This window comes from Rhododendron vialii, chromosome 5a (genome assembly GCF_030253575.1).
Source record: "Rhododendron vialii isolate Sample 1 chromosome 5a, ASM3025357v1".
Classification (NCBI taxonomy): domain Eukaryota; kingdom Viridiplantae; phylum Streptophyta; class Magnoliopsida; order Ericales; family Ericaceae; genus Rhododendron; species Rhododendron vialii.
In genome coordinates, this window is record NC_080561.1 from 13357173 (window position 1) to 13429261 (window position 72089).

Consider the following 72089-nt stretch of genomic DNA (forward strand, 5'->3'; position numbering starts at 1 on the left):
GTCAGGGTGTTACAGGTAAGTAGGCAATACTCTTACCTACACATGATCAAGGAGGTTAACACCTTAACAATTTGACAAATAAACCCGAACCCCACATCGATTTTCGAACCAAAGATTCAAACTTTATCGGTGAAAAATACAATTTTTACTCGAGTCATGAGGTGCTAATCACCCCATGACCTAACCTTGGAAAACTACTCGCACATATCTATGAAGATAAGAGCAAGCAAAAATCTACTAAGCATACTTAAAATAACAAAGCTAGAAGAAAATTAGATTAAACGATAGATCGGAATAGCGGCTACAATTTTAATGAAGACTACAATAGCAAAAACTAATTAACTAAGACAGAAAATTAAATTTAAAGTACTGGAAATGAAGAACAATTCAAAAAGCAAGTAAATCTATTCTAGATCTAAAAATGGGTACATTTCTGTCAAAATTATGCAAATGTGACATAATGGGGTATTTATATTCCCCAAGGTTTGCGCACCGAATATCCCAAAGATGCTCTGAAGATTCTGCTCTGAAGGCCCTCGGTACCGATAGAATGGATTAGGTGGTATCGGTACCGAGCTTGATAACTGCTGTCGTTGAGGTCCTGCTAATGGATTAAGTAAAGATTGCATTTTAAACATTTCTTTTACCTTTTCTTTACTTTAAGTTATTTAATGAAAATAAGGAAGTACCCCCCTTTCCCCTTTTGGAAACAATGGCATTATCAGAATTTTGAGATTTCAATCCAATCAAAATGTTGACCCCCAGCTTTTAGTGTAAAACAGAAAACAACACGTTTTTCTATAGAGAAAATGGCTCAAAACATTACCTTGCTCTTCGAATAAAACCTTGCAAATTTGAAGTTGCTCTTAGAAAAATTCAAGGATCAATTACCGCCATTTTTTATCTTGAAAATCGATACCTTTTCGAAAAGTCATTTTTCCATACTTAGACAGATTTTCAGGGGCCGACAGGGTCTTCATTGGTTTCTTGGGTACTTGGACGCACTCGGGTCATCCATGACGTCAAAACATGTCTTATTCACACAATTTACCTGAAAATACTAAAAACATACCTTACGAGCAAAAGTAATTAAAACAACTAAATTAACGATAAAATAAACTAATACAGATAACTAGTGCACCCTTAATTGCAATATCGGGTGCTCATTAGAGACTTGAGGGTTGAATACGTAGGAAAAATTATTTTATGCCCCTGTAGGAGTGTATCGTCACATGGAACTCCAAATTCATTTTCCACCACACATGTCTTTCAGTGCATATAATGAGATCAATGGTTACATGCATCAAACACAGGACCGAAAAGTATTAAATTATCTTTTTTATCACTAGCGTTGTACCCGTTTAATACACAGGGCCGAAAAAATTAATGTGATTTTTTTATTCCGTGCATTGAACAGGCACAAACGCTAGTACCTAATAACAAGAAGTGTATTTGGATACTTTGAGTGAGAATTATTAATCCCAACAGTAAGAAATTTAATAAAATCTAAATGTCATCAATGATTTTTGAAATCTCTTCAATGAAGATTTCTCTCTTTTAATTTGTGAGTTTTTTTTTTCCACAACAATAACTGTTGATATTAAAATCACCAAAAACAATCATTAATCCTGGATGAGACTCGTCCCAAAATAATGGAACAAGAAACCACGACAGCAAGGAAACAGTCCAAAGACTAGACCCCATACCAAACAACCTTGACACACTAGCAGATAAGCAACCAGAGCAACTACCCAACAAATGCCAGTGGAAAGCCCCCCAGAACTGCTACCCAATAAAGTCAAAACCGCAGGCACGCTCCTGTTAGAAGGCCACGGATCACCGATAATCAAACGCCAATAGATGGGTCCTCGTTGTCACGAACATCTGAACGCTACTCCGGTGCGAGCCTCCTCTGTCACGGCGAGCTATAGATGCGAGACAACAAAAGCCAGCAAATCTCACGGACACAATGAGACTGGATACAAATCTGGGACCACAAATTCACAACTAAACCTTAGAATATTAACCATCGCTCGTGTCTGGGGAAACAAGATTGGGAGAAGACGCCGGCGTGGATAAATCAATTGGAGAAAGCCCCACCAAAGGGGAGAGAACCCACAATGACCACCAAAAGCTGAAACAACTAAAAAAAATGAGATAAAGCAATAGATACACTCCCCTCCGTCATTGAACAACGCTTCTTTTGCCTAGCCACCAATCGTTCGAAACTCCAAAGCTGGCAACCCAAGAAACCACCGGCGACCTCGCGGCTACAACCCAAGCGGAGTGGCGCAAACGGCAAGCGTTTAGGGTGGAGTAGGGGAAAGAAAAATAAGATCTAAAGGCAGGGCCTGATTCCTTCCCTCCAACCACCCCATTAGGATTCAAACCCTAAGGGGAGGGAGGGGAAGGAGAGGAGAGGAGAAAGAAGGTGTGACGGCTGTGTTTTGTTTGAGAGAGAGAGAGAGAGAGAGAGAGAGAGAGAGAGAGAGTATTTGTTTAACTAATTTGGGAGTGTTTGAGAGCCTTATTTTGCCTTTTATATTTTCTTATTCTAACCATTTGGGAGCCAATTAGGATAATGCATCTTGCCACAATCAGTTCTCAAAATTGACTAGTCTTTCGGGATTCTCATTTTGCATTCTCCAATTACCTTACAACAACAATACAATACCAGTTTATAATTTACCCCATTCCAGAACACATTCTTAAAAAATAAGTACTTATTTCACATTTTTAAAATAAAAATTAATGCAAATAAAAAATAAAATTTTGATTTTTTTGCACCGTATAAAAGATCTCATGGAGAGTTTTCAAACAAGATCTATATTGCAAATATTTAGATTTCAATAAACCCATTATTTTTAGCTTGAAATTACCTTCTTAAAAATAAGGATTTCCCGTTCTGGAACGGGGAGTCCATCAAGAAATTATACCTATGTACATTATAGGACAGGGCAAGATGGTCCAAAAAACACAACCCAATATATTTTCAAGATTTTATTTCAAACACTACTTTATTGCAAAATCTATTTAACACATATCAATGAAACACTTTCAAAGATTTATAATTTATGATGATTACAATCCAAAACCTATAATACACAATAAAAATTTAGGGTAAATTTTAGATACACCCCTTGTACTTTTTCCATTTTTCAACTACATCCCATACACTTCATTTTTAAACACTCACACCCCATGTACTTAAGACTAGTTTGAAACTGTTAATATTGTAACACCTCGACTTTTAAAAATAAATAATGCGATAAATTATATACATTCAATGCTAATAATAAGCAGTATAACATTTAGTGGTCGCTTGCCGTTAGAATTTAGAAAGTATATTCATTGTGACGTAAAGTCTACAAAAAATTAGAGTCTTTTTCTGCTTATTTGTCAATTTTATTAAACTCTGCTAATATCGCCCAATCATGTTAAGAATATTGCGACACGGGAATGAGGCACGAATTTTCGCAAGGCGGTGAACCGTAGGTCTCAAACTGAATAATCTAAAAAGAGACGGCGTCTTATTATAGGGCAAATCGGATTAGAAATCCCTAGTTGAGGGAATATTCTAAAGATAGCCCTAGATTTTGGAGGATACACTTAGATTCTATTAATTATGTATAGATTTTATTAGATTATGTTAGATTTTATTAGATAATCCTAAATTATTCTAGATTTTCTTTAGATATGATTAAGATTTACTTAGATCATGTGAACCTTCTATAAATAGGCTTTCCCCTCCCTCCACGTACAACACAACTTCACACACGACACCAACTGAGAGAGAGAGAGAGAGAGACTTAATTTAGAGTTCCCACATCTCTATTCCTCACTTCACTCATGCCACTGTTTTGTACACACATTCCATTTTACACAAGTTCACTGTTGAATCTCCTTTACATAATGGGTATTGGACAAAAGACTTAATTTATGTCGAATAATGCTCATAATACATTTTCCAGATGTCGGTTTAGTTGCTCTTCTTGGTATTTAGGTGATTTGTTTTCCTTCAGTAGAATTAAAATCGATATCCTTATTAATGGTAGTAGGTATACCATGTACGTCACGCACTCGCACTTATGCCTCTAATTCACCATGATCAAAAAGTGAAAGGATGGCCTAAACTACTAAGACTTGTCTCTAGTCTGGTATACATTTACTTCAATAATTGTTTGACAAAATCATTCAATTCGGTAGCAAATCAGCTCGGAAAATTAATCATAATTCATCCTTTAAGGTGTTGGGTTTGATTCAAGCTCTTTGCACAACTTGTGGCTCGGCTTGACTTAACTTGAAACCAGAGAAAGGTCTATATTACGATCCAATCACAGGGGTCAGACACCTCCTGAAAGGAAACCTTGATTGCCTGTTTCAGATTAGTTTCTATAGAAATGTTAGAGAAGTCAACTTAAAGTTTTTATTTCTACAAGCACACTGATACACTGAAGTAAGTCACTTGGTAGAGGTGTAATTGACAGGAAAAAAATATTCAAAGGAAAATAAAGTAAAAACTTTGGGGAAAACAGGATATGTGTAAAATTAGACCCGTTACTAATTAGCAATAATTTAGCAACAATATTAGTATTTCTAATCATTTGAATACTGTTCTAGGACAACGTTCGATACAGTAAATTTCGGATGCACGAAGATGAGTTATGAATTATTTCTGTTACATGAATTTTTGTAAAGTTTATGTTTTTAGCTTACTAAATTATGGTTATTTAACAATAAAGGTCTTTTGTAGCAAACATACCATGTAATTATGATATTTTGAACAGTTCATGAAAAAAGTATAATCGGTACATCCGAACGATGTCCCTGAATCTAGGGGATGTTAAAGATACTAGTCGGAACGATGTTATAAGAGCGGAATGGAAAGGGCACAGCCGAGTGTCCAACTGAATTGATCAATTCACTGTATACGCATTGGGGGTCGCTCCCTCAGTATGATATGTTATATACAGACTTGTTTTGGTTATAACTCAAGCCATAAAAAGCTGAAGTTATGGTATTGGTTACAGTTCAAGCCATGAAAAATTGAAGTTATGATTCCTGCTTTTCTCTTATAAAAAGGATTTTAAAAATTCCATGGTAGGTCATGTAACTCCGATAATTCATAATCTCACACAAGCAGTGGCTTATGTTGGAATCTTTTCTTTTCAGGTAATCAAAATTAATAGGATGGGCCAAGTATCGATATTGTTAAGCTATGTCATGGTCATGTGATAAATAAAGGAAGAGAAATATGTAGCTCATGTTTCCATTAAATAAAAATAATAAATATCTAGTGACTTTTATTTTATAGATCGCTTCCACAAATGTTAAGTATGTTTCTACTATCTTTTAAAAAAAGAAAAAAAAAAAAGGCAATAGAGGCCTTTGGTGAGACGGACTCACTGGTCGGTCATGAAATTCAAATCCGTTGGATTTGGGCCGTGATAAGTATTTTCGTCAATTTTAATGAAAAGAAAAGTAATGGTGTATTGGCGGGAAGTTTCTCTCCTAAAACATCTTTTATAAGACTAGTTTGCCCCTAAAATCTATTTACATCCTATATATTGTTTCTTCCCAACGGTAGGATTGAAAGAACACCCATGGCTTCTTCTTCTTACTCCCATTCCCCCTCAACTCGATATCAACCTAACCAGGCCCTCATGTGCCATTGTGGTGAACCAACTCCTTTGCTTATGTCTAACATACCATCATCCATGGGGACACGGTTTTACGGGTGTGCAAGGTTTTCAGTAAGTTAAATGAGTGCTGATGTAATATATATATATATATATATATATATATATATATATATATATATATATATATATATATATATATATATATATATATATATATATATATATATTTATACAGCGCACAAAATGCAAATTTTTTGAGTGGGTTGACCCTCTAGCTTGTGATTGCAGAATGGGAGAGCTGTTGCAGAATATTGACTGGTTAGAGAGGGAGTTGGAGAAAAGCAAGGCTGAGGAAAGAAGGTAGAGGGGGATGTTGGTGGCAACTTGGGTTGCCATTATTTGTTTTATGGTGTTGTATTTATCTAAGTAGAATGTGCATATAGTCCAGTATATTTCTGGTCCCGTAGAACCAATTCAATGTTTTGTTTATGGGTTATGTAATCCAGTAGAACCAATGTAGTAAATTGGTCTCCCTTGTAATAAATTGAAAAGGCAATGCAATATTTTGGTTATGCTATCACAAGCTGGAATCCTTTGCACTCAGGCTTGTAGTATGTCCCTGTTTGAAAAGGGGGAATAAGAAAGGGCGATACGATTGGGTATTTCCGTCTTTTCGTTAAAATTATCGGAAATACTAACCATTTCAAACTAGTCTCAAGTACAAGGGGTGTGAGTGCTTAAAAATGAAGTGCATGGGGTGTAGTTGAAAATGGGGAAAGTACAAGGGGTGCGTTTGAAATTTACCCAAAATTTTTTGATTTAAAAGTAAAGTAGGTCCCAAACATCCCTTATCTTTTCCGTGCAAAATCCTGGCCTTGCTCATGGCCCATACCCATTGAATGACAAAATCTAGAGTGGTTTACGATATGGCACACTATCAAAAAAATAGTGAAATAAAGAATGCTCAGTTAGAAAGACACGTTGGATAGGTAAAGTAGCATCAATAAAATTTATCGTATATGTGCCAACCTTGTTGAGGCTAATTTATGCTAAAATTTTGGGCTTTTTTCTTGTTTTGTCATTATTCAATTTTTTTCGCGTTTGTCAGTTTTATGTCTAACTTTTATAAATTATTGATTCGCCCCATCAAAATGAATCAGAAAAGTAAAAAATTATGATGTTTACCCACATATTTTTAAAAATATCCAAGATAAAACCCAAAAATCTCAAAAAATCCTCAGCAGAACTTAGCGTGAGTTACACAATTTTGATTGTGATGCTACTTGACTTGTAGCCGTATTAATTACTTCTTGAGTTAGGCTGAATTCTGCTAAATTTTTTTATTTTTTTTTATTCAAATTTTTTCATGTTTATTAGAGTTTGTGCCTAATTTTCGTCAAGACGGCTTTTTGGGTTTTAACTTGGATATATTTTCAAAACAATTTGGTAAAAAGTCATAGTTTTTTACTTTTTTGATTCATCTTGATGAGACGAATCAAAAAATCAAAAAAATTCAACACAAAATTAATAAATGCAAAAAAAATTTAAATAAAAAGAAAAAAAACCCCAAAAACCCCTTATGGAACTTAGCCATAAAATACTAGTACTACTTATCATGTCATGCTGGTAAAAAAAGAAAAAGAAAAGAGTGATTGAAAAAGAAAAGAGTATACATGTCCTTTCTTGAAAGTATGAAAACTGGTCAACCATGTATATCTTGTATGATATTTTTAGGGAGCGACTATTCGCAGTCCCGTATTTTCTCCTTTAGCTCATTACATTTCGGTAAATAGTTGTTGAAAATCATACATAACATTTCGGTAATTAGCTGTTGAAAACAAGTTTATATTTCGGTAACTACATGTCGAAAATATGTTCAACTTTCGGTAAACAACTGCTGAACATACATTTTCGGTAAATAGTTGTTGAAAAAATATTATATTCCGGTAATTGTATGCTGAAAATTTATCTCAATTTCGGTAACTAACTGTCGAGTATAATTGAAAATTTTTAACGGGTTAAGGGAGAAAATATGGGGCTGCGAATAGTCGCCCCCTATTTTTAACTTCTCTCTTGGAGTGCACTTAAGCATGAAACCTGGGTAATTGATGTAAACCTCCTGTAATTCCCCAAAATTACTACTAGTAGTATTTGTATTTGTATATTTTAACAGGCTTAGATTAATCTCAGCCGTCCAACGATACTCAAATCCTACTGCCCACGATTCTCTTAACGCAAACCCCAGCCCAAAAGAATTTCCGACGTACCAAAAAAAAAAAAAAAAACCCCAGCCCAAAAACTCAGACAAACCCCTGTTGTGATGAGAGGTCCGCACAAAGCTTAAAATCTGGGATCCCTCATGGGAACCGGAGTGTATATGTGTGTCAGTGTGTGTATCTAAATTTACATCCATCTCTTTCTATTTATATGTGTCAAGTTATATCTGCTCGAAAAGGTAAGGTGAATTTGAAACTGGATATGACTCACAAACATGTTCAACTTGCAAAGACCTTGGGTGTGTCGAAACTGCTTGTTGTCATAAATAAGATGGATGATCCTACTGTTAATTGGTCAAAAGACAGGTGCTTTGCCAATTTTTCTTTGTCTGGGATTCTCTGTACTTCATTTGCTAATACCTCTTTTTTCCCAGGTATGATGAAATTGAATCAAAGATGACACCTTTCCTAAAATCATCAGGTTACAATGTGAAGAAAGGTAAATGATAATTATGCTTAAGAAAGTGTCTTTTTAGACAATGTTGCTTCTTGTGTGGCCTCGGTGCGCCTATCTTCTTTAATAACTATGGGTAGTAGCATTTCCTATAAGTGAACACTTCTAAGAAGGTGGGCATCGTGTCAGACACCGGCACGACAAAACATTCTTCGGGCACCCCCCCATCCTATTAATCACCCGTTGTTGAGTTTTGTTAATTTTTTAGAAATATTTTGTAGATGATGTGTGCTACTGCTACATTTATGATGCAGTTAATAACTTAATATTAGTTGGTTTGATGGATTTATTGGAGAGTGAATTATCTATGGGTGTTGATTGTTGAATTTGTGTAGCAGATTATTATTTTCCTTAATTTCTGTTACATTATAGAACTTCCCTAAATACTATAAAGTTCATGAGTTTTAGATTTTTAATGTGTCCACGACTCCTCGACATTTCTTGTCCTCCATTTTTGAAAATCGTTGTGTTTGATTGTTGGTGTCCTTTCGTGTCCCGTCGCTTGTCCATCTAACTCTGTTAGGTCTGTGCCATCTTCCTCACTATACAGTTCTCAATTTAAGGGATATGGTTTAATGGTTCTGTTTTTCGAATTACGGACATGAGGAATGAAGGGTTGGCTTGGAGTTAGGTGAGGATATGGCTTTTATAGTGCTATTTTTTTTGTGTGCTGCACCTGCTATACACGGATTTAATGGCAAAAAATCAGATTTTTTGCACTTCTCTTGCAAAACTGGTTTGCAATTCGTTAGTTATTCCTTATTCTGCTTTAGGATTATGAGTTCATGTTTCCTTGTACAATGATATTAGGTTGTATGAGATTGTTCTCATCAGTGTTCTAAAAGAAGGATTTAATCGACGATTAATCGGAAATTTGGCCTAACCGATTAGATTAATGCCTAGTCGGTTGAATTAGTAGGTCAGGAGGTTAATCGGAGTTAGTTGGCGATTAACCGGCGATTAGTCGGTCGGCATCTAGCGGCAATTAGTCGATTAATTGGTTAATGGGCGATTAGTCGGCTATTCGGCGATTAATAGGGGTAAAATTTATAATTTTGAAAAATCAAGGGGTGTAACTGTTATATACTCATACCAGTTTAAGGGCTTCGAATCACAGTTTTTAGGGCTTGTTCAACACCCAGTTATCGATTGATCAATCTCGGAGTCACTTGTCATATCTCTTTGAAACCCTAAAACACGAGATCTCCGAGCCACCTATCGCCTCTCTCTCTCTCTCTCTCTCAAATTCGAGATCTCCTCCCACTCCATGTCTCCACTGACCTCGAACATTAGTTTTTTTTTTTTTGAAAAGCCCATACCCTTATTGACACTTAGTGATTCTGGAAACAAAGTGTAGTAATATTTTTTATTAAATCTTAACACGAAGTGTAGTATTGTTTGGTGTATATAAATAAAGCTATTATAAAGCAGTCAACTTAGTCTCTTGCAAACAAATCATATCCGCCTACCACTTGTTAAGACACCTTCACCACTGCCTTCTATTCCCCAGCATTTGAACCCCTCATGTTCCATCTAATGATCTTGATGGTCATTAATTTAAGACAAAGAAGATTGACACCAACCTCTTCTTCCCTACCTCCCTCACATGAACACTACCAACCCCGTCCTCTATGGATTCTTAGTATCTTGTTTGCAGACTTTTCAGCTCCTTTGATGGGCATGTACGTGTACCATATGACACCTAAAAAGGTAGGATACAGGTGCAGATGCGACGGGAAGAAAATAGGTTTTATAATTTAAAGGATAGCAAGATATTTTATTCTTGTGGATTATCAAAAAAAGATATTTAATACGGAGTGATTGGGAAAATTAATCAAAGTATTAGTTTAATGATTTAGCTGAATGCAAAAACATAGAAGCGGCTGATGACAACGAATGGAAAAGAGCCTCAGCCAATAGACCAAAACTTAATTTTAAAGCATGCTAAACATGGAAAAGAGTCTCACAAAGAGTCTTGTTACGGTACACGTTCTGAGTACTTGTATGCATGCATAGTACTGGTACCTGTTACGGGTTCAACATGGTTGTAGAAGTACCCCAGCTTTGTAGGTTGGGGTGGAGGAAGTTAGGGGTGCTGACAACTGTAAGCTACTCAAGATGACACCACCTAACGTAGAATGTGTCACTACCTTTGCCATTTTGTGACTAACCTAGAGATGAATCAAAACTTCATTTCCACTATTCTCAATCCAGCACAGAATCTATTGCATGCCTTACTAATCTTGCCATTGCTGTAACTATATCCAACCAAATATAATGAGTCTAATAACATACTCGAGGGAAGAATCAGTGAAGTGGCTACTTAACTGATTCTTCCCTTGGGTAAGTTACTATTACACTGAAAGAAAGCCTGTTTCAAAGAGATCCCAATGCAATGGATTCTGTGAAGGGGAGAGGTTTCAGGGGTTGGAGTCAAGGTGTAGCAGATTGGTCAAGGTGATTGAAGGTGGTGCGCCATGTTTGGATTAGTTCGGGAGCCATATCAGTTTTTGAGGAGAGGCGGTGTCGTCACTCTGATTTGTCCTCCCTGTTCTATCTCTAGTTAGGACATAGAAACGGGAGGATGAAGCTCATCTCCTCGACATAGTTAGTAATGAGAGGGATGTTTGGCTGGTCAGTAAATTGCTGGAGTTTGGAAGTCTATTGGGGCTCACATATGGAGAGCACGAGGTTAAAGCAGAGAACTTCTTGATGGATATTGGTAAGAGATGGCTCGCAGTGGCCCGAAAGGTAAGTTGTTGTAAGGAATACGGGACAACTTTTGCGAGAAAGGCGCAAGAGTTGCAGAGGTTGAAGCTAGGGCAACACACATACCTGCATAGGCATAGGAGCTAGGGCAGAGGCTAGGGCCTGATTCATGGATTTGGGCATACAAAAATGCTACACACACAACCATTCCCACACAACAACTTACACAACCGCTGACGTCAGCTCAAAACGACGTCGTTTTGATTTTAAAAAAAAAAAAAAACCCAGGTCGCGGAATAACTTTCCCTTCTTCCCCTTTCTCACGATCGACATACAGATTACAAACAGGAGAAGCCCCACCACCACCGGCGACCGCGCTTCCCACCTCCACCGGCGACCACGCTTTCCACCTCCACCACCAGAACCCAACCCCAGCGCTCCCCACCACCGGCGAACACCACCACCACCACCGGCTTCTGGGCAATCCGACTTTGCCCGACCCCCAGCGCTCCCCACTGCCGGCGAACGCCACCACCACTGGCTTCTGAGCAGTCCGACTTTGCCCCACCACAAAGGTCTCCCTCTCTCTTCTTGTTTCAATTAGTATCCTTAATTGAATTGCTGAGTTAGTGGAAAAAAAAAAACGCTAAATTGAGTTGCTGAATAAAAAACCCTAATTCGAAAATTAGGGGTTCAATTCGAAAATTAAAGTTTCATTTTTTGTGGTAGTGAAAGAGTTTATATTTTGGATGGCTGTTCAATATCGAGATATAGTTGAAGACCATGCTTGCTGATTTTGGTACAGTGGAAGACAGAGTATTGGTGGCATGCAAATGGAAAATTGTCTTATTAATTTGTTTTGGAATCATGCTAGCATTATCAATGGCTCTCATAAGTGATACGAGGATACCAGTTGATGCACATTAACACTTACTCCACATTCTAGTCAACCTTAATTCTTGGGAATTCTGAAGTTGTTGCATTTGGTAATGTTTCGAGTACGAGGGACAATCTGTGAGTTGGTTTCTGTAGGTCTGGTAGTCTCACAATTGGTTGAGGTCTGCTTCTGTGTCAAAAGTTCATATTATAGCATATTATGAGAACAAGTGAGTTGTTTTTGCTGATGGAAATAGATGGTGACAAGAAAAAATTCTTTTGTTTGGATACCGGAATGGCTTGAAGAATGGTAGACATACTTTAAGAAGAACTCACAGTTACGGGGTTTTATTATGTCAATCTCCATTCTCACCATATGAGCAAGCTAGAGATTGGAATTCAGGACCATGAACGCTGCATTGTCCAATCAACAGCTGCTGGTTTGGTTGGGTGAAAATAGTATTGGCATGCTAATTCTCTTTTGTTTGGGACGGGGGACAGGGGGGGGGGGGACTTGGAACTCCTTTTGGAAACTATGGGAAGAAAGAGATTAGAAGGGACGCGTTCCTCAACAGCAGCTTTTTAGTCCTTTCTTCTCCCTTTCTTTCCATTCCAAACATTTGTCCCTTCCTTTCCGTTCCTGCCCCGCAAGAGAGAAGATGCATGAAGTAAAGGGAGTAAAGGAACTTTCTCATTTCTCCACCATCTACTATTTCTGCTATCCAACCGAATGTGATACATGGTAGACATGCTATAACGATAGCTGCCAAAACAATAGGAAAAGCAATTATATCCACTTGGTTAGATAAAATTCTCTATGCTTTATATTGTTTCAAGTTAAAGGTTTTATTCTTAAAATTAATCTTGGAAAATTCTCATGTTAGGGATTGAACTGCATCCTGTTCAGTTTATAAACTTCTGCAACATGTATTATTCGTTTTGTGGAGGACATCAATCCCTGGATAATAATATCCCAACGGATCATCTAAATATGTTTGCTAATTTTTGTGTTATTCTTATTACTCATTGTTATTCTTAGGTTATGCTTGGAAGATTGAGAGGGCAGCTTGATTACATATGGCTGTTAACTTTGGAATTTCAAATCCGAGCCAGAGCAACCATTGCTTATTCCTACCCAAGAAGAGTTTTTGTTGGAAAAAGCTTGAAGATGATTCATGAGTTTAAATAGAGAGATATCGGCATAGAGATGACTCCGCTTGGAAGTTCAACAACTTCGAGATGCCACATGCCGTTGAAAGAGATTGAAGCTATTCAAGTGAATCAAAGGCCAAGAAAATGATCAATTGTTGTAATTTGAAATATGAAATTGTAATTTGTTGGAATATCAAGTTGAAATATCAAGTTGTAGTTTTGTGAAACCCAACTTCGCTTGTAACCTATTTGTGTGACTGTTGTTTTATGGTTTTTGTTGGGAATGGATACTTTGGCAATGGATTGCAACTTGATGTTGTTAATGTTGTTATTATTGTATTGACTGAGACGCGAGACGTCAGGCTAGGACTAAAATCAGGGGAGACCATGCCGAATTTTTTCCAGAACCAAATACACTAGCATGATTCTAGTATTCATATTGCTGATTGAATTCACCTTAAAACTTGGTACTATTTTGCTTTTATTCTAAGCTATTGAACTAACCAAATCATCCTCCAAAAAGAAAACTTACTTTCAAAATCTTATCTAATGAAATTATGAATTCAACTTCAACCTTCCAAACTATCAATCCCTCAGTCCAAGGAAAAGGTTAATGTCAAATGGAATAGAATCTCAATAATATCATGATCTCAACATAAAACAGAAGCAGAAAGAAAGTAAATGACACGGGGCGCAATTTTATGAACAAAAGTATAATGCATCTCATTAAAGAAGTCAACTTGAAACATAAATCTTCAAACAAATCTATGTAACTTTAACTACAAAATGTTAGCCAATGTGGACACAGGATACAGGACACGATATGGACAACTTTCAAGAACACAAAAGGGGACAGAAGACACAGGACACGATATAAAACAATACAATGCAAGTGAACTAGTCTTCAACATTATCCGGTGCGTTCATCATTTGCGTATAACTTTGTTGTCCTCCGCATCCTTGCCATTGAGTTTCCAGCATACTTGGTTGTGGTCCACATGATTTCGACAATCTGAAGTGAGGTATAAGTTTGGTTCAGATTGATCCCAGCTTTATCATTCAATTCAAGTCTTCTTTTCACTTGTTCATCGAGTACCCTATTACTCCTCAAATACCTTGCCTTTCCCGGGCTTTGGTCATGATTGTGAACTAAAGCAACCCGGTTTAACCTCCACTTTCCATTCGGGTGCAACACAACGGTAACATGACCTTGACAATCAATTTTTTATTGTGGCCGTGGTTTGACCGGGTTGCTTGTCACCCTTGCATTTCCAGCACGACTGCATGCTATAGTTACATCCTTCAACTTTCCATCTTTTCCCTTTCTCGATGTTGTTTTTGCCACAGCAAACCCTTTTTCTTTAGCATATCTTGAGTAATATGAATAAGCTTCCTCCGATGTGTCAAATGTCATTCCCTCTTTTGGTTCTTCAACTCCATCTTCACAATTTTTTGTTGCCTCCTTCCCAACTTCGCTAGTATCTATTTCATCACAATCTTCACTCTATACCTCTTCTTCTTCTATGCACTCTTTGTTTGGAGGCATTGCCGACGGAACAGAATCCGGGGACATCATCTATTGATAAAGAAAATGAGACAATTATACAGAGATATAATCAACTGACAATGCAATGAATGGAGTGAACAACAATATAAAATAAGAACCATTTGACATGCTCGCAAGTTGTTATCAACACCTAGTATTTTTGAAAGGGGAAAAAAAACAAGAAGGTGGATGAGAACAAGAACAGCTACCCATTAGTATTTGCAACAACAATACTAATTGGTGCACTAGGGTCAGACCGTCTTATGTAAACGCAATGTTCGCTTGATTTCTTCTATTGGTCCCACTTCTAACTTTCCTAGGAACAAATATGATGTCACGCCCCGTTCCGGAATAGCACCTCATCGGCCTATCCCGATACGACACGCGACAACAGCCCAACAACAACCAGTTACTAGCAATTCCAAGAATAACTAAATATTGAAGTTTAAAAGCCACATTTTATTTACATCTCAAAAATGATTGTCATTTACAAACTACAGCGGAAGTCTGTCAAGAAATAAACATAACCAACTAATATCCAAAACTAAACTAAGCAAAAATCATCTACGGGCCAGGAGGCAAGGACTCCCACAGGCCTCAACTACGCACTTCTCGAGCGAGTCACAAAATGCAAAACGCGACCTGTAGTGGACACCGACCTATACCTGCAAAACTGGAACCCAAAACGAGTTCCAGGAGTGTAAATGAGACATGGATGTTGTTCAATATAGACAATAAATCCAAGTTCATCACTAATTAAGCATTAAGCAAATAATCAACACAAAGTCTTTAATCCGACACAAAGTCACTAGCTCGACACAAAGTCATAATTTTGGCATAAAGCCATTGAATCGACACAAAGTCAAAGGCTCGACACAAAGTCCGGCCGTTGGCCGTTATTGCCCATCGACACGAAGTCACAGTTCAATATCACAAGTTCAATCCAAATGAAGAACATCTATGAATCGAACACTCACCTCGGTCTCCAACAAAAAAGAAAACCAACGCAGTCACTCCCTACGTGGAGCTGCGGTACTCGTTGTCGCCTCCGAACCTAACAAATATTCCGCACATATGAGCTCAAAGTTTAATTCCAAAAGCAAAGAAGTAAATTCATCAATTTGTACTTCAAAGCCAAATATCTCACAAACACACACTTTCTAGCAGAACCAGCGATCGAATTCTGACTATAGCATTCTATAGGTTTCAAAGAATACTACAAGACCACCACCACTTGCAAGAAGACTTCTAGTACATCAATCTAGATATAAAATTTGCCCAAATTGGACTCCGAATGACTAAGATATGCTCAATTGAAATTACACATCTAAAACAGAAACTACAGACCCGGCAGAACAGTCTGCGATCGAATGCTCATTAAAAATCACATACTCAATCTTTTCCAATAATTCCAACACCAAAACATCACCAACTGATCAAGGTTTAAGACTCAACAGCATCCATAGTCGGTAAGCATATTCAACTATGACAAAATTGATGAAGAACACAGCTATAAAACCTGCCCAGAATTTCAGAATCACCAAACTATTAACTTCGGAACCAAAACTGAATTTGGTCAGACCAAACTAAGGCACAATCTTTACAGATTCAGAAAGATATACAAGTCTAGTTTCGGAATCAAGAAACGGTGCGTAAAACCAATACCCGAGCAAGAAGTTATGCCCGTTTTTCCAACACGTGTCTGGGCTGTCTGCCCAGACGCGAATCTGACTGCAACCCGGTTGAAGATTTTTATCTTTTTCCATACTATTCAGAAAATTCTGAAATTTTTACAGCATAAACTACACTCACAGAGGCACCTACGGTAAAATTATCAGAAAATAACATGATCGGTATGTCAACAAGAAATATTCATCAAAAACAGGACAGATTCAATTCTGCTCAAAACACAGTTATGCATATTCATTTGTTATACACGAATTTAAGCAAAAAGGGAGTGAAAATTACCTACTGAATTGAGGTTTCAATCACCCTTCCACCTCTTCTTTCCACCGTCTCTCTCTCTCTCTCTCTCTCTCTCTCTCTCTCTCTCTCCACGTTGGAACAACTCCCTGATGGGTTTCCTTTCTGTTTTTTTTTTCTTTCCCTTTTGATGACACACACACACACTCCACCTCACACAAACACACGGCACACATGCACCAATTTTAAAAAAAATTGCACTTTAGCCCTTTAGGTTATTAAATATAACATTTAAGCACCTCAATTAAAAAGGATGTTACATATGAATTCATGAATGCAAAGAAAGACATAATTTGAAGGGTTACAATTTACAAAGTTCTTTCCATAGACACTAAACATGAGGATTTTTTTTTATCAGCACTTCACATACATGATGATTGTCTACGTCAAACTGGCACAATAAGTCAATAACCATCTTTTTAGGTTACAGAAATTGAATATGAGCTTCAACAGTTTTCAAGGTACAATTCCTGCAAGCCTATCTCATTGCTCAAATCTCATGTTCCTTAATGTAGGCACAAACAAGCTAGTAGGAGAGTTCCCAAAAGAACTTGCTTATTCTATCACGAGACTCATAATACTCTACGTTTATAGTAATAATTTGACTGGAGGGATTCCTTCGTCGATTGGGAATCTTACTTCACTGGAAGACTCTGGTGCCTCTGGAACCCCTTTGGGAGGAAGTATTTCAAATACTTTGGGTCAATTGAAAACACCAATTTCATTGTACAACCTATCGTCACTAATTTCAGGTAATCTTCCGCTGACATTCGGTTTAAAAAAATGTAAACATTCATTGTTTAGGGGGTTTTTTTTTTCTAGCAATTTAGCAACTAAGTTTAGAGTACTAATTGAAATCAGAGAGAGAGAGAGATAACCCCCATCAATTAATAATTCTTCGGAATTTTTCCCTTCTGTCTTGAAAACAAAGACTAATCCCAGTCCAAAGAAATAAAGCTCTAGGTCTAAGCAGATACATACAATTACAAATGAACGAAAAAAGCTTCACAGAAGAACAAATTCAAGTTTAGGGTACTAATTGAAATCAGAGAGAGAGAGAGAGAAACCTTCGTGGTGATTTTCGATCAACCTTGGAGTTCTCAGAAATCGGTGGTGGTGGCGGTCGCCGGAGGTGGGAGAGCTCTAGGGTTGGGTTGTGGTGGTTGCCGGTGGTGGTGGGAAGAGTACCCGTGGTCGTCAGGTGGTGGGAGCCCGTCTCACTCTTCTCTGAAATTTTGAGCGTGAAAGTGGAGGGAAGGAGAATGGGGGAGCCGGGGAGGGACGGGAAAGTTATTCCGTGACCTGGGGTTTTTTTTTTTATTAAGCAAAACGACGTCGTTTTGAGCTGACATCATGCTGACGTCAGCAGTTGTGTGAGTTGTTGTGTGGGAATGGTTGTGTGACTAGCATTTTTGTTGTGCATATAGACACCCCATATGTGTGTGTGTGTTGTTTGAGGGTAGTGGCTGAGGTGCCTCCTTGGGATCTACTTAAGTACAATCTCTCTGTACCAGGACAGAAGCCAGGTCAAGAACTCGGAATGTGGATAGTAATTTGGCTTTTCCTTTGACTGTTGAGTGTGTGATGTTACTAACCATGCATGAAAGATGTGCTACATTCATCATGTGTGTAGATAAATTCGTTGTCAGTGAGACTAGGCTGTCTACTAAGTATCTTGTGCCAAATTAATCGGGCTCGATGGGGGGCAAAAATATCATGTCTAGCATTTGCTTGAGTATAGCATCTGATGATTTAATTCAGTGCGATGTAGGTGATTGAATTTTTTTCCCCCGTGTCTGGCAGTTAAAGCTGATCCAATGGTCAAAAGTTTATGTGGAAAAAGAAAAAGGCGACAAGAAAGGGGGTTTCATTTTGCAGAGCATTGCTCTGCAACCATTGCACTCCATTGATTCTGACGTTGTAGGGAGGTATTTCCGAGCAAATACATTTAGTTGCCGAACACGTGAGGTTTGGGAGCACGTGGTGAATACAACTGGACTTATCTCCGGGCAGTATGAAGAACAGCGATATGGAACAAATGACATGTGAAGTCCCTGGTCCATGCAGTCTGTTCGGCTAAATAAAGGGCAATGACATGACAAGTCATTGGTGTAAACTATCTGTTCGGCAGATAGGAGACATTTTGATTACGTTTGGACCAAGTTACATGTGAAGTCCTTGGTCCAGGTAGTCTGTTCGGCCATGAGACGGCCGAACAAAGAAGGAGCTCCAATCGAGAGTAGGAGCAGAGGGAATACTCTGGAAGATTCCAGAGTAGTCATGTCCCATAAAGGGATAAAGATCTCAAGAATATAGGATCTGAGAAAGATACCCAACGAGTATGGGATGTTCGGCTCTTAATGGAAAAGAATCCTAAAATGACTCTTTTCCATAAACTGATAAAGGAAACGAGACTCCTTGATATCCTGGGTTTCCTATACGAGTTAGGGATCCTATGGCAACAAGGATGCTTGGGTAACAAGCATACGAAAATATATAAATATGAGGTAAACATAGAGGCAAAAGGTACGCAATACTTTGCATTCTTGCTTTCCTACTGATAATTAGGGTTTAATTGCTAATACGTGATACTAACAAAGGCATCGGAGGGCCTTTGCCACGAGAGGCAGAGGTGCGCTCACCCCCTGTTTATTTTGCAGATTAGGGTTCCGACGACGAATTAGGGTTCCGGTGAAGAGGCACGAAAAAGCCGTTGCAATCTAGTTGATCAGAAGGCATCAATTGTTTTCATCCCCCTACAGACGTAATAGCATGGGAGAGCTCCTTGTGCAGTAGTTTTGCGAGTGATCAAGCTTATGGTGTCCATGCTTCTTTGGACATCATTTCGTATTTCTGAAAGGTTTGTTGATTTGATGACCGGGGAAAAGTATGACAACCAAACCCCATTTAGAAAGTAATTTATGTTCCTGTTTACTGGTTTTGATAGATGTTCTTAAATTAACATTTCCATAATTCAGTTGTATATTGAGGCCCTACAATTTGACAGGCATTAGAAGTTTTGGTGATTATTGACTACATTTTTTGGGTGTGTAATTGGTGATTCTTTGATGCTTCTGTTTTCTCTTCATTTCAACCCCTTGGGAGGAGTTCAAGAATCAACTTAAGTTGTGTTTGGATCTTTGACTTTCGAAGGCAAAGAAAAAGGAAGTATAGGAAGTAGGAAGTGCTAATTTTTTTGAACGGTGGGAAGTGCTAATTCAATTATGTCCTCTCTTTTTTTTATTTTTCCTTTTGCAAGAAGTTACTTGGACAAAAATGAAGTGGCTTATAAAAAAGGGGTAACGGTATCACTTTAACAGTTAACACTACTCATCTAAATAAAATTGCTCCTTGAGATTAAAATTAAAAAAAAAAATCACTTAACACTGCTCATCTAAAAAAGCGATCAACAAGACCCCCTCATAAATAAAAGGGTAGCACTTGAACCCCTTCCGTTTACTTTTTGAATGAAATTTCTCACGTGCCTTTGAATAAGTCACTAGTGCCCCTAATTATGAACTAAAAGTTTCCCAACCCAACATTAAACTATATGCAGCCTTTTATTTTTTTGACGAACAAGATAATCCCTTGAAAAAACAAAGTACAAAGAATTGGAACTCCATCGGTTTGAAAATACAAGGAAACAACAAAAAAAACCCAAAAAGCAACAACAAAACAAAAATACAACGGCAGTATCAGAACCCAGGAGGAGGGTGGAGAGTCCATGGAATCCGGAGTGGTAAGCTTGATCCCACTGCATAGGCCAAATGAGGACCGGAAGCTCAGAGCCAGATTAGCTGCATACGCCTTTACCGTCCAGCTTGGAAAAACCGTCGCCAAGCCGATTGGAGTCACAAGCCAAAACCCAGATTTGAAAACCAAGTTAACTGAGCTTTTTCTCTAGGAGAAATTCAAGACGCAACATAACAATTATGCTTTGATGAGGATATTCTTTGCTCTGTAACCTCCATGTTTCAAATTTTGTTGGGCCTTCATTAATACTCAGTGAACTATAGGATATAATAACTGTAAAATAAATAAAGTGAATGTCCTCCGACTCAAACCCATAACATATCTTGGACTAGTCTGGATTTTACAACGGGGAGAGTCCCCCTTTTATAGACATAAAAGGGTTCTCCGGTTACATCATAGTGTTTTCTGCTTACATCATATAATAGTACAACTACTGACTATTACTTAATACTCCTGACTCCTGACTCCTATTTACTACAGGCATGACTTTATTATCTACTGCAAAGACTTAGACTTTCAATAGTAACATACAATAATTTCACCCTCTCTGAAAAGAGGACAATACTACCACAGTACACACCAATAATATGATACAACAATAAACAGTAAACACTAATAATTTTCACCATTGTCACTCAGGATTATCCGAACTACTTTCTTCATCTCTGTCAGTCAAGTGATACTGGGTCAGAAGATAGCGAATATTTTGGCGCCATTCTTCCGGATAAGCATCATTGAATTTCCAGTTTGCAGACTCATAATGGAGGAGAGATGAGGGAACGTCGGCAGGTGTTAATCCATTGAGTGAACACATTGTTTGAGTCATGACCAGATAATTTCCACTGTGGATCTCAATACTTGGGGACTCTTGATATGCTGAAAGGAATATAGTATGATACTCCTTTTTCCAGGTGATAGAACCATCAGGATTAGGAACACATCTGTTGTTGCGAGTTGTCCAAAAAGCAAATTGGAGATCTTCATCTGGACCTATGGAAACTTGTCTGATCTTTTGCTGCCAGTAGGGTATGCTTCCAAAAAGCAAAAGAAATTTTAAAAAGAAATCTTCTGGACGTTGGACTTGATTGAACGCCGCATGAGCCAAATAAACCAAGACTGCTGATTTATTAAAACAGACACTTATAGTATACACATCGACTAAATACCATAAGAGGATAAAGGCTTCTTTTTTAAAATAAAAGGTATTATGGTAAGAAACTTCAAACTGAGTGAGAAAAGGATAGACAGGATGGAAGGGTAGACCTTTTATGGGACCTTCATCAAGACCATACTTGAAAATACAGAGATGTTGAAGGTTTTGACACATTTGGACACATCTAGAAAGAAGGGTTAACTCTAAAAGATGACACTGAAGGTGGACAGGAAAATTGATCGGATGGAAACAGGAAATCATGGGAAAACAACCAGGAACAAAGGGATGTGGTTTTGTTTTGGAAAACTGGTTGATTTCTTTTTTGAGCCTTGATAAAAAATCAGGGAGGACATTTGTTTTTCCTTTTATGTGAACAGCATCAAAACTCCAATTGGAAAACCAATTTGCCCATCTGAGTAACTGTGCCTTTGGAAGGTGCTTTTGTTTGAACTTGAGCATGCTGGGAAAACTCATCATATCAGTCTCAATTAGGAAATGATGACCGATTAGATGAAATTCAAACTTCTCAATGCTCCTTTTGATTGCCAAAATTTCTTTGTAGGTAGAGTAGTAATGAAGCTCTGCTGGAGAGAAAGCACCACTCTTGTATCCACAAATTCTGCGCTTTTGATCTGAATTTTCTTCCAAAAGAACTGCTCCCCAATATAGATCAGAGGCATCTGTCTGAAGGACTCTCTTTCCTTCTGAAGGTATGGCTAATGGAGGAAGAGTTTTGGTTAGGGCTTTGAGGTCTTTTACAGCTTTGGTACAAAGGGCTGACCAAGGAGGAGGGGTTTTCTTTAGTAGAGCTGAAAGAGGAGTTCGGTATTGGGCCAGGTTGGGAATAAAATCAGCCATATAGTTAACAATTTCAAGGAACTGTTGGACTTGTTTGACTGTGAGATTTTCATCTGAAAAATGATCCAGTCGGGAGGCTATATGAGGCTGGAGGATATATTGACCTTTAGAGATATGCATCCCTAAAAAATCAATTTCTGGTTGAGCAAGAAACATCTTTTTCTCTGAAAGCATGATACCATGGGTTTGGACTAGGGAATGAAAAATTTGTAGTAAGACAACATGAGACTCAATATCTGGGGAAAAAAGTAGGATATCATCTATATAGACAAGGGCTGAGGATAGAATTGGAGCAAATACCCGAATCATGGCCTTTTGAAACAAGGATGGAGCTGTCTTCAATCCAAAAGGCATGACTGACCACTGGAAGTGGTGATCTGGAATGCAGAAACAAGTTTTGGGACGATCATCTGGATGGATGCCCAGCTGCCAAAAACCTGCTTTTAGGTCAAACTTTGAGAAAATTTGAGCTTTAGGCAAGTTTGCAAAAAGAACACTTCTCCGAGGAAGAGGGAATTTGTTATCTTGCAAAAAATGATTAAGAGGCTGGTAGTTGATAACCAGGCGAAGCTTTCCTCTTATCTGCTCTGTTCTTTTGTTGACATAAAATGCTTCACATGCCCATTGAGAGGTTGTGGGCTCAATCAAACCTTCTGATTGAAGTTGCTGAAGTTCTTGAAGAGCAAGCTGGTAGTGTTCTGGGTTCATTCCATGATGGGTAGCTTTGGTGGGGTTGATGTCTTCATTTTTCTTAAAAGGAAGAGAAATGAAGAAATCTGGATTTTTCCAAAGTGGGTTAGAGCATTTGGTGAGGAACTGGGAATGGGATTCAGCACAGGAAGTTTGGATTATGGCTTCTTTAATGGTGGAGAAAGTTTCTATGGAAAAGAGATTTGGTTGGGTGGTCCAGGGTAACAAGTAGTTTTTGTATTTCAAGCCTTTTTTGAGCCAGGAAACTTTGCTGAGATTTTGGAGAATATCGAAGCCTAACAATAAATCTTTCCCTGGGAGATCAGAACCATAGACTTGATGTTTTATGGTGTATCCAGGAAAAAGTTGAATGGAAACAGGCTTACTTATCAGAGTGATAACAAATGTTTCTCCATTGGCTGCTGTAAAGGGTCTGAAACAAGACTGCCAGTAAGACCTGGGGAGAATTGCTGGGTTGAGAATGGAGGCTGCTGCACCAGTATCAAAGAAAGTGATGACTGGTATAGGTTTCTCATATTTTCCAAGCAAGATTTTGACCTTGGCCAAAGGTTGAGCCAGCATGATGTTGGGGAACCCAATTGTTTGGACTTCATAAGGGAATGAGTCAGGATCATCAGAAGAGTCATCTGATTCTGCTGAATCGTCTGAGTCATCAAAAGTGAATGCAAGAACTGCTTCATCTGTTGCTTCATCGTCGATGGAAAACAGAGATTCGATATCAGCATCTTCAAAGTCATCATCAACGAGAGCCAAAGAGTTCACCATTTTGTCTCTTGCTGCCTTATTTGGACACTGTTTTGCATAGTGCCCCTTCTTTCCGCATATATAGCAGCGATCAGACTTTCGCTGCCTTCTGAACTTTTTCTTCTTGAAAAATTTCCATTTTCTCCGGCGTGAGAACTTGCCAGATTTTGGAAATTTTGAAAACTTGCCTGGAGATTGAAACTTCCATTTCTGAAAGTGTTTGGACTTCCGGTATGAAGGACGGCAAGTGCACTTCTTGTCTTTGCATTTTATGGATAAGTCGGGTCGGTCACATGCTTTACCAAGAAGTTTTCCCTGTTCTTCAAGAGTTCTGAGGAATTTCTGGTGATTGCACAATTTTTCCAAGGCAATCAAAGAGTGCTGGTAAATACCACCAAGAGATGTTGCATTCAGCGTCAATCCTTTTGTCTGAAGTAGTCTTGTTGTCTCATTTCCCAATGGTTCTGGAAGGGAATTGAGAAAGGCTTGCTTGAGATTGACATCATCCATGCCGTTGAGAAAATAAAATCTCTGAGACATACGATCATAGTGAGTCTCGAGATCTTTCCTTTTGAATGAACAGCAGTTCATGCTAAGATATTCTTCTCGAACAAACTCTTTTGTGTTGTTGTGGTCACCAAGAAACTCAGTATGCAGAACTGAGATGAATTGATCAAGGGTTGGCAATTGTTTGAGCTGTAGCTGTCGGTATTCACCAAGAGCTAAGTACCATTGACATAGGCGGCCAAGAAATTTTGCTGTACACTTAGTAATGACATCACTAAGTGTAGCATTAGGAGAGAGCATAGCAGCTGTGCACCAAGCATGAATTTCATAAAGTTTATCCAACCATTTTGATGGGGGAATGGTGTCAAAAGAGAAACCTTGGTTATGCATATTAGAATGTGAGAAGGAATCAAAAGTTGGAATTTCAGGGGGTGTATCAAACTCAGGACCTTCTTCAATGATGGGATCTTCAACATGTTCTTCTGGGTTTTCAGGGTTCATCATGAAAACAGTAGGAATTAGCATAGAGTTTGTGGATTCAGTATCTGAATCAAACTCAATGGTTGGTTCAGGAGATGGGGTTTCTGGTATAGTGGCTAAGGTATGTAGGAGAGTGGAGATTGGATTTTTATGAAAGTTAGGAGTTGGCTGAACCATTAACTGGGGTGACTTGGAGTTTGGATCGGATGGGTTAAGAGGAGTGGAGGTAGTTGGAGTAGAGGTCGATGTAGATGGTGGAGATGGAATTGTTGGAGACGGAATTGTTGGAGGCTGGACAGGTTTTATCTGGGGCTTTGGGAAAGGAAGTTTTGGTGGAGATGGTCTTTTTGGTGGAGGAAGAAAAGCTGATGAGCTTCCAAAGATATTGGACTCACCAAATCCTGAAGTAGGATTTATAGGTAAGGGTTGAGACATTTGAGGATACCCAAACAAACTTTGTTGAGAAGAAGATGTAAACATGTCAAATGGGCTTTTTTGTTGAAAATTCTGCTGAGCTTGGAGAGAATGAAGCTGGTTCTTGAGATGCTTCATTTTAGCATCCTTGTGGTAAAAGGCTGCTGAAAATGCTTGGTTGGCATAGGCCATCTGGAGAAGTTCCTGGTGAACATTCTGAATTTTCTGCTGCAAATCTCTGATAAGAAGTTCCAGGGTTGATAACTTCTTATGAACTGCATTCTCCAAATTTTGCTGGGAGTTAGCAATTCTCTGAAGAATTTTGTTCTGAGCCAGAGAATTTGCTGACTGCCAATTTATTGCTGCTTCTGCTGCTGACACTGCTTTGGTACTACCATCAGGGAGAATGGTAGTAGAGTCTGGAATTTTATGCCGATGGGTCATTCTTTCTTGGGAATTATGAAATTCCAAAGGAGAAAAATCTGCTTCTGTCCAGGAAGGGGATGAGGTGAACATGAAACATCCACTCGGTTGACTCGACGAACCATCATCAGATGGAGGTTGAGGTGGAGGTGGAGATTTACAAGGAGTGGGAGGTGACGAAGGAGTGGGAGGTGACGAAGGATATATGGGACATGGTTCTTCAGAATCCTCGTCATCTTCTAGGAGACTGTCTTCTAGACAATCATCACAGTCACAGGTATCAAAATAACAATGACCTGTTTCTGGATTTTTGAAATAGAAGACTGGAAGGCCATTGGGTTCAAAATATTTAATTGGAGGGCCAGGTCTAGAACCATCCACAAACATGTTAATTCTCGAGGGAAAAATAACAGGATGGGTTGAAGATGAGGCAAAGGTTTCTTTTGGAAAAGTAATTTCCACGGTACCATCAGGTTTAGTGATGAAAGTTGGGTTAGAGGATTGGACAGGTATGGGCTTGTTTTGGTTTTTCTCATAAGCTGTAACCCAAGATTCTGGGAGAAGCTTGAGAAGCTCAGGACGGGAAATTTGTCGGGGTACATGGACACAAGAAGCTTGGTGAGGTGCGTTTATGGTGAGGAAAAGGGCTTCATCTGTGGAGGATGGTAAAGACATGTCAAAGGCATGCTTTTGGAGATGGTAGGCCATTTGGTAGTGAAGGGTTGCGGCATATGTGGAGGAGATTTGGGAGGCACCACCAATTTGGACTTGAACCTTCAAGGCGGATAGCAGATGAGGATCTGCTAATGGCATGTTGAAATTGGGGTAGAAGGTAAAAATCACAGTTCCAGCATTTAGAGTGGTTTGGACTGTAGCGATGCATGCGTGCTGATATTGTAGAAACCTGGTATCGACCAGAGCAAGTCTGGAAGTAACAGGTAAACCTTTTCTACCATGAAAAATGACAGCAAGTCGGATTGCTCCAAAGTGAAGATGGGTAAATCCTTGTTGTTGCCAAAGACGAGGCAAATCAACCGGAATTTCCAAAGGTAAAAGTTGTTCAGCTTCAGTTGCTGCTATGAAGCACTGATCAAATTTAGAGGCTTGAACATACTCTTTTACAGAGGTTGGGCGTTTTGTGGAGAAAAGTTGGGTGACGGTCTTTTTTACAGAAGTTTGTGGTCTGACAAAAGCATTATAAGGGTTTAAGAAAGGGAGATCAGTAAGAGGAACCTTACTATCATCAGGTAGGTATTCAAACTCATACAAATATTCTAGATTAGAAGAAGAAGATGAGGAATTTCTACTGGTAGAGGAACATGAAGGGACCAAGGATGACGTAGCAGAGGAGTGGGTGGTAAACAGGTGATTCATTTTTAAGAGTAGAATTCTGGGTTCTCCTTTTTCTTCAGTACAACAAACCTTTTTCCTTTTTTCAACGTATAGATCTTCAACCAACTTTGATTAATAAAATTTTGTATACTAGGGTAGATAAACCGAGACACACTGCTCAATAGCCAAAAGTCTCAAGGTACTTTAACCCACTGATACAAAATTCTTTTAACCAAAATAGTTGATGAAGTTTCTGATGTGGAGGATCCTATGAAGGCAACCACAGAGCATACGCTTCAAGTTTTTTTTTTTTTTAGAAAAGATTTGAAGTAATTTTGGAAAAGAAGTTCCCAGAAGAGAGTTTAAGCTAGAATGGAAGACATGGCTCTGATACCAAGTTTTCAGACACCAAGTGGGTACAAACACTAAGTAGGTTAGGATCGTAGAGAGAACACAACACAGGATTATAAGTAACTGGAATATTATTACTTGGACTAGTCTGGATTTTACAACGGGGAGAGTCCCCCTTTTATAGACATAAAAGGGTTCTCCGGTTACATCATAGTGTTTTCTGCTTACATCATATAATAGTACAACTACTGACTATTACTTAATACTCCTGACTCCTGACTCCTATTTACTACAGGCATGACTTTATTATTATTAGTTCCAATACCACAAAAGTTACGCATTTCTAATTTTTATGCACATTCCTTTACAAAACAAATTCATGGTCGCTATGACAAAAAATAACACACCTTCCGTCCCATAAAGTTGGTCCACTTTGAAACTACATGCATTTTCCAAACTTAAAAATAATGTACTTACCGACATAATTTTATTGTACAATATGGACCTTGGTTGACAGATCTCGGTGAGATCTTTTGAACGGTGCCAAAAAAAATTCAAAAAAATATTTTAAATATATTATTTTCAAGTTTGAAAATTGCATGTAATTTCGTAAGGAACTAATTTTATAGGACGGAGGGAGTAATAATACTTGCAAATGAAATTATTTTTCCTTAAAAAAAATTTGGAAACTTTTTGTGTAGAGACCCGGATGAATTTTTATTTTTTATTTTTTATTATTATTGAAATGTTTATTCAATGACTAAATGGGAAAAGTAGGAATTATTTAGTGGTTATTTGAATTGAGGGTTGAAGTGAAAGAGTAGAGACTTGAGGGAGTGTGAGTGTGATATAAAGATATGAGAGTATAAATAGAGTGGGTGTGTGTGTAGGAGATTATATATCTCCATTTATCTCTCTCTCTCTCATCCGTTCTCTCCATCGATCTTCTCTCTCTCTCTTCTCCTCTCACTCAAAAACTCCTCAAATAGCTCAAGACCCTTAAGGATCAACCTCCCTCCGGCCTTCCAATCGCGTGCTCGAGCTCAAATTTCGTAGGTCAAGCTTGGAGGGAAGCTCTCATCGATTTCGAAGTTCGGGGAGGCTAGGGCTCAACCAAATCGTTTGAATCTCGGCCATTGTTGCGAGGTAGGGACTTCTTGACCTCTTCTATGTGTATATATGTTGATTTCGTGTGTGGATCATGCTTGGATCGTTCCCCTTTGGTGCTTCGAAAGTCTGTCAAAACTGCAAAAAATCGTCTTGAATCTGCGTGGTATTGATACCCCTTTCTTTTCTGGAAATTCAGCAGTCGTCTATTGATACCCACATTAGGGGTATCAATACCCCTCCCTTTTCTGGACAGCTTGTGTTGTTTTGGTGCCTCGTTGATCGTATTGAGCTCCAATTGTCCCTAAGCCCCTTTCGAACATCTTTTAACCTTTCTCACATGCTCAATTGACCTTCTATGATTAATCGTTGCTAACCATGATTCATTGGACTCCGTTAGTAAAGATCGAATAAAGATTGTTGTGATAAAAGCTTTGTTAAAGTACGTTATGTTGGTTAATCGATTACTTGATGATGTTTGTGGCATGATTATGGCATTGTTGGCATATCATATGACGTTTCATGTGAACGTGTGACTAGTGTAATGTCTTAGTTTGCTTGTTGAGTACGAAGGTAGGTATGTGAGTCGGAAGTTGGATTAGGAAGTCTCGTAACGCAAGGGGTGGTAATACGAAGACTTAGAAGGTCTCGTAACACAAGGAGTGATAATACGGTGACCAGAGTTATTAGGGATTACCGTGACACAAGGGGTGGTAATTCTCGTGGTGTTATACGGTAACGCAAGGGGTGGATATACCGATGGAGGTGATTGGCAATAGTGAGTTGTGTCGAGATTACTTAAGTTGTTTAACTTTATGTGAACTTGGTGGTACATTGAGCTATGGGCATGCGTTAGGATGATCTTATTAAACGTTGGAAAGCCTTTGAATCAATTGTTATCTATTGATTAAGCCATACTTCCTGTCTTCATTTCATCTGCACATTTCATCGTGTTCACATATAGAATCGGTAAAGATTTTTCTACTGAGCTAGTGTAGCTCAACCTAATCTTTCTTTCAGGACAAAATGATGGACGATAGACTGTATGCATTCATGTGCTTGGGTATGAAAACTTTTGAGAGCTAATTCCGTTTTAGTTACTTAAACATCTTGTATTGGCTTTCTTTTGACAAAGATGAGTTTGTAACTTATTGTACTTAAATTCCTCTTGATTATAAAGTATGTAATATCTTAAATAGGTTCGTACTTGTATTTAAGTTGATTTGGGCTGTAGTGCCAAAGTTGTAATTACTTAAATTTGGGGACTCGTTTGTAAAGTTAAACTGTTGGGAAATCTTTTGGGTAATATTTATGTTAAGCGATGATCTTTTATTCAAATGGATTATTTATTTATGTTGAAAATCGATAGCGTGACATTTTGTTCTAAAAAAGAAAATGCATGGCCACTTGAGAAAATATTTCTAAACTTGTGAAGACAAATATATCACACTTATAAAATGAGGTGGAAAGCCAAGGAGAAAATGACTTCACTGTTTTGTTGTTCATTTCACTTAATTGCTATCATTATACAACTGTAGTTTTATTCTTACCGGATAAAAAAAACATGTTAATCACTGTTCCGGTCCCTGACGGTTTTGGCTAGGGTTTAGATAAAAACGATAAGTCTAAAGAAATCGACTAAGGAGACCAACGGTGCAAATCGACGGCCACGGGACCCACTCCGGACCTGGCATGGATGATCCGAGCTATTCAATAATTTTAAAAAATATTGAGTGGGCCCGTGAAAAATCAGCTCAATCCGATATGTATACGTGCTCGATCCAATTTTTCATTTTTTTCACGGATCCGAATCTAAATGAAAAAATGAAAGATTGGATCGAGCACCTACACATATCAGATTGTGCTAATTTTTTTGCGAGCCCACTCAATTTTTAAAAAAATTATTGAACGACTCAGATCATCCGTACGGGACTTGGAGTGGGTCCCACGTGGCCGTCGGTACTTTCGGTCGGTTTCCGTAGTAGGATTGGTATCATTTATGATTTTGAATTTTTGATTATGGATTTCGACCCGAAGTGAACCGAATCCTAAACATTCATACCGCGAGGTATTTGGGTTAAAGGATCCTCTCGTTTGCGAACGCTCAAGATAATTTTTTTTATCAGCAAAAAAGGTGGGAGGAGGCGACCAGCGTAACAACCCCCTTGGGCGTGACTATAGAAGCTTCCTGGGCTCGGATCCCGTCCATTTGATGCTGACCAGTTCGGTCCATTTGAGTGCATCCGAGCCGTCTAAAAGTAGTTTGGACAGCTCAAATTTAAAAAAATCATTTTTGATTTTCTTTTTTAAAAAAATACTCATTTAAATCTAAGCCATCCAAAACACTTTTGGACGGCTCGGATGCACCAAATGGATTGAATCCCCCCTTAGGGCTCCCTACCCGATGTGGAATGTTCAGTTCAAGTCATAGCTACTATCTGAGAGACATGTTGTTAGCACAACATCACCTAGGTACGAGTGGGTATAACTGTTTACCCCACATCCCTCCCCACTGACAAGAAGACTCGAAATCTGAGTCTCACCTGTGGATAATCCCGTTCGGCTAAATAAGTTAACTGGTTTATTTTTTTGTCCTTATTCTAATTTTTTTCGTATTTGTTAGTTTTTCGTCAATTTTTTAAAGATTATTGCATCGTTATGATAAGAGGAATCTAAAATGTAAATAAGCCAATTTTTTCGTTTCTATTAAAAAAATAAATTTTAATCATAATTTTTTACTTTTTAGATTCTTCCCATCATGACGATACAATAATCTTTAAAAAATTGATAAAAAATTAATAAATACAAAAAAAAAATTAAATAAAGACAAAATATAGTTGTCTTGTTTAACCGAACTTGGCCTCGTCCTCTCTCTCTCTCTCTCTCTCTCTCTCTCTCTCTAGAGCGAAAGAGAACTCCACCGCCATTTCCCCCGTGTTTTGAAATTCTCTCTCTCTCTCTCCGATCTACAATGCGTACACTCGGCATTCTCTCTCTACGTTTCTCTGTCCTCATCTTAATCGTTGCCGTCGTCTTAGTACTCTTCTCCTCCCACTCCATCCTTACCCACTCCATCCTTACCTTCTGTTTTCGCTCCTCTACTCTCCAGGTATATTTTTAATACTCCTATCTGATCCTCCCAATTTTTCTTCATTCTTGTAGAAAAGAACGCATCTCTTTGAAAACACTAAAATCGATGTTTCCAGTTTCTTGAGACCCTTCTCCTCTTGAAATTCAATGAAAAATGCTTTCACAGCCCTTGGGGCGATGGATAACGCGTAAAAGATGTATCCCTATCCAAGAAAAATGTTTTGATATCTTTGAAAGTGTGTTTATATTCGTGATATGAGTATTGGACTGTAAAGTTGTTTCGCAATATATGCACATTACCCATCGCCTAGCGGGGGATGGCTAGCAAGAACCTCAACTGAATAACGAAAACAATGATTATTTGTATTCACCAAAAAAAAGTGTGGAAGTTTTGCTTGAGTTTTCTTTGAAAATTGCGATCGGAGAATGATGCAAGTGATATAGATCGGCCTCAATTTTAACATAACCACGCTGGTTGCCATTTTAAAAGTCTGCAGTTGATTCCGATGTGTTCTCGGACATCTATCACTCCCCGGAGGTTTTCCGCCTCGATTATGGGGAAATGGAGAAGAAGTTCAAGATTTACATATACCCCGACGGGGACCCGAATACGTATTACCAAACACCAAGGAAGCTCACGGGGAAGTACGCGAGCGAAGGTTATTTCTTCCAGAATATTAGAGAGAGTCAGTTTCGAACGGATGATCCGGAGCGAGCGCATCTCTTCTTTATACCGATTTCTTGCCACAAAATGCAAGGGAAGGTACCGCCAGTGTTTCTCGCTTCATTTGTATTTTGTTGGCGTTTATTCATTCTTTTATGCTTGTGAAAGGTATTCTGGTGATAGGGTTTTCTGTTGACACTTTAAATTGCATACTTATAGAATCAGAAGGTCCAGATTTTCATAGTACATCTGAAATCTGGTGACGTCATTATTTTACCACATTTTGTTTATAATCTGAAGTGGTGCTGCGACAACCGCTTGAAATTAGTGGAATTCATATGGGAATCTATTTTATCAGCCACTATGGATGCACATCAGGTGGTAGACGCGAGATGGTAAAGAAATGTGGTCAGTGAGAGTATTGTTGTAATGAGATTCAAGATAATTGCTAACAGATCGCTCAAATACACATTTTCAAGTGTTTGTCGCTTGCAGCATTAATGTTAGTTTACTCGTTCGCTACATAGAGTGATATGATTTTCTGCATGATAGTTCACCAATTAAAAAGCTATGCATGTCTGTTGTAGTATATAATTCTGCAGAGTTCTCAGTATGAAAAAAAAAAAAAAAAAAAAAACCTCGTGACGACCATTTGAATTTTTTCAGAACTTATTTCAATGGACAGTTTTCACTGTCATACTAATTCCAGCCTTTTTTTTATTCCCTCATTAACTTCCTCCCCTTGATAACTACTGGCTTCCTACTACATATCCTAATGCCTTTGTCTTGCGTATGCTCTCCACAGAAGTTCAAGTTGATTGGTTCCAATTGACTTTTCTGACACATTGTGAATTAGATTACACCCTTCATAACATTTGCAATTCACTCCCTAACATGAACTTTTTAATATTGTCGTTGCCCAATCTTATAAATAGCCTAACCTAAATAGATGCAGTGTGTTGCCTTTTCTCTTTCTACACTCGTAAACTTGTGTTTCTATATTCCTGTGTGCAGGGTATGTCTTATGAAAATATGACTATCATTGTTAAGAGCTATGTAGAGAGCTTAATATCCAAGTACCCTTACTGGAATAGAACCTTGGGCACTGATCACTTTTTTGTAACGTGCCATGATATTGGTGTGAGGGCAACTGAGGGGCTTCCACTTCTGGTAAAGAATTCAATCCGAGTTGTGTGTTCACCGAGTTATGATGTTGGATTTATCCCGCACAAGGATGTTTCCCTCCCTCAAGTACTGCAGCCCTTTGCTCTTCCAGCTGGAGGAAATGACACAGCCAACAGGTGATTATGTTTGGTCTATTCAATATACTACTTCCTAGTATTAACAGTTACGTGCCATGGTACTTTCTGGAGTGGATGCATATCAATAAGGCATTCAATAAGTTGAGTACTTATTCCTTCATAGTTTCCCAAGGTTTCTCGGGATATATAAATGTTGACCCCTGACCCATCTTCTGTGGGCTTCAAATCTTGTATGTTCATTCATAAATCATAGTTCTAGTTTTGTATTCAAGTCAACTAACCAAGACTTTATCCCACTTAATTAGGGTTCAGTTCTGACTTCATGCATTTAACGGGAGTCCATTGCATCTGATCGGAGAATATAAAGACCTTTTCTTTTACTGTGCCAGAGCCCCACGTATGGCCATGTGTGTTGTTTTTGTTGGGTTTACCATGGTGTTTATTACTATATGAAGGGCTAATAATATACAGGAAGCCACCTGCTATATCTTTCTTCAAAACTTCCTTTGTAAAAGTACAATCTTAGAATTTCTTTCCAGGTTTTGGTCTTCAACTTAAAACTAGAATGATATCAGCTTTTCAAATAAGTTGTCCTTGGACTCTTCTTTAAACTAATATTATAATTGCGTCTTTTGAGATACTCACGAAGGACCATACTCACCACGGACCAAACAAAAAAAATCTTGTATTGAGATAGTCCCATCTTTTCTTCCCTCAAAGCTAATATAATTAATATTTGGACTTATTGGGATGCATGATTGGGCCTTTTCCTTTCCTGTTTAAAAAAATGATTGACCCTTTGCCTGTTACTCTGATTTTTCCTATGGGGGTCTCCTTTTGTAGCCAAGGTGGCTGTGGAAGAGAAAGAGTAATTGGTAGATCCTTAGAGGAATTTGACAAGGAATGCACAACTAATCTAACCATCATTTCTTCCTTCAAAAGCTAATAAAATTGATGGTTGGCAGTCATTGTTTTCTCCATTGCTTCCTCATTTGAAACAATGCTTTCCAAAGTTTGCACAAACAAGGAAAAGGTTCCAAAAAACAATTCTTTCCTAGGTTAGAACAAACTAGGAATCAGTTTCCTTTGTAACAACGGTATAAGGACTTTGTTCTGCTTGAAATTCACTTGGCCTTGGTTCTACGTTTCGCATTCAAGCGTATGGCTTAGTTGTCTTTTTCTTTATGTCTCTATTTGTTAGCTGTCATTGTGTTCATGCTTCCAATGATATACAACATAACCTCTAGTCAGTGAATATGTCCAATATCCATGCTGCACTATGATGGAAGCCTATTCCTAAACTGCCTACTAATAAGTTATATCAGAGTGTAATGTGCAGGAAGATGCTGGGTTTTTGGGCAGGCCATCGCAATTCAAAGATAAGAGTCATACTAGCACGTGAATGGGAGAATGACACAGAACTTGATATCCAGAACAATAGAATCAATAGAGCAACTGGGCATTTGGTATACCAAAGGAAATTTTATAACACAATGTTCTGCATATGCCCTGGTGGATCACAAGTCAATAGTGCTCGAGTTGCAGATTCTATCCATTACGGATGTGTGCCTGGTAAGAGAGAAATATACTCAAATCTTTTGTTCTCATATATGTTTGTACATACCTACATACATACATACATAAATATACATTATATATGCTTATCTGGACTGAGAGAGAGAAAGAGAGAGATATGATGCTTTTATAAGGGTTTTCTTGAATATGTGGTGGTAGATGAATTGAATCGTGGCAATTAGATTCAAACAGCTGTTTTAGTGACATTTCAACTTGACTGAGAGAAACGGCCAAGCTTCCATTCCCTAACTCTTTGAAATCTATGACTTTGGCATCAGACCACCTTCTTTATTCATGATAATTTTTGCTGATTGTTCCACCTACTCTTAAAGTCTGAATATAAAAAGTCAAGGGTCCCGAACTCGAAGGTTATTGTTTTTTGCTTCCTTAGTTTATCTGGTAGAAAAGTATTTAAGGGGCTCTCGGTATGACTACTCCATAAAACTTGAGTGTCCAAAAAAAACTGAAGCTTTATGAACATCAAGGTTAGTATGGTGGCATTATATACTGTTTAGTGACATGAAGGTTTAGTATGGTGGCCAATATATTGTTTCAGTTCGTATTTTAGTTCACGCAGTTAGTGCCTCTGATGCGTATTTCCAGTATGTGTTTACATACATGACACATCTTTATTGGGGGGGCATGATCCCCGAATGTCTACAAGGAAAATGACCTATGGAAATTGACCGCGTCGTTCCGTGTCAAAAATAAATTTATAAAAGCTTGGAGTTAACTACTACTCCGTAGAATAGTGGTCAAGATCGAGTGTCGATCCGCAGGGACAAATTGGCTAAGTTACTATAATTCGATCAACTTCTAGATTAATTCGGAAAAGTAAAGATTGATTGGTTGAATTGTTTTGAAGAGCTAATTAAACTAAAGAACAATTTAATTAAAAGATTTAGAAACGATGGAGGAAAATATCTAGGGTTTCGAATTCACCCCGACCGCGTAACAACAATATGCATAGGCTAGGTTTATTTATTCGAATCAAAAGAGATTATCGCTAGGGCTTGCAAACCCTAACGATAATCATCAAGAAAATAATCGGGTTGTTAAAAGGTATAAACTATCCCATAGCACGGACCGTCTCTCAGTTAGCACGATCTGGCAACCTAACGGCACGATCCGTCTTACGAGCATAATCTATCTCAGAACTCCAACCACAATCAGTGAAAACCATTGCAAAACTATGTATTTGAAATCTAGAGTACAAATACTTAATCGATATAAAGAATTAAAATCAATTCATTCAATTGAAACGAAAAGGATTCTGAGTTTTACAATCGATCCGAAAAACAAACTAAAACCCATGCATAAAAGAGGTTACTTGGCGCGAAGTTTCATCTTCCCCCTAGACAATAGAGTTAGCCGGCCATGGAAGCTGGATTCCTGTTTTATGCGGAGCCCTGTTCGGAAATAATTCGGGATAGATTTCGTCTCCGAAGCGTCGTCTCAAAAACTGACTCTACAGCCGAACTATGATCCCTGGCAAAAACCCTTCTGTCCACTTATAAGCATTGCCGTACAAAAGTTTCCTAAAGGAACAATGATTCCCTGTAAACCAAAACTCTCCAATTCCTTTTTATACTTGGGCCCACTAATGAAAGCTTGAAGGAATTAGCTACAATTGAACATCAGACCCAATTTTACCGTGTGCAATTAGCCATTACCCCAATGCCAATTAACTATGTTTTATGTCTAGGCTTAATTGAGACGTATACACACGGGTTGTAAACAATCAATTCTCATCTTTGCGGCAACACTCTGTAAGACCATCCAAATTGAATGTTTTCGCACCCATCGGTTTCTGAGGCCTGCATACACCATAAAACACTAAAACGCGTTAAGTAACAATGTAAACGGACCGACAAGGCATAAATTAGAAGGATTAAATGGGTGCTTTTCAGCACCTATCACACTCCCCAACTTATACTTTGCTAGTCCCTAGCAAAGAAAAGAACTAAACAACTAATGAAAGCAATGAAAAATAGGACATTTGAACCCCCGGGTGCTCCGGTAGGACGAGTTTAGTCTCGTAAAAGTGCGAGGGTTATCAGCAGTGAACACCCACAAACACGGGGAACCTTTCAACACAGAGAACACAGCCTGTCATGCAACTCATCGACATATCAAGCAGATGACACAAAGCTACCACAAAGCTATAGCAAGGCAAGCATAGTTTCAAGCGCTAACAATTCAAGAATAAACTGTGGCACTAAAGCTTAGCGTGTGTGAATACGGGTCTCAATCACATATGAACAATAACCAACCGCTCTCTCCGGACCGAGCCTCGACTTCAATTCTCACCGTGTCATGCACTCACAAATGAAATCATTCGAAACAAGGTGCATTATGAACTCTCGAGTGTGCGGTTTGGAAGTTACGTAAAAGGAAAGCAAAGTACTCCGCACACTATGACACAAAAAGAAAGCTTTATATAGATAGTGGACACACAATCTCATGAACGAAATGCCAAACATTGGAACTCTCCACCAATCAAACCTCAACCCAACACCCTTAAGATCAAATAGGACTTTATTCAAGGTTATAGCATTAGGGATGAGATAATGTATCAAGGTTAGGATAAAAATTGATTCAAGTGCGAGAGAATATGCGAGTATTTCAACTAAACGGGGCAAATATGCAATGTGTACCCCGCTAACATTAATTCAACTCCACCTTATCTCTCATTCCAACCTTTCAACTTTTTTTTTCAACTTATCGGTGCCCTTTTTTTCTTTTCTTTTTTCTTTTGTATTTTGTTGTGTATTTTTTTAAGGGACACCACCAATACTTCACAAAATTCAACAATCTATCCAAAAATTAACCTTTACATTCTCACCTTTCTCCAAACACAATATGGAAGGTGGAGCTAACCAAGAAAAGGCTAAATCTGTAAGGCTCAATGTAACTCGCAAGGGATAAATGTGAACACAAAGGAACGAACTGGCCCAAATATCACGAAAGTGCCTATAATCCTCTCCCAGGGGTGTAACATCCATGTGACAAACCAAAACCAAAGGATATTGTTATGCATTCAAGTTCCAACACTCGGCGGCCAAAGATGATGAGATTGACAACAAATGTGTTTCTTTCCATGACAAACAAAGAGTTTAATTGACACCACTCCAATAAAAGATAAGGCTCAAAAGCGCACAAGGGTATAAGTCTCCACTAATCATAGCCTTTAAGAACAGTCAAATCACAGCTCAAAAACAATTAAGGCCCGACGTGCAATGTGCAAAAATGCTAAAACAAAAGTGCCAGCAGTCTAGCAAATTGAAACTACTCTGCCAAAGAGATATCGAAATGGTAGCAGAGTGCTTATACTCAAGTAATCAACAAGCGAGCACAACAAAGAACAATCTCATGCAGAAAGGCTCCCATTTTTTAATTTTCAATTTTCTCAATTTTTTTTTTTGTTTTAAAACAAACTACTAAAGAAAGCATCCAAAGTATGCCCCACCCCCCAACTTAAACGAGTCACTGCCCTCAGTGATTGCAAAGGCACTAAAAGAAATAAGGCAATGGAAAGAAAGAGGAAGGATATCACCTCGAGTGGAGAAATAAGCAGAGCAGAAAAGATATGGTGGCCGAGAGGCCCCCCAACTTGAATGAAACAACCTGCAATGCGTTAGTCTCCACCAAAACAAGATACAAAAATAAATTACAAAACTAACTGACAAAACAAAAGGAAAAGAAAACTCCAGAGATTGCATAAAAAACATAAACAACAATTAAAATCCACCACTTTCTTCACGCGAAAGACACGGGTACTACTTTTCTCCCTTGTCAAAGACTGTGGTTCCCTACTTGTTGGAAGAGCAATATGCGTAGGATTCAACGATATCTTGAGAAGTGGTGCCATCATCTAATAGGCTGTCACTCCCTCTGGGGCTACCAGATTCCTTACCCACCACTCGGCTTATGAAGCAATCTCCGCCAAGCTGGACACTAAAGTCGGATGGTTCAGACAGATTTCTCGCTGCTAACTACGCGCCTGCCGCCAGACCCAACCTCCTAAGTACTACATACATAGCTTTGACAAGGTGGCTATACCAGACCGTTGGAAGCCGTTCGAGCACGGCAAAAACTAGAGGTATCTCACCCTCTATGGATTTAAAGTCTCCTAGACTTCATTTAAAACTCAATTATCTGGATAAACCGGATCAACTAAGTCGACTTCCTCAATCACCTCCTCATTATAAATACCTTCCACATATGGTTTTAAACGTTGACCGTTAACCTTAGAAACTTTACCATCCTGTGGATCTTTAATTTCAACAGCCCCATGGGGAAAAACTTTTTGAATTATGAAGGGCCCATCCCATCTTGATCTCAACTTACCCGGAAAGAGATGCAAACGAGAATTAAAAAGCCACACTTTTTGATTTGGTTCAAAGGATTTTTGGACAATATGTTTATCATGAAAAGCTTTAGTCCTATCCTTGTAAATGCGTGCACTCTCATAAGCATCATTACGCAATTCCTCTAGCTCACTCAATTGGAGACGACGATGAGACCCAGCAACAATCATATCAAAATTAAACTTTTTAATGGCCCACAACGCCTTATGCTCCAACTCTACGGGTAGGTGGCACGCCTTACCAAAAACCAGCCGGTAAGGAGACATGCCAATAGGAGTTTTATATGCAGTTCGGTAAGCCCACAACGCATCGTCTAGTCGTGTTGACCAGTCTTTGCGATCAGTCCTAACCATTCTATCAAGAATTTTCTTTATCTCCCTATTTGAAACCTCAACTTGGCCACTAGTTTGCGGATGGTAAGGTGTCGCCACCTTGTGTGTGATAGAATACTTACGCACTAGAGCCGCAAAATACTTATTAACAAAATGGGTTCCCTCATCACTTATGATCGCTCTCGGACAGCCAAACCGACTAAAAACATTGCTCTTAAGAAATTCGAGCACAACTTTATGATCATTCGTTTTCGTGGCCACCGCTTCCACCCACTTAGACACATAATCTACCGCCACAAGAATATACTCATTCCCAAAAGAATTAGGGAACGGTCCCATGAAGTCTATGCCCCACACATCAAATAACTCTACCACTAGAATGGAGTTCAATGGCATCATGTCTCGGCGGGATATGTTTCCGGCACGTTGGCACCGAAGACACGTCCTACAAAATTCGTGGGCATCTTTAAAAAGAGTTGGCCAATAGAAGCCACTCTGCAACACTTTTGCCGCTGTTTTCTTCCCACTAAAATGTCCCCCACATTCAAGAGTATGACAAAATGTCAAAATACTATGATACTCACACTCGGGGACACAGCGCCGAATCACTTGATCCGCGCAATACTTAAAAAGTATCGGATCCTCCCACAAATAATGCCCAACCTGAGAAAAGAATCGGTCATTATCTAGACGGGACCAATGCGAAGGAATCTCACCAGTGGCTAGGTAATTAACAATAAAAGCATACCACGGAGGCCGAACTTGCGACACCTCAAACAATTGCTCATCAGGGAATGAGTCATGGAGAGGCACAGTGTCACATGAGGAGTCAACAAGGATCCTCGACAAGTGGTCGGCCACAGAATTTTCGGAACCTTTCTTGTCCCGAATTTCAAAATCAAACTCTTGTAGCAACAGAATCCATCTAATGAGCCTAGGTTTCGCATCTTTCTTAGAAAGCAAGTGACGCAATGCAGCATGATCAGAATACACAACAACCTTAGACCCGAGGAGGTACGACCTAAACTTGTCTAATGCAAAAACAACAGCAAGTAACTCCTTCTCCGTAGTAGTGTAATTCAATTGAGCATCGGAGAGGGTTTTACTCGCATAGTAAATCGCATGGGAAACTTTGTCAACCCGTTGGCCAAGGACAGCGCCAACTGCATAGTCGGACGCATCACACATGATTTCGAAAGGTAATTTCCAATCGGGTGACTGCATAATAGGTGCGGAAGACAAGGCATCTCTCAACTTGACAAAGGCCTTCATGCAGGCCTCGTCAAACACAAATGGCACATCCTTGGCGAGGAGATCGCACAAGGGTTTAGCAATCTTGCTAAAATCACGAATAAAGCGACGGTAAAAGCCTGCATGCCCTAAAAAGAATCTAATCTGCTTAACAGAAGATGGGGGAGGGAGTCGCGAAATCAAGTCAACTTTAGCTTTATCCACCTCAATCCCCCTCATAGACACCACATGTCCCAACACTATCCCCTCTTGAACCATAAAATGGCTCTTTTCCCAACTTAGCACTAAATTTTTCTCAATGCATCGCTCAAGCACCTTGCTCAAGTTACGAAGACAATCATCAAACGAGGTCCCAAAGACCGAAAAGTCATCCATAAAGACCTCGAGAAACTCCTCCACCATGTCAGAGAAAATAGACATCATGCACCGTTGAAAAGTAGCAGGTGCATTGCACAAACCAAATGGCATACGCCGGTAAGCAAAAGTGCCAAAAGGACAAGTAAAGGTAGTTTTCTCTTGGTCTGCAGGGTCGACGGGCACTTGATTGTATCCGGAATAACCATCCAGAAAACAATAATAGCTTTTGCCCGCTAGCCGCTCTAAGATTTGGTCAATGAAAGGCAATGGGAAGTGATCTTTCCTAGTCATGGAATTGAGCTTACGGTAGTCAATACAAACACGCCACCCTGTGGTGACTCGTGTCGGGACAAGCTCACCTCTCTCGTTCTCGACCACAGTTATGCCTGACTTCTTGGGCACCACTTGAGTGGGACTCACCCACTTACTATCCGCGATGGGGTATATGATACCCGCATCCAAAAGTTTCACAACCTCCTTCATTACCACCTCCTTCATATTCGGGTTCAACCTCCGTTGTATCTCACGAGATGGTTTAGCATTCTCTTCGCAATTGATGCGATGCATGCACACGGAGGGATCAATACCCTTCAAGTCCGCCACGGACCACCCTATCGCACTCTTATACTGCTTAAGCTTCTTAACCAGTTGACCCTCCTGTGTGACAGAAAGGTCAGACGCAATAATAACTGGAAGGGTGTCATTGGTACCTAGAAATACGTACTTGAGATTAGCCGGAAGAGGCTTCAACTCAAGTTTCGGTGGAGCCTCAATAGACGGAGGGGCGGTCTCATCAGAAAGTGCTGGAAGAGGTTCAAACTGCGCTGTCCACTTTGGAGGTGAATTATTAAGTAACAGATTCACCTCCTCAATGGACTGATCGATATCATACTCCCCATACCCAAAGTGTGCCAAACAAGCGCCCAACGGGTCATCGGTCAAAACATAAGGCAATGCCTCCTCCACCAAGTCCTCCACGACATCGACTACGAAGCAGTCTTCCTCTAAGGGAGGGTGTTTTGCGGCCTTATAAACATTAAGCTTAAGGGTCATGTTCCCAAAGGTCACCTCCATCTCTCCACTCCTCACATGAATATTAGCATTCGCGGTCGCCAAGAAAGGACGACCAAGAATAATCGGAGTCTGCTTTTTGAGGGTTTGCACCGGTTCTGTGTCAAGGACTATAAAATCAGCCGGAAAATAAAAATCATTAACCTTGACAAGAACGTCCTCAACTACTCCACGTGGCACCTTAATGGATCTATCAGCTAATTGCAAAGTAACCGACGTGGGCTTCAACTCCCCAAGCCCCAATTGTTCGTACACCGAGTACGGAATCAAGTTGACACTAGCCCCTAAGTCTAAAAGTGCTCGCTCTATGGCATATTTTCCAATGACTATATCAATAGTCGGGGTACCAGGATCTTGCATCTTAAGGGGAGCGTCCGACTGAAAAACAGAGCTCACTTGCTCGGTGAGAAGGACCTTTTTGGACACATTGGTTCGGTTTTTCCTCTTTTGAGTGCAGAGGTCCTTTAGAAATTTGGCATAAGTTGGGACTTGTTTGATGGCATCTAGGAGTGGGATGTTAACTTTCACTTGCTTGAATACCTCAAGGGTATCCTCCATAGATGCTCCCCTCTTAGGAAAAGGAGATGGTGCATTCAAACATGATGGGAACGGGGCTTTAGGCACATAGGGTGGTACCTTAGAGCCCGCTGACACAGAAGTGGGCGATGCAGGTGTGACTGGAGGGGTTCCATCCTTACTCTGTGAACTCTCCTCCCCAAAGTCATCGGGGTCGGAAGGAGCCAAATGCTCCTTCGATTTCGCTTTCTCTGGTCGGGTTTCGACTTCTCTCTTATTGCGCAAAGTCATGATTACCTTAGCATCAGCAAGAGGCGGGTCATGAACTACAAACTGTCCTCCAGGGGGTTGGACAGGCTGACTGGGCAACCTACCTTCTTCCCTACGGTTAAGTGCATTGGCTATTTGACCCACTTGGGTCTCGAGCCGCGAAATGGACTGGGTATTAGAACGCACTTGCTGTTGGGTATCAGTTAAACGGTCAAGCGCTTGCAGCACCTTGTCCTCGAAGGATGGATCCCGCGTGGATTGGGTGGGTGCTTGGTGGTTTTGTGAGCGATAGGCAGCTGGATTAAATGGAGTATTAAAAGGCCTAGGCTGCTGGGCAAAGGAATTACCCTGCTCTTGCGATCTCCATGAGAAATTAGGATGTTTGGCCCAACCCGCGTTGTAAGTATTAGAATACGGATCATTACTTGGTTGGGAGAAACCTCGTGCATTAGCATACCCTTGTGCAGCATTAACCTGCTCCTCCACAAAAATAGGGAATTGTGGGGCTGCAGGACAGTCAGTGATGAAATGGGCCGGACTAGCACATAAAGAACATGCCTCCTGAGAAAGTGGAGGCTGTGAGGTGGCCGGTCCCATACAAAGAAGTTTTTCAACCTTTTCAGTCAGTATTTCGACTTTGGAATTGAGGTCATGAGATGGTTTAATCTCATACATACCTCGTGGCTTATCAGAACCAGCAGTGACTGACTTACCTCTCCTCTCAAAAGAAACATTTTGCAAGGACCCTTCGCTCATAGTTTCAAACAACTGCCAGGCATCCTCTTCATTTTTAACCATCACAGAGCCTCCACATGAGGCATCAACCATCACACGATGCTGCGGATGCAGCCCGGAATAAAAACTCTGTACTAATTGCCACTTAGGTATGTCATGGTGCGGACACTTACGAATGAGATCCCCATATCTCTCCCAAGCCTCATAGAACTGTTCATTCTCAACTTGTTGGAAAGTGGTAATCTCCTACCGAAGTCTGAGTGTTTTTCCTATGGGGAAGAATTTCTTAAGGAATGCCGCACTCATTTGCGCCCAAGATGTTATAGAATTAGTTGGCAAAGTACTAAGCCAATGTTTGGCATTCCCTATCAAAGTGAATTGAAACAAAATCAATCTCAATGCATCCATCGGAAAATTATGAATTAAAAGCGTGGAACTGAGGGCTTCAAATTCAGTGATGTGTTGATATGGATCCTCTTGAGATTGCCCTTGAAACTTAGGGAGCATTTGGAGTGTACCGGGCTTAATCTCATACTGATTAGCCGTGATTGCGGGTAATCGTACACAAGATGGTGTAGTGTAAGCCGTAGGGGCGAAGTGTGAGTTGAGAGGGAGGGGGTTAGGTACCACAAGTGCTCCATCAGCATCATCTGCCATTGTGACTAAGTTGGTCTTTTTGTTAACCCTACGTCTCCTATCTAAATCCAAATTAAGAGGTACGAGTTCGGATTCCAAAGACCGACGACCAAGCATGCAAGTTCAATACCCCTCAGGTGTAAAAAAAAGGGGTACTCCAGATACAGACACTAATTTGCCAAAATGAAGAACAAACTCACAGTGGGTCAACGAAATCGCTTTTATATCACGGCACCGCTTCTCCACAGTGATCTTTGCTCGTTTTGCCGCCTCGTAACCTGTAGCTAAAAGTACCAAAACTAACAAACAAAATAAAAATAAATAACAATGAACTAAACTAAAAACTAATTAAATTAACGCAACCGTGCAAACTGTCCCCGGCAACGGCGCCAAAATTTGACCGCGTCGTTCCGTGTCAAAAATAAATTTATAAAAGCTTGGAGTTAACTACTACTCCGTAGAATAGTGGTCAAGACCGAGTGTCGATCCGCAGGGACAAATTGGCTAAGTTACTATAATTCGATCAACTTCTAGATTAATTCGGAAAAGTAAAGATTGATTGGTTGAATTGTTTTGAAGAGCTAATTAAACTAAAGAAATTTAATTAAAAGATTTAGAAACGATGGAGGAAAATATCTAGGGTTTCGAATTCACCCCGACCGCGTAACAACAATATGCATAGGCTAGGTTTATTTATTCGAATCAAAAGAGATTATCGCTAGGGCTTGCAAACCCTAACGATAATCATCAAGAAAATAATCGGGTTGTTAAAAGGTATAAACTATCCCATAGCACGGACCGTCTCTCAGTTAGCACGATCTGGCAACCTAACGGCACGATCCGTCTTACGAGCATAATCTATCTCAGAACTCCAACCACAATCAGTGAAAACCATTGCAAAACTATGTATTTGAAATCTAGAGTACAAATACTTAATCGATATAAAGAATTAAAATCAATTCATTCAATTGAAACGAAAAGGATTCTGAGTTTTACAATCGATCCGAAAAACAAACTAAAACCCATGCATAAAAGAGGTTACTTGGCGCGAAGTTTCATCTTCCCCCTAGACAATAGAGTTAGCCGGCCATGGAAGCTGGATTCCTGTTTTATGCGGAGCCCTGTTCGGAAATAATTCGGGATAGATTTCGTCTCCGAAGCGTCGTCTCAAAAACTGACTCTACGGCCGAACTATGATCCCTGGCAAAAACCCTTCTGTCCACTTATAAGCATTGCCGTACAAAAGTTTCCTAAAGGAACAATGATTCCCTGTAAACCAAAACTCTCCAATTCCTTTTTATACTTGGGCCCACTAATGAAAGCTTGAAGGAATTAGCTACAATTGAACATCAGACCCAATTTTACCGTGTGCAATTAGCCATTACCCCAATGCCAATTAACTATGTTTTATGTCTAGGCTTAATTGAGACGTATACACACGGGTTGTAAACAATCAATTCTCATCTTTGCGGCAACACTCTGTAAGACCATCCAAATTGAATGTTTTCGCACCCATCGGTTTCTGAGGCCTGCATACACCATAAAACACTAAAACGCGTTAAGTAACAATGTAAACGGACCGACAAGGCATAAATTAGAAGGATTAAATGGGTGCTTTTCAGCACCTATCAGAAATATTTGTGAGCCCTTTTCTTCTTGTTCGTGAAAACCAAGTATTGTATTTTTTGGTTTTACTAGCTATATATATACTCTCGCTTTGAATCAAATTAAATCTGGTTAATATGCAAACAAAGAAACTGCTTCGAGACCTGGAAATATTTTCTGCAAGATGTCAAAAATCAAAAGGTGTTTTTTTTTTTAAACTTTTTTTGTTTACTCTACATCTTTTCTCCTCTGGGGCTCAGAGTGCTGGTTCAAAATCAGTTTCTTTTGTTACTTGGTATTTCTGAAGGTTGTCTTGGAATAGTGTTTTCTGAGCAGTTTCCTCTCTGTTCTGCAGTAATATTGTCAAATTACTATGACCTTCCACTCAATGACATCCTTAATTGGCGGAAATTTTCTCTGATACTCAATGAGCGCGATGTATACAGGCTTAAGTATATTCTGAAGAACGTATCTGATTCAGAATTCACCACATTGCACTACAACTTAGTGAAGGTAAATAGTCCATGCCTTGTTTGTCTAATTGTTTTGTTCTTCTCATAATTTTATTTTTCCCTATTGGTTCTTGCAATATCTGTCCAATGTTCTCTACTTCTCTCAGTTCTTAATACTGACACTTCAATGGTAGGAATGCACACACTAACATGACAGTTCTCTGGGTTCTCTTACTATATTCGCAACCCTTAACGACCTTGTCTTGTCTACACTCTACATAAACTCATGCATGGAATGGATGTATGAATGAAACTCCCTGCAATGATTTGCTGCGTCAGAGCAGATTATATCTTAAACTAGTTCGCAACTATGAAACAAATTGCTGACTAAGTGTTAATAGTCCTAAATCCTAATATGCACTGAAGTTTAAAGGGTTGTTAAGTCTAATGTTTCTTTTTCACTTGTGAATTAGGTTCAAAAGCATTTCCAATGGAATTCCCCTCCTGTCAGACATGATGCGTTCCACATGGTTATGTACAATCTCTGGTTGCGCCGCCATGTCATTAAATACTGAAGTAGGAATATATCATACTACCTTCCTTCCACTTGCAACATTTCTGCACCAGAAGTCCTTTGGCCTCACAGAGCATGTTCTGGCAGTTCACCTTCCATCTTCTGTTTCTTTACTCCTGTAAGTATTTCTTTGTGGAGAAGTTTGAGGGGATTTTGGCAACCTTTCCAAAGGAAAACATTGGCTCTTAGTGGAGAGGCGGAAAACGTGTTCTGATCAGATTTTTAGTTGCTATTCTTTTGTACAGTGAATGTAACAAAATGCTCTTTTTGCAACTGATTAAGAAAAGGATCCCTGCAAAGCTCTTTACGCATCTTATCTGGCCATATTTCAGTCGATAGAATGGTGTGTTTTCCTTTACACTCCACAGATGTTCAATATATAGATACTAAATTCTTGTTTGCATTGCTCTGGAATTTCTGATGCCATGGTCTTAATAGCAGTAGTCATCCCAAATTAGTTGCAGCTGCATTGAAACAGGCCTAATATAAGGTTTAATTAGCTGCGCCCTTGCCAGAACACCGCCCAGGATAAGTGAAGTTCTTAAAAATTTCTTCCGATCAATACATTCAGTTTGGAACTCTCTAAGTTGTTGAAGCTACCGTGACCATCATTTTCGTGGTTACTGTCAAGAAACCTGTTTGATATCAACCCAAGGAACCTGTTTAAACATATTATGCAGCTCTCGATTTCTTGTGACAGATATCAGAAACAAAAAAACGTACGATACTGACCAATGGAGGTGTGGCATCATCAGATTCAAAGTTTCTGGGAGGTGAAATGAATGCCTAAGTTACACAAACAAACTGCTATCTGGCCTTTTGTCACCTTTTTTTTTTTTTTTTTTTGAAACGGCTCTAGCCTTTTGACACTTGCGAAAACAAAATGCAGTGTCACATTGCCAGACACCTTAAAACTATTTTGGACACACCATATTGATAAGTACGTGGGGTCTCACAATAGCCCGGGAGCCTGGGTGCTTTGATATGTACGTACACACCATTTTGAACGCACCTTCCAAACGCACTACCCCATAACGTGGGGGTTCACAATCTATTTTAACAATATGAGCTGTTTATTTTGTAGCTCCAAACGTGCGAAAAATCAGATTAACAAGTGCTTGATAAAATTAATTGATTAAGGGGAATGATTTTAACAATCCATTTTTCTCAAGGAGAATGTAAAATTTTGAGATCGCTACCAATGTCCAATCAACCTAAATCTTTGCACGGATAATATTTCTGTCAAGACCTACAAAATGAATGGTTTTGAAATGGTTTTGATTATCAAAATATGTTAGTGAAACTCACTCTATTAGCCCAGTTTTTCTCAAGGTGAAAATAGAGTTTCTTCTGATCTCAATCTTCATATACTCCCTCCGTCCCCTTTTTAAAGTCTAGTATTCCATTTTGGGCTATCCATTAATAAATGTCCATTTTATAAAATTAGTGGGTAAAAGTTGATACACTTTCCATTTTGCCCCTAAAAGTAGATTCCATTTTGAAAATTTAGTGAGTAAAAGTGTAATGATTATGTCTTCATAGAGGGTAAATAGGGAAAGTGAAGGTAAAAGTTGATGTGAGAGGTGTAATGATGATGTTTTCTTAATAAGTTGGAGTTACGAAGCGGGACATTTAAAAAGGAACGGAGGGAGTATATGTTAGCCCAATTTTGTACTTGTCATAATACCACAAATCTTCAGTTTTCTTACTGAAAATATTCATACAAGATCTTCACCAGGTTTTTGTGAGTCCTGAAAACTACGCATAAAATCCATGAGAGAATTCTCCGAGTTACCAAAGGTGGCACCACGAGAGAATTCTGACCCTATAAACTGGTACTGGATCCAATTGGGAACCTCATCCCATGCAAGATATAAACACCAAATAAGCACTGAAATGCAAAGCATTCCAATTCCAACAGAGAAATGCATTAGTTGAGTACAAGTTAAATTTATTTTTCTTAACAGGATTTGAAATTATCAAGTTTAACAAGCTCATATTATACTGAAAATACAAAGAAAACTGGATACTGTGGTTCTTTTGGTATTTTTGTTTCGAGAGAGAGAGAGAGAGAGACAGAGAGAGAGAGAGAGCACCTTATAATGGTCGTGTCTTTCTATAACATTAGTTGCAAAATTGTTCTCATCTAACATATTGCATGAGAGAGAGAGAGAGAGAGAGCACCTTATAATGGTTGTGTCTTTTTGTTACATTAGTTGCAAAATTGTTCTCATCTAACATATTGCATCCTGGAAGGGACATTTATAGTCAAGCTTGCCAGTTGAATTCAGTAGAGTCTTTCATATTCCGAAGTACAGAAAAAAAAAAAAAAATTCAAGTAGTCTTTCCAAGCTAGCAAGGTCACTGAAACTATTTGTTCATGTTCTAAAAATTGCTAGACATTAGTCTGTTTTTCTATTTTTTTAAAAAGTATTTTCCTCACCTCTCCCAAAGTTTGAGTAAGAGATGTCGTAAGACTAGGAAAAATAGAATTAAGACTGCAGTAACCACTAAAAGATACTCCAAGCAAACTGCTTATAGATATCTGGTAGGATACATAAATTGTTGCCATGAAGATCCAAAGTCTCCAATGAAATCAGCCTCCCAATTTCGTTGGGTAGATGTGACACATTGCAGCCTCTCAAATTCAAATACTATAAGCAAGAAAGGTTGCAGGTACTATCCGGTGAGGTATGCAAATTGTTTCCGCCAAGATCCAAAGTCTCCAGTGAGATCAAATTCCCAACTTCCTTCGGTAGACATGACAGATTGCAGCCTTCCATCCTCAAGTCCTTTAAGCAGCTTAAGCCATGTATAGGGGAAGTGATAAACCAATAGAATTCACTAAATTTGTTCTGAACATCAAAGATGAGAGGAATGAGGACTGCGATTTAGATGGGGATCCTTTGAATCCAGAAAATTTTCTTCGAGCAGCCAAAGAGATGGACTTTCAAGAGATTTCAACATCAAAGTGCTTGAGGGAAGCTTCCGAAGTTTTTTACAGTTCTTCATATTTAGGACAAGAAGTTTGTCGAGAAAATCCAATAGATACGTCAACCTCGACCAAACTTGTGCAATCATTAAGCAATAGTTCCTCAAGATTGCTGAGTCCAGAGAAGTTAGGGGTTTCGATCAAGTTATAGCAATAACTTAGGTAAATGAATTTCAGTTTACCCAAGATCTGTCCAAAACAGGAGGAGGAATGTTAATTTTCTCACATAGCAGAAAATGTGAGTACATTTTATGAAGGAAAAAATTAATGTTTTACCTTGGTTCCCTTCCATGCTTTTTTCAGGCTACTATAACCCAAGTCAAGAGTAACTAAATTCTCCATATGTAGGTTTGACGGCAAACATTTCAAGGGGAAGCCATTCCAGCATAGCCACAATAGTCTTTTGGAAATATGTTTGTTACCTACCCTCAAATGAACATAATTGAGATGACGCAGCCACAAATCTGTTCATCTTTTCAAATGCCTATGAATTTACATGGACATCTTTGGGCTCGTGAAAGTTTAGGACGAGGCCTTCAACAGCTTCAGTCCCTGATACGAAAAAACCCAGTGGATAATGAGGAAAAGAGTTCACCTTGCTGAGAAAAAGAATATGTTTACTTTTAAGCCAGTTACATTCATGTCTATATACTCTGAGAACTACTAATGCAAAAAGTTAATTTAATCAACTGTGAGAATTAAGTGCATATGCATTTGCAATTCCTGCGGTAGTGATAATACATCTAGATTTCATGTCTATGGACCTCAGTGTTCCATCTCCCAGCACTTTCAAGGGTATCCTCATGATACCACAATCTGCTCTGCCTCTCTGTCTCCTTAACTGATTCTTGCTGGACGATTTCTCTGCCATGTCTCTGAGCATATCAGGCATCACAAGTTTGTTACAGTCATGTTTTATGAGACCCCGATCGGCTAGAACCCGAATCCCAATTGCCGCGAAAATTTTGCAGCCTTCCAGTATTTTTACTGTGAAATCTCAATCTGTTCCAAAAAAAAAAAAAAACATGCTATATGTAGGAATAACTCCTTCCTCACTTAGAGAATCAAAGCTTATCTTATGTTTTCCTTGAACAGCATCATGAGGGATTTTTCTTAATTTCGCCATTGCACTTTTCCATTCAGGTATGCTCTTGCCACAGAAAAAGGAACCCAAAACTTCAAGAGCTAATGGAAGCCCTCCAACATAATGCACAACTTGGCCTGAAAGGTCCAAATGGTCTTCTGTAGGATGGTCTTCCTTTAAGGAATGCCACCTAAAGAGTTCAAGAGATTCGTCCTCGTTCAACTTCTCTGCTGCGTATATCTCATCCACTTTAAGCAAATTTAGCAAAGAAATATCCTTTTTTGTTACGATAATCTTACTTCCAAAGCCAAAGGAATCTCAATCTATAGCTAATGCTTTTAATTATTGGACATCATCCATGTCATGAAGAATAAGAAGAACCCTACGACAGAAAGCTCTCAGTTTTATAACCTCAATTCCTTGATCATAATTTCCTAAGTTATGAGTACCAATTCTGAGTATATCCGAAAGAAGTTGCTCTTGTAACCAGATGAGTTTTTTTTTTTTTATCCCATAAATTATGCACATTTTTCTACTTCGTCCATAAACTACCAATTTAACGATTTCATCCCCTAAAGTTCCAGTCAACGACCTATGTCATCCAATCGATAACAAAAATCAATTTTTTAGACGGAAAATGGCACACGTGCCTATCCTGTGCGATTCCAGCCCAAATGAAAGGGGCAAAATTGGCATTCCAGGTCTCACGAAATATAGGCCCACCTCTGTAAGCCATTTTTCGCACCTCTATCTCTACACGCTTCGTCTCTCTCTGTCTCTCCTCTGGTGCCATGAACTCAGGGTTGCGATCAACTAAGGGTTAGATTATAAAACAGAAATCAAAGGGGAGCAAGCGTTTTGGCAAGGGTTCGATTCTCTCTTTCCTCGGTCCATTCACTGGCAAGGAATGGATGGATGAGTTGAGGCAAGGGGAGGAGGACTCCACCAACGACCGTAAGTACAGAAAACGTGTTTTTGTTTCCTATTGTGTGGGGGGTTTAAATTTGTTTGTAACTGCATGTTCCAAAATCAGTTGTGTCATGTGGGGTTTTGTTCATGATTCACATGCATCATAAAAAATCAGTTGTGTATGAAATGATTAAGTAAAATCTAGGATAGAGAGAGAGAAGAAGAAAACGTTCTTTCATTATTCTGAGCAGCTTGATTACAGAGAGGAAAGAAACATACCCTTATATACATACAAGACTCTGAGATCTTATAGGAGTACTTCGGAATGACTTGGAAATCCTATATATAGGAGTAGGACTTCGTGATTACTTGAAGAAGAGTTGTAGGTACACTCTCTTCACACTCTTAACAGAAACAGAATCAACTCACTAATTAATAATATAACTTGAGATTGCTGTTGTTTGTCACACTCTTAAACAGTATAATTGTTAACCACAGAATGATGCATGCAACTATTAGCATCATGCACTTCATTTTGTAGGAGTTGGCTTTAGCCTCTTGGGCCATCAACTTCTTCTTCAAGTTCACTTTAGCCTCTTGTGCCATCAACTTCTTCTTCAAGTTCACTTTAGCCTCCTGTGCCATCATTTTCTTCTTCAGCTTCTTCTTCTCTTTGCTTAGTTGTTGGATCATCTTTCCCATGTCCTCACTGTTTCGCCCAAGCCCAACCTTCTTTGCCTCCAATTCTTTCTCTCTAGTGGGTGGATCAACCCAATGGAAGTAGTTGCATCTTTTTTGCCGTATCTGCGAATATTAAGAACACGTTGTGTAAAGCATAAAAATTATGATTTCCAGTATGTATTTATGTGTTTATTTCCTTACCTCATAATTGGCACACCCTAAGAATCTTCTTCCTTGATTTGGAATAGCTTTTGACCTTCGAAGGGGGGCTGCCTTCCCACACTTGCAAGTAGGATAAGTAGGATAGTCATTCGCGGTGTTGGCAGAGGAAGAAGAAGCCATGGACAAACCTGGAGAGAGAGAGTGTGTGAGTACTCTGTTTTTATTTGCCCCAGGATGTTAGATATAGTGGGTCTTTATTCCATATTTGGAGGGAAACAACGTGGATTTGGTGCCTACTTTTCTGTGAGGAACCCCGAGATGGTTCCCACACAACGCGATGTATATTTGGTGTAGGTGTACAACAACGTTGTAACCACAGTTTTAAAGAACCGAGGGCAACATGGTAAAATACCAATCCATAATTCATTTTCATCATTCATCTACCAAACACTAGTCCTGTTTCAAAATAACTGCCCCTATCATTTGGGCTGGAATTGCACATGATAGACACGTGAACTGTTTTCTGTCAAAAAAATGATTTCTGTTATCGATTGGATGACATAGGTGATGGACCGGAAGTTGGGGGATGAAATCGTTAAATTGGTAGTTTAGGGACGAAGTAGAAAAAAATGTGCATAGTTTAGGGTAGGGGATAAAAAAATAAAAAAGCTCATAACCAGACCTTTGGTTGCTTCGAAGTTTCTCTTATATTTGCAAGAAAACTGCTACCTTCAAACTCATGTTGGATGAGATTATATAACTTTTTAGCTATTGTTGTCTTACCAATTCCACCAATCCCCCATATTGCAACAATGCGAACATCATCTCGTTCCGTTTTCAACTTCTTCTTGAGTTTTTGAAGACGAGACTCTGGTCCAATTTGGTGGCATGCAACATGAACATGAGCAAGATATAATTTCTTTTGAACCTCTTCAACGACTTGCCGAATTAAGTGTGCTTCGTCACTGCAAATTTGTGCAGGAAAAAGCATAATGTTATGTGAAGGACCCTTCGGCCAAGATGCAACCATCAAATAAGCCAGAGGTTTAGGAAAATTCAAACATCTGGTACTGTGGCATCTCAAACTTGATGGACGTACTGGTTTTAAAATATTTTTAATGAGCAACATAAATCATACCATAATAAACTCTGTAAGTATAATCAAAATTCCACTTGTACCCCAAATATAGTTTCAGAGAGGTGGAGGAAAATACCCATTGGCCACCTTTGGCACATCCCAACCGGACAAATTGGCAACCTCAGTGAGAGCTTCCCTCCACTTCTCCACCCTGCCATCTGAACCCTTTTTAAAACACTCTTCGTGCTTGGAAAATGCTTCTGCAAGACTCCCCTTCTGCACCCTCACATCGGATGGCTCGACGTAATAAAATATCGGCAGAACAATCTGTTGCAAGGCCTTTTTGCACTCCATGATCTTCACAAGTTCGTCAAGGCACCAGCTAGATGTGGCATAACTTTTTGAGAGAACGACCAGCGAAATTCTCGATTCCTCAATTGCCTTCAGAAGTTCATAGCGAATATACTCTCCTTTGTTGAGCTTTCTGTCGTCTCTGAATGTATGAATGCCATGTTGCTCTAAAGCGGCTAAAAGATGGCTGGTAAAATTGTTGCGGGTATCGAACCCGCTGAAACTCAAGAAGACATCATATATGTATTGTGGTGCCATGGAGGAGGAGGAGGAGGACGAGGACAAGGAAGAGGAAGAGGAAGAGGCTTCTTTTTCCCAAGTAGTCTCCAAGCACAGGGCTCAAAGTTGAATGGTAGATTCATGTAGACTTGTGAATTTTCCGAAGGACACGGGGTAGCCATTTCTACTTCTTTCCTTGTTAGGAGAATTGTTCGACTGCAGAAGAAAGGGGAAAAACCCAACAACGGTTAAAGAATAGAAAATAAGATATTCTTCCCTCTGAACTCTCCATTTCATATAAGCCCTAATGTAAATAGAATCAATCAAACAAAGAGGACTTTGTTGAGAAAAACTACGTGACATGTTCGCCTAGGCTGGACTTAGATCTCAGGTTCGAAACCTCGTCCTATTAACTATTGTGGGGCCTGTCCATATGGGGACTTGTCCCGTGAATGGGCCTTGGTCTATGCATAAGTCACAATGCATGTAAACTTGTCCGGATACATGAGTTATCAGAAAAATAAATCTATTTGACATGCAATTTAGTACTCTCTCTCTCCCTCCCTCCCTCCCTCCCTCTCTCTCAACTAATGAGAATTCTAAGCATGACAAATTCCCACAGTTTCTCCACATAGAATATTACCAGAGGTGCTCAAGTGATAAAAATCACTGCTCGGACCAATAAAAATCACTACTCTCTCTCTCACTATTGAAAGAATAGCCTCCGTAAGATTCATGAACAAGACAGCTATTCCTTTACATAACTGAACTTATAGAAGAAAACCTTATCAAGAACATAGTACAAGAGACATTTGCTTTGTGTATATTGTAGAAAAGTTGGATAAGAACCCTAAGTTAAGCTCTCAAAACGCAAACAAAAAATACAAGGAGTATCTCATTTGATCGCCATGGTTAAAGCTAAGCAAAGACTTGTTTTCTGGTCTTCCCCGGTGGGGAAAGAGCAAGAAATTCTCCCTAGCATACGGCAAGAGGTTGGGAAACATCTGATACAACATTAGACAGAAGCGCATAGAGAGAGAAGGGAAATCTTGTCGTCACTTTTGTAGCGGGAGTGGACTGTGGAGGGAGAAACCCGTAGTTTGAGAGGGGAACGGAAATATCACACGCTGTTTGTGAGAAAATTTCCAATGCAATAGTATCACTTGGACTAAGTTAACTTAATTTTTTTCCAAATACTAGTGTTACAGCGATGGGCATATGCACATCATATTGCATGTGCTTGTTCCTCCGTAGTAATAATAGAAAGACATGTTTCAAATCCAATTCACACAAGCTACTATTTCACGTACATAATGCCGTCAAAATCCAAATGTTCAAGATTACATCTATGCACTGTTATAGAGAAAGCTTGAAGACCTTGTGGTCAAGCAAGTTCACTAAACCTATGAATTGACAAAACTTTCATCTGCAGACCTTGGTCCAACAACCCAAATAAGCCGGTGTTCCCACTCATAATTTCGACTGTTCACACCCTAATTTGCGAGCGAGTTATCAATTTAGTTATTGATACCTCCTGTGGCTTCTTCTAACCAGTCCTCTTTGGAATTGACTTGTAATATTACACAGATAGACGTGCAACAGCAAAGAATGCTCCTAGACTATTCGAACTCTACCAACACAAGCAGCAAAATATTAGTCAAGCGAACCCACCATCTGTTGCAAGAACAAATAGGACAATAACTCTGAGGTTATGATGTGATCTTTGGGTTTGCAGAGTAAGGAAACGTTTCGGAAAAAAATCAGTCAACTTGTTTCAATTGCTCTGTCTTTTCCTTTTCCAATCTTTCACAAATTCATCAACAAATGTACAAATTAATTTGTTAAAAGTATTATGTCAACGAAGGAAAATCTTGGGGAATTGAACACATGGAAGGAATTGTATCCGTAGTGTTGCATTGCTGGAATGCCATGTTTAAGAATACTCTGTCTAAACTCTGACTGTACTTGGATGCCTATTTTGCTGGGACGGGAGTAGGCATGTCAATGGGCCGGATCCGATTCGGATCCGACAAATCCGAATTCAATAGTGATAATCCGAATACGAAAAATTCGGATCCGATCCAAAAACTTTTGTACTTCAAAAATTTTAGCAAAAAAAATATTTTTTTCAAAAAAAATTTATTTTCCAAAAAAAATCAAAATAATTTAAAATAAAAATACAACTTCTTAAACAATTTTTTTTCAAAATAAAAAATTTACAGTTTTTTTAAAAAAAATTAAAAAAATAAAGTTCGAATCGGATTGATAACGGATTTAATCCAATCCGCATTTGGATTACCGGATTCGGATCAAATCCGGATCGATCAGATTCGGTCCATTGACAGGCCTGGACGGGAGAAAGCGAGGTGCAGTAAGTGAAGTCTAATTAAACGATTTCAACTTTAGTGCCTAGCATCCGGAAAGGTAACTTCTACACATTTCAAATTAATACTCGTAATTTACCATAGTAGTGGCTGGCCACCATAGACAGCAGAAAGTAAACAAGCATGTCCTCAATATGTTGATCTTCCATTTTTGGCTTATGAAACTCATATGAATTGATTTAACTTTAACTAACAAATAATGTTTCTCGATCCACTGTTAAGACCAAAAAAACATCCAGGCTATATGAAAAAACTTACAAATGTAATAACCAGTCAAGATAATTGGATCAATACCATGCAAGCCCCGCTTATTGAATACAGCGCTAGTATAGCCTTACAAAAGAAATAGGAGTATCAACTACGTACGCAAGAACTTAATTAGAAAAAGTTTTAAGTGAGAGTACTCACCAAATGCAGGGATCAAACTATGGGAGATCTTTAAAAGCCAACAACCTCCATCCAAGAAACAACAATGAGAGCCAAAACAGCACAGATTCCGAAGTTTGTATCTGTTGATTTTTTTCTGTATGAAAATTAATCAACAATGACTGTCAAATGCAGAGATTATTAAAAGATCCATGAAAAAAAAAAAACCCAGAAGACGGTAAGACTACAATATCAATTCACACGGAAGTACAGAAAACGAAAAGATCAGTAAGAACACGAACTAAACCAGCTTGCAGGCACGTTACTTCCATCAATATGCAATAGTATACATGCATGCGATCACTTATTAACTATTTCATATCACTTGAAGCTTCAGTAGAAAGAATAAGAACACCGGAAAAGGGATAGTTTCTCCATCTAAATTGGGGTGTAGAATTAGGTCCTATTGCAAACAAAAGTATCACATCTTGATCATCATGGAGTGGGCAGAATCACTTGAACGGAATGAAAGTAACAAACCAAAAGGAAGGATTATAGCAATAGGATCCCAGCAATGCAAAGTTGTCTCCCATTACCTTAACTGCAGGTTATTTGCTTAGGGTTTGTTTGTTTCGGGTGGAAAACATTTTCTGTTGTTTGGTAAGACGGAAAATGAAAGTCAACAGAAAACAGTTTTCCGAAGTCAATGGAAAATGAAGCATTTAAGCAGGGAACTGATTTCCGGATATTAGGGGTGGAAAACATTTCCGGCCAAGGTAGCCCTCTCGAGCCTCACCCAGACAATCCAGGTACCTTCTCATTTCTCTCTCTCTCTCTCTCTCTCTCTCTCTCTGTATACTACTCCTTCCGTCCCGGTTTGTTTGTCCACTTTTTAACTTTTTGAGAGCGTTTGACCTCTCAAAGAATTGGCTATAATTTTCAATTTGTAATGTTTTTCATATGCAATATGGATCTTGTTTGATAGATCTCAATTAGTTTTATTCTACAAAATCTTCAAAATCATAAAAAATATTATAAAATATAAGATATAAGTATATTTTTTAAAAACACGTATTTCGACAATTGGACAAACAAATTGGGACGGAGGGAGTATCTAATAAGTAACATCTATATATCTACATATTTTCTATGGTGTCCCCGGTCATTTTGGGGACACCGTAATTTTTGGCATAACTTTACCATTATGAGTATAACTAAAATCCATTACAAGCATAACAGAACCCAAACAAAGCATAACTAAGGAATATCCAAAAAACCAACCAAGGCATAACCAAACCCAACTAAGGCATACCAAACAAGTTATGCCTTACTGTGGTTTTGGTTATGTTATGTTATGGTTCTGTTATGCTTGTAATGAATTTTGGTTATACTCATAATGGTTTTGTTATGCCAAAAGTTACGGTGTCTTCAAAATGACCGGAGACACCGAAGTCATTCCCGCATATGTATTGTTGTGAACATCTGTGTTTTCATAGAACTATCGATTTAGGGGATTAATTTCTTTGATTTTGAGTTTGATTGAAGGATCCAAGAGAGGTTGAACATAGTTTCATAACACAGAAGGAAAATTCTAAAACTACAAATATTTGCACAAACACACACTTATGTGAGTGTTTGTGCCTTTGTTTGTGCAAAAGTATTTGTGTTTGTAGAATGGTTGAACACAAAATACATATGTGTTTGTGTAGTCATATGTGTTTTTTTGAACTCAGTGAAAATCCGAGTCGTGTCAGCCTCTTCCGGAAAAAAAAATTCTTGTTACAACCAAACACAGGAAAATAAATCGTTTTCTTGAAAATGTTATCCAAAACATGTTTTGTCCGAATCAAAAGGAGCGTTAATCTTAAGTTTGCTGAAATCTATTTTCTTGATATTCAAACGAAAAATAAGCTGTCCTAAGCTTGAATTTTTCTAACAAAGTTCAGTTATAACTTCCAGTCAGTCAATTGTTTGGGTGAAAAAACTCAATTGTTACAACTGGATTGTGGTAGTAATTAAAATTACATATATAGTCCAACCAATTAAACACAACCATACCAGTTACTTAAATGAAATCTAAAAACAACAACTCTGAAATCTGCACGAAGTTTGACAGAAGAACTGGATATTACGTAATTCATTGTAAAAAAATACATTCAGGCAACCAAAAAATTGAACACAAAAAGCTATCAAAACACATAAGAGAATAATCACTGACGTTATCAATACCTTCAACCAAAAACCCAAATGAGAATAACATGATCATTATCTTTCATAAGACTGCTCACCTGCTGCAGTTGTGGTCGACAATGTGCAATCGGCGATGCCATAGTAGCAAAGATCAGTAACTTGAAAGGGTTGAAGGCTAAGAGGAGAGAGAGAGAGAGAGAGAGAGAGAGAGAGAGAGAGTTTTGACACAGTTTTTAGTTTTTTACAATGAAAAAGTTTCCATCCATTCCGTATCCATATGCCATAGTATATACATGGGGCGTGCAGTAGGGACCAAGGTTCTAAATACTATACCAGCTATACTACCGGTTTTCATACGGGTATGTTATGTTTCCGTACTGGTACTAGTGAGATACCGATACCGTTTCGGATTTATTCTTATTAGTGTTATTTTCCAATCTAAAAGAATTTATTAGTATAGTATACATATTCATTAAAAAAAATAAAAAGTAGTTCGGTATTTGTCTAGTTATCGTCCAGTATTTATCGGTATCGACCTGTATTGTCCGGTAACGGAAGTATAAAATAACTTTAAAAGTAGTTTGTCACTGTCCGGTATTAGCTAGTATCGTCTGGTACTAACCGATCGGTATTCGAGGCAGAACGAATTAGAGGTGTAGGATATCAAATTTGGACAATAGGTACCGGCAAGTACGGTACGAGATTTATAACCTTGATAGGCACGAACGTTTCGTCCATTATGGCACATATCCAATGTAATTTCAAATTGCATCTTACCCCGCCCCTATGAACCTGTTGTTGTGAACTTGCCTAGCTAATTTCAAAATGCAACTTACGCCTAGTTTCTCTAAAAAAAAGTCTAACTTTTTTGTCATTATTCAAATTTTTTAGTATTTGTTAATTTTTGTGCTCAATTTTTATAGATTATTGAGTTATCTCAACAGGAGGAATCGAGAAAATAAAAAATTATAACCGAAACTCAATTTTTTTTAAAAAAAAAAACCCCAAAAAGCCTTTTTATTTTTTTACTTTTATTTAGATTTCTTTCAAAAATAACTTGAGTTTCGGTCATAATTTTATTCTTTTCTTCGAGTCCTCTCAATTAGGCATCATTGATTACGTGGGTTTTCCTTGTCGGGAAAGAAAGCAAATCTGGAAAATGGATATTCCTATTTGGGAAATGATTCTGCCCGGCAAAATCAGTAGCCTTCCTATTTTTTTATGTTTGGGAGAGTACAATATTCATCACTGACTCATCAATAGTCCGGATAATTAAATGCCCGATGGTTGGACTTTGGAGACCGAGGCTGTCAAATATCTACCAGCTGGAGTAGTAGTATTTTTAGTGAGATAATACTATGGTATCCCCGGTCATTTTAGAGACACTGTAATTTTTGGCATCACTAAAACTAACAAAGGCATAATCAAACTCAATTAAGGCATAACAAACAAGTTATGTCTTGTTATGATTTTTTTATACTTGTAATGAGTTTTAGTTATGCTCATAATGGTTTTATTATGCCAAAAGTTACGGTGCCCCCAAAATGACCGGGGACACCAAAGTCATTCTCTTTCATCTATTGGTGCATCTAATTGATGCCTAACTGGGAGGTGATGTCAAATCTTTTTTTTTATATGGTTGTAGCTAATTTAGCCCTTAACGGGCGGTGATGGGCGTTGATTTCAAATCTATAATTTGATTTGAAAATGACTTTTACGCTTCATTGGTGTACCTGAGTGGTCGTTTCTATGTAAGTACTGCACAAATTCTAAAGGTAATTTCAAAATGCTATGTATTCCACCGTTATGAACCAAACCCATTTAAACTTGCGTGTAGCATATTAAAGCAACATTGACTTTTTTATTACGTGGCTTCATCTTTCTTACCAAATTTAAAAATGGAAGGTGAAGGATTCTTTATCGTTTGGCAATGCAGTGCAGTCTGGCCATTTTTCATCTCATCCATTTTCAGTCCAATGACCGGATTCTTTTGCATTATAGAGTTGGTTGAGTACAACAAGAAGAAGGAAAATATTTAATCAGATACCAACCAATATTGAATTGGATCATATCTATTTTGAAAACAATTAATTTATCCTTCAATGGTGCACCTCAGTGGTGGTCTCTATGTAAGTGTAGCACAAATTCAAAGGTATTTTCAAAATGTACTCCGCACATATGAACTAGTCCCATATGAACCTGCATGTATAGCGTATTAAAGCAGTATTGACATTTTCTGTTACATTGCTACATCCTTCTTACCAAGCATGCAAATCTAAAAATGGAAGGAGAAGGCTTCTATGTTGTCTGCTTGTCCTTGTCTGTAAACTTGAAGTAGCATAAAGCCCTTGCTACGCACGGAACATATTAAAAACCCGAACAATGAAAAACCTACACGCTATTCATACACATATTTATTTGGCAATTAAAAAACACAAACAATCTAAAATGGTTGGACTTTGGAGAACGAGGATATCAAACATCTACCAGCTGGAGTAGCAGTATTTTTATGAGTGCGTCTAATTAAAGCCTAAATGGTCGGAGACGGAGAGGTCAAATCTCCATTTTTCATCTATTGGTGCATCTAATTGATGCCTAACTGGGAGGTGATGTCGAATCTCTTTTTTTATATGGTTGTAGCTAATTTAGCCCTTAACGGGCGGTGATGGGCGTTGATTTCAAATCTATAATTTGATTTGAAAATGACTTTTACGCTTCATTGGTGCACCTGAGTGGTTGTTTCTATGTAAGTACCGTGCAAATTCCAAAGGTAATTTCAAAATGCTAGTATTCCACCGCTATGAACCAAACCCATTTAAACTTGCGTGTAGCGTATTAAAGCAGCATTGACTTTTTGATTACGTGGTTTCGTCGTTCTTACAAAGCATGCAAATTTAAAAATTACAAGGAGAAGGCTTCTCTATCATTTGGCAGTCTAGCTACCCACTTTTGATCTCATCCATTTCAATTCAATGATCGGACTTGTCCACATTATAGAGCTGGTCGAGTAAGAACGATAGAAAAAATAAAGTTAATTAGGTGCAATCTAATATGTAAAAATTCTACGTACTCCACCACTATGAACCAGTCCCATAGAAACATGCATGTAGCATATTAAGGCAGAATCAACTTTTTGATTACGTGGCTTCATCCTTCTTGCCAAATTTAAAAAATGGAGGGTAAAGGATTTTTTGTCGTTTGGCAATGCGGTGCAGACTGGCCATTTTTCATCTCATCCATTTTTATGACAGGATTCCTCCGCGTTATGGAGTTGATTGAGTACAACAAGGAAAATATTTAATCGGATACCAACCAATATTTAATTGGATCATATCTATTTTGAAGAACAGTTTTTGGACTCAGCTTTTGAAAAAGGATGATGCTTTTGGCGTTTGAAATAGGTATGAAAAGAAGTACGAATTTTTCAAAGCATTTTGGAACTGTTTTTAATTGATTGATAAAACTGATTTTTTCTCTTCTTCTCCAAAAAAAAAGTCCTCTCTCTCTCTCTTTCTTCAAAAATGTTGTATATCTCACTCTTTCTTTTTCTTCCAAAAAATTGGGTATCTTGTCTAATGATAGGGGGAGGTATTTATAGGGTAAAAATGGCTTAGGAATCAAGCAAATTTGGTCTGCACGCATTTTTAATCGACTTAGTGTCCACCGTACGACACATAAACTCTACCGTACGACACTAGGCTTCCACCGCACGGCACATCCCGACCGACTTAAGTTAAGAAGGTTAAAAACTCTACCATACGGTAGAAATATTTCCACCGTACGGTACATTTGACCACCGTACGGCACAGTTGACCGCCGTACGGTACAGGTGACTGCTCAACAGACCGAACTTCGCAAGGCCACCCCGGACACTCCCAAACTCGGTTTTGGGTGTTCTTTGGACCGTTGGAAAGCTCGTTAAGTCTACTTTCTAACCAAGTAGTTTGGATAAAAATAATTTTGTACATCAAAAGATATGACGATTTTACCCTCAGGTGGTCAGAAAAGAGTCATTTAGGCAAAATCCTTGTATCTCCCTCATTTCAAATCGGATTAAGGCTTATTATATATCAATAAAGAGGGTTTTGAATGTACTAAAAGATAGTGGACTCCAAACTTAAAAATAAGGAAGTTTGACTTATGAAAAATGGGCTGAAAGCAAACTAAACCGAAGACCGATAGTGCCATGATGGCCAAAACACATACTCACTCATTCTAAGTGTTACTTGGCACTCTCATACCTAGTTCTAAGGTGTTTCCTCACTCCTTTAAGTACAAAGAGCTTTGTTTAAAGCTTTTCAAGGCACGTTTTCATCATTGGAAAGTTTATCGGCCACTTGTCTATGGTTTTCGAAAGGTAGCGCTCCAAAAGGTTTATATCAATCCAAAGGTTTACATCATTCTTTGTTTATCATTATTGGGGACTTAAAAAGGTGTCTGGGATTTCCAATTTGGGGTGTCTACATTAGGAAAATCTGTTTAGATTATATACTGGTTGAAACTTATAATTTCAACCAGAATGATTCTTTTAAATATTTTTTTGTGCAAATAATTATAGACAATAAGATCAAAAACTTAATTGTGCTAGCCAATTATTTCATGCCATTTATCTCGCTCTGGTGTCTCCTCACTAACACATCATTTGCTTTAATATATAGTATAGATTCCTTTCTATCGATCTTGTCATGTATATCATTTCTAAACACAAGGCAGGTATTGGTAATATGGTTCTAGAAATTATGGTATTTGTAGAACTCCTTGTCCTTCAATTCCTCTCGAGGAGGAATTTTGTGCCCAAAAGGAAATTTCAACAATGTATCAGCCAACAGTTGATCAAATATGGCCACAGCCCAAGTGATATCGAACGTACATGCTCTAGTAGGCTTATTTGAGGCCTTCTTAACGGGTTATTTTAAAGGCTCAACCCTAACAAATGCCTTACAAACGTAAGGCTTGATGTTATTGATTTTAGTCGCTGCAACGTCATGGTGAATATTGGCCTCCACTGTAGCAATATCGTAATTGGGATCACGGTAGTCCTACTCTTCCTTCAGAATCTTCTCATATTGATCTGTTCTAGCGGACAATTCAAATAGATCCCTGAAAGCTGTTCCATGGAATTTCTTCTTTTGTTCAAAGTTTAGGCCATTCAATGCAAGACCCTACTCGGCCTCAGGTAGGGGGATTCTACATTTGAAGGGATCAGTTTTAAACTGGACAGGTATGATTCTACCCCTTCGTCTGGGGTCTGATAAAGACCTGACAAATCTGCCACAGTCACCTTGGGCTTTACTCAATAAAACTGCTGATGGAACAAGCAAATGGCAGAGAAGTCTTATCCTTCCATTTTTAGATTTGCATGCTTGGTAAGAAGGGCAAAGCAATGTAATAAAACATGTCAATGCTGCTTTAATATGCTATACATGCAGGTTCATATAGGACTAGTTCATATGGGTGGAGTACGTAGCATTTTGAAAATACCTTTGAATTTGTGCAGTACTTACACAGAAACCACCACTGAGGTGCACCAATGAAGGATAAAAGTAATTTTTTTTCAAAATCGATATGCCCCAATTAAATATTGGTTGGTATCCAATTAAATTTTTTTTTTTTTTTTGTGGTTGTTATACTCACTCCACTCTACAACGTGGAAGGACCCGATCATTAGATTGAAAATGGATGAGATTAAAAATGACAAGTCTGCACTGCGCTGCCAAACGAAAAAGAATCCTTCAGCTTTCATTTTTTGAATTTTGGTAAGAAGGAAGCCACATAATCAAAAAGTCAATGCTGCCTTAAGATGCTACGCGCGGGTTTAGATGGGACTAGTTCATTGGGGTAGAGTACATAGAACTTTTAAATTACCTTTGAATTTGTGCTATAATTTCATAAAACCATCACTAAGGTGCACAAATCAAGGTTTGAAGTCATTTTTTCAACATAAATATGCTCAAATCAGATATTAGGTTGTATCCGATTAACTTTATTTTTTCGGTCGTTATTATACTCGACCAGCCCTATAATGTGGACGAGTCTGTTTACTGAATTGAAATGGATGGGATCAAAAGTGGCTAGACAACCAAATGATAAAGAAGCTTTTTCCGTCCATTTTTAAATTTTGCATGCTTGGTAAGAAGGACGAAGCCACGTAATCAAAAAGTCAATGCTGCTTTAATTAACACACTACTTGCAGGTTTGGGCGGAGTGAGTGTGTAACCCTTTTCCACTCGGTACCTTAGCCCCTAGACTTACTATGGTGGCGTAAGCATCGAGTTTTTCCACGGAGTCATTGTATGGTTCTTGAATCCAAACCAAGTGGCAACTCTGAGTTTTGTTGGTTCTTGAACCCAAACCAAGTGGCAACTCTGAGTTTTGTTGGGCACTTGTTAGTTGTGTTATCCAATCGCAAGTATTCAATAGTGTTATGCCCAATCATTATGTTCCAGCAAAGTCTGTCCATGTGTAGTCGGGTGTTTCCCCTCCCCGGGAACGGCGGCGCTCACAGCATGGGACGACTTTGAAGTAGTCATTGACCCTTGAGCCTTTGTCGGCTCTACCTAAACAAAAGCCTTACATTCCAGTTCACAAATTTCAACTACTAGCACCTCCTTTGTCACCACCTCAGGTTCTGTTGAAGCCACCTAATAGTTGGGGTCCTTGTAGTAAGTTCCCTTGGAGGCATTACTCCTATCTTGCTCTTTTGTTAATAGTATTGCTTGTGTTGCATGCCAGCTCAAAAAGGTCTCTAAAAGCCACATCTGCAGAGTCAGACCGTTTTGGGCCAAACAAACACTCTGTTTCTAGCATCATCACCTTGCATTTGGTCCTGATCGCCTTCGTGAAGTGAGCTATATATGTCTCCGTGTCACGTCCTGAATTTTCAACATAATATTTATAGCATTTCCAATAAAAGTCCTTCGCAATAATACGTCATAATAGCCGAAAATGCTTCCCATAATTCATCCGAGAGAACAATCAAATTTAAAAGTTTACAATAATGGCACTCCGGCCCCAAATTCCATAGTTGCAAAAGACGGCTAGTTTAGAGATTACATGATTTTCAAGTCGAAAAATTAGCTCAAAATTACAATTACATCTCCTAAAAGAATTTTACAAAGATGTCAAAGTAATTCTTCCGTGTTAGCTTTCAAAATGATGAAGTCATATGCACATCAAGCACTCCACATCAATGCCCTTGAGGTGTACATGAAAATAATAATAGGTTGAGTTACACTAGCCCAGTAGAGAAATCTTTGCTTAAACTATATGCATATTATATGGTTTATGCACCAGAAAGAACAATGACAACAATAAGGTTTTCCACATGAACCGGAGCCTCCCCGGCAACGGCGCCAAAAATGCTTGACCGATTCCTAGACCTAAAATAATGGGTTGCCCCAAGCGTAGGGTGGAGACCGACGTAGCACAATATCCGATAAGTCCATAATTGAATCCACAAAGACGGTGATGTGTGCTGACTAAAAACTCGGGTTGTTATAATTTAAATGGGCTCTTAGGTAGCCACCCCTTGTCGTTTAATTGAGATTAACTAAAACCTAGAAATTGATTGTACTTTTCAAATAATTAAAAGAGGTATGGTCGTAGGGTTCATAGCACTCGCAACCAGTTCGGATTTACCTGCTCCATTCCGTGTTCTTAAAACATTCAACTTTAGATTGAAAAAGATACTCCGCAAGATGCGTACCCTAATGGTTGCCGTTTACCTATGGGCAGCGAAGAATGAGTTTTGGACCTCAATTCTCTTAAAAAATTAACCCTCACATGATTAACTTGTCATTCTCAAGACACAATATAGTTTGTGAAGCTTAACAAGAAAAAGGCTCATGCAAAAGGCACAATGTAGCTTATAAGGGATTAGTGTTTAAGAAAAAAAAATGAACCGGCTCAAAGCACAAAAATGGCCTACTATCATCTCCTAGAGGCAATACAACAATATAACTTTCCATTCCCAAAACAAGAAATAATAGGCTTGTATTAAGTCCCAATACTTGACGACAAAGATAATGAGATCGACAACGATTAAACTTCCCCTTTTTTTTTAATGACAAACAAAAGAATTTGTGTGACACCACTACAAAGGAAGGTAAGGCGCTAAAGCTCACATGGGCATAAGTCTCCACTAATCTAGCCATTGAAAGCACTCAAGTCACAACTCACAAACAGTCAAGGTCCAAGAAACATGTAGTGCAAAGATGCTTAGAGTGAATGCCAAGATAAATTCCTATCGTTAAGCTAGCAAAAAGAACTACCATGTAACATAAATATTCAATGAATGCCCACATATTTTTAGCACAAGCAACTAACAAGTAGACATTGCAATCTCCAAGTCTCAAGTAGAAAGGATCCAACAAGTATTTTTTAAACTTTTTTTTTTTTTGGTGTCTTTTCTTATTGCAAAAAGATTATGAGCAAAGTGATCCATCCCCCAACTTAAAACGACACTGTCCTCAGTGACGACTCAACCATAGAAAAATAAAAGACAAGCCGGAGAAAGAAACGAGACATATCACCTCGCGGATGAGCAACAAAACGCAAGGCAAAAGAAGAGATGGGAGACATCCCCCAACTTGAAGCGAAGTACCTGCACAATGTTAGTCCCAATACAAAATAAAAAACACTAGTATCGCCCGATGCATGTTATCCGGGCTCCCACAGATAAAAATAAAAGAAAAACAAAGACGCCACCAAATCTTCACGCGATCAACGTGTCATACTTTTCTCCCCATCCCTCGCCGGTGGGGAAAGGAACGGGTGGCTATACAAGACCATTATGCTATTTTTGTTTCTGTGTTCAATTTTTCTTTTTTTCTTTTTTTTTTTAATTTTTCTTTTTCTTAACGAGAAATACAAGAACAACTCAATAAAAACAAGAAATAAAAGACAATTATACATAGATTGTGCCAAAAACAAAAGAACTTAGTAAAATTCAATGTCACTGACACAAAATTGCCCTTACTAACCGAAGCTGGGCACATGATCCTTATTTTAATAGCGGCGTGCAAAGCTATAAAACTCAAGTCAATGATAGGTACCCCTATTGCTAGGGGCCAGGTCCATTTCTCAGTGAAGAGAGCGGTACGCAAAAGCTACCCGTCGGAACTTAAGACGATGGGGCACCCAACGATTCAAGAACTGGGTCCCAAATGGTGCCACACATATCCTTTACCGCAGGCATCTCTATCATACTCCCTACCTCTGGAGAATCTAAGAATGACGCCTCCTCGGCGGTTAAGGCTATCTCCAGAGGATCCCTATACAAAACACTATCAATATGCTCCTGAACCAGCGTGTCGATCAAACTTACCTCATACACTTTCTCATCATCCTTGACTCGGCTATCCACATTAAACACTTGCACCTCCATTTTCAAGTCCCCAAACGACAATTGGACTTGTCCAGTTTTGCAATCCATGACAGCACTAGAGGTGGCTAAAAATGGACGGCCTAGGATGATAGGAGTCTTTTCAAAGACCTCAGGTATTGGGCATGTATCCAGGACAATGAAGCCAACTGGAAAAAGAAACTCGCCCACTTGAATTAAAATATCTTCCACCACCCCCTTCGGGATTCTTATACTCCAGTCAGCCAATTATAGCGTGATCGGTGTGGCTCTCAGATCGCCTAGGCCAAGCCTTAAGTATACCGAATATGGGAGCAAGTTGACACTCGCCCCTAAATCCAATAAAGCCTTACCGAATTTTTGGCCTGCGATAGCTATGGGAATGGTGGGACAATCGGGGTCCTTACGTTTTATCGGTGTATCAGCCTAGAGGATGGAGCTCACCTGCTCCTTCAGGAGCACTTTGTCCTGACTCTTAGTCCTTCGTTTTGAAGTGCACAGATCCTTCAAAACCTTTGCAAACTGAGGGGTGGCATCAATGGCTTCCATCAAAGATATTGGAAACTGAACTTTCTTGAATAGTTCAAGCATTTGAAAGTTCACGTTAACCTTAGGCTTCGCCACCAAGCGATTTGGATATGGAACAATGGGTGGCGATGGAATCATGATGGCTGCAGGTGTAGGCACCACCACTTTAGGAGGCTCTGCCTCTCTCTCTTCCTCAAGGGTACTTCCCAAGTCTGGGACGACTGCTGGTGCAGCTACCAGCACCATGGGTGGCACCGATTTGTGCTTGGGAGGTAAGTCCTTGTTGATCACCTTCCCACTTTTGAGAGTGGTGATCGCATTAGCCTCTTCCAACCTGGGGTTCAAACTATTCGGGCTAGAAGAATCGCCCTCAAAATGAGTACCGGCGGCATTGACTTGAGGTTGAGAAGGAAACCTTCCCTTCTTCTGCTGAACTTGCCCAACTACCAACGTCAACTGGGTTAATTGGGTCTTAATGTCACCAATTGCCTACTTAGTTTGCTCAGTAAAGCTAATTTGAGACTGCATGATAGCCTTCATCATCTCATCAGTCTGCTTATCCTACGGGGGATGGTTAATGCCAGGGGGTGGTCCAAAAGATGAAGGACCAAGCCCCTGCTGATTTTGAGGTGGGTAACAAAATTGGGTCATTTGGCCTTGAGGAGGCCGGAACTGCTGAATTTGCTGCTGAAGTGGTGCCTGGGGTTGCATCGGGACTTTTTGATCCCTCCAACCCAAAAGTGGATTTCGGGCCCACCTTGGATTGTAGGTATTTGAATATGGGTCCCAACGCTCGTTAATCGCGTTCACCTCAGCCTGATTGCTATGGCAAACATCTTTAACAATGGGAAACGCGGGGCAAGCAGTGACTAAATGCCCCGAACACTCACACAAGGCACACACCTCCTCCACTCTCATCTTATTCACCTGCTGGACTTGTGTAAGCTTCAAGTCCTCTAACTGTTTAGCTATCTTATCCAGCTGAGACTGGACATTATGCTCTCGCACGCTCGAAGGAAGAACATCAGATCCACTGGGTTCTTGAGCGGCCATGGACCTATTACCGAGGTCGGAAGGTTCCCAGTTTCGGTGTTTCTCGGCCAACTCGTCTAGAAAGTCTCACGCATCATCTGAGGACTTGTCTAGAAAATCCTCATTTTTACAGAAGTACTCAATCTGCTGGGCCATCACAAAATTTAGGCCCAAATAGAAAAACGACACCAGTTGGTGCCTCACAAACCCATGGTGCTGTAAGGACAACAACAAGTCCTTAAAATGCTCCCAACACCTTAAGAACGACTCGCTCTCCTTTTGCTTAAAAGACTGTATTTGGCGAGTCAGGTGCTTTGATTTCTTCTCTGAAAAATATCTCTTATAAAAGAGATCTCGGACAGCAGCCCACGTTGTGAGACACTGTGGTCTCTGCATCCGTAGCCACTTATCCGCATTATCCTTAAGCGAGGATGGGAAAAGTTTAAGGCAAGCATTCTCCCACTGAGCAGTGGTGGCAAGGGTGCATACCAACTGCTCGAAATAGCAGATATGATCATACGGATCTTCGTTCTCCTTCCAGTAGAAAATGGGAAGTGCATTATGCGTACCAGGCTTTACGGTGAAAGCATTACGTGCTTCCACCGTCTCGGTCGATAAAACTATTGGACCGAGCAGAGTGGTCCTCTCAGGATGCATGTGCGCACACATCGACATTGGTGGCTCTGCCATCGAAGGCGCGATTATTAAATCAACGAAAAGGCCACCAATATCAAATGACTCACCACTAAAAGACTCTTCCTCCACAGTTACTCTATGAATTCTCTCAATGGCGACGAGACGCCTGGTGTGATCTCGGTAGTACTTAGGTTTTAGAGGTGATTGCTTTCCTACGATGAAGGATTGCCTACCTCTACCTATGTTGACTCGAAACAACTAAAAGAACTAAAAAGAAAACAAAAAAAATAAAAAAAAAACAACTACCCGAATTCTTAACACACGTTACCGTCCCCGGCAACGGCGCCAAAAATGCTTGACGATTTCCTAGACCTAAAATAATGGGTTGCCCTAAGCGTAGGGCGGAGACCAACACAGCATAATATCCGGTAAGACCGGAGTCGAATCCACAAAGACGGTGATGTGTGCTGACCAAAAACTCAGGTTGTTATAATTTAAACGGGCTCTTAGGTAGCCACCCTTTGTTGTTTTGATTGAGATTAACTAAAAGCTAGGAAATTAATTATCATTTTCAAATAATTAAAAAGAAGGTACGGTCATAGGGTTCATAGCACTCGTAACCAGACCGGATTAACCTGCTCCATTCGGTGTTCTTAAAAACGTTCAACAGTAGATTGAAAAAGATACCCCGTAAGATGCGAGACCCTATAGTCGCCGTATACCCATGCGTAGCGGAGAACGAGTTTTGGACCCTCACTCCCCCGTTCACATGGGCTCCGACAATGCCCGGGTTCGTCCACGGAAAGTATTTTTCCAATCTTAAATTATTTTCCATTGCTTGAAAATAGAAGCAGTACCCGAGCTGGTCACGGTGTGCTAATCACC

At 39.1% G+C, this 72089-nt stretch overlaps 3 protein-coding genes, 1 long non-coding RNA gene and 1 other non-coding gene across 6 annotated transcripts; 3 read left to right on the top strand and 2 right to left on the bottom strand.

Annotated features, from left to right (window-relative positions):
- The first annotated feature begins 10871 nt into the window (after positions 1-10871).
- LOC131326220 (uncharacterized) lies at positions 10872-13418 on the top strand. Its single transcript, XM_058358907.1, has 2 exons — positions 10872-11656; positions 12997-13418. Exons 1-2 carry the CDS (start codon positions 11251-11253, stop codon positions 13026-13028), a joined length of 438 nt encoding a protein of 145 aa, XP_058214890.1. The 5' UTR covers positions 10872-11250; the 3' UTR covers positions 13029-13418.
- Positions 13419-13806: 388 nt separating this feature from the next.
- On the bottom strand, positions 13807-17900 carry LOC131326673 (uncharacterized). Its single transcript, XR_009200072.1, has 2 exons — positions 17706-17900; positions 13807-14685 (listed from the first exon to the last, which is right to left on the bottom strand). It is a non-coding gene; the product is annotated as an uncharacterized LOC131326673 (long non-coding RNA).
- A 13472-nt stretch (positions 17901-31372) lies between these two features.
- Positions 31373-47556, top strand: LOC131327009 (probable glycosyltransferase At5g03795). Its single transcript, XM_058359952.1, has 6 exons — positions 31373-31580; positions 32052-32324; positions 33240-33526; positions 34827-35059; positions 46561-46718; positions 47131-47556. Exons 1-6 carry the CDS (start codon positions 31443-31445, stop codon positions 47230-47232), a joined length of 1191 nt encoding a protein of 396 aa, XP_058215935.1. The 5' UTR covers positions 31373-31442; the 3' UTR covers positions 47233-47556.
- On the top strand, positions 44116-44222 carry LOC131328094 (small nucleolar RNA R71). The gene has a single exon (XR_009200376.1). It is a non-coding gene; the product is annotated as a small nucleolar RNA R71 (small nucleolar RNA).
- Positions 47557-52520: 4964 nt separating the features above from the next.
- LOC131326574 (disease resistance protein RPV1-like) lies at positions 52521-54927 on the bottom strand. 2 transcript variants are annotated; one of them, XM_058359405.1, is made up of 4 exons: positions 54274-54927; positions 53789-54024; positions 53099-53247; positions 52521-53020 (listed from the first exon to the last, which is right to left on the bottom strand). In XM_058359405.1, the coding sequence occupies exons 1-4, from the start codon at positions 54744-54746 to the stop codon at positions 52649-52651; spliced, it is 1230 nt and encodes a 409-aa protein (XP_058215388.1). In that variant the 5' UTR covers positions 54747-54927; the 3' UTR covers positions 52521-52648. The 2 variants fall into 2 exon arrangements, with proteins under 2 accessions (XP_058215388.1, XP_058215389.1); XM_058359406.1 differs by having other exon boundaries at positions 52613-53020; positions 53843-54024.
- Positions 54928-72089: the final 17162 nt, after the last annotated feature.

Bases quoted from the DNA above. Each gene is read 5' to 3' on its own strand.
- LOC131326220 (XM_058358907.1), top strand. From the start codon at position 11,251: ATGGATTTGGGCATACAAAAATGCTACACACACAACCATTCCCACACA. The intron at 11,657-12,996 runs GTCTCCCTCTCT...TGTTATTCTTAG, and splicing joins GACTTTGCCCCACCACAAAG to GTTATGCTTGGAAGATTGAG.
- LOC131327009 (XM_058359952.1), top strand. From the start codon at position 31,443: ATGCGTACACTCGGCATTCTCTCTCTACGTTTCTCTGTCCTCATCTTA. The intron at 31,581-32,051 runs GTATATTTTTAA...CCATTTTAAAAG, and splicing joins TTCGCTCCTCTACTCTCCAG to TCTGCAGTTGATTCCGATGT. The intron at 32,325-33,239 runs GTACCGCCAGTG...TCCTGTGTGCAG, and splicing joins GCCACAAAATGCAAGGGAAG to GGTATGTCTTATGAAAATAT.
- LOC131326574 (XM_058359405.1), bottom strand. From the start codon at position 54,746: ATGGCACCACAATACATATATGATGTCTTCTTGAGTTTCAGCGGGTTC. The intron at 53,248-53,788 runs GTAGCAGTTTTC...CTCTCTCTCCAG, and splicing joins CATCCAACATGAGTTTGAAG to GTTTGTCCATGGCTTCTTCT. The intron at 53,021-53,098 runs GTAAGGAAATAA...TAATATTCGCAG, and splicing joins TAGGGTGTGCCAATTATGAG to ATACGGCAAAAAAGATGCAA.